This window comes from Pelecanus crispus, chromosome 14, assembly GCF_030463565.1.
Source record: "Pelecanus crispus isolate bPelCri1 chromosome 14, bPelCri1.pri, whole genome shotgun sequence".
Classification (NCBI taxonomy): Eukaryota; Metazoa; Chordata; class Aves; order Pelecaniformes; family Pelecanidae; genus Pelecanus; species Pelecanus crispus.
The window spans coordinates 13,327,246-13,397,084 of NC_134656.1; the positions used below are offsets into that span (position 1 = coordinate 13,327,246).

Consider the following 69,839-nt stretch of genomic DNA (forward strand, 5'->3'; position numbering starts at 1 on the left):
CTGTGGGCACTGCTCATCACAGTGTCCATCCAGAGGAAAAAGCTCTCCCCGCTCTGAGATTAATTTATTTTAATGCTGGAGAAAGCTCCTTCCTCCTGCCAGCCCCATCGGGAGCACTGTGCTTGCCTCCTGTGGAGCCCAGGACCTCATGTGCAACATCAGCTGCTCCTGAGAGAGCAAAACCCATCCTGGTTTTAGGCACCTTTTTTGTCAGGATAGGGCTAGATGGGGCCAAAGTTCCCCCCACCCCATACACCCACCTAACTGGGGTTGTAAAGTTGGCATTGCCGATGCCCTGGTAGCGCAGAGCACAAAGCTTCGGGCACATGGAGCAATTTTTTCTCTCCTTTGGTAAAAAACAAAAGTGACTCAGCCCAGCCCCACCAAGCCCTTGGCTATGACTTGCTCCTTCCTGTAATTTGCTGAGTTCCCTTTTTATTGTCTGAACAGCCACGGCATATTTCCAACTAATGCAAGAAGAAGCTTTCAGTCTTTGAACTTGGCCATTTCAGCTTCTCAACCTATCCAACCCATGGATCACCCCTGACTGGTTATACTGCTGTGATGTTTTTTTTAAATCTCTTGGGAAATAAAATCACAGAATTGGCTTCTCTCCCTTGTCAGATATGAAAGCATCTCCCCAGCTATTTCCAGGTAGAATGAGGAATTACAGAAGGTTTGACTGGAACAGCATATAAATAAGAAATATGTGGAAAAGTGGTACTTTTTTCCACATTATGTTTGCACGTTGAAAACGTCTCGTCTCTTGATTTCATTTCCTCAGTTGCTCATCTGTGAAGAAACCCAGAACTGTTTCTTCTCCAGTCCTTGGGAAGGGCTGCAAAGTGATGGAGGCAAACCTCTAGCTAACTCGATTTTCTTCAATATCACCCCAACGTGCCACAACATCTTCATGTCCCACATGAACCACTGGAGTTTGCTGGCTAAAATCACGTGCCTTGGGGCTTCTCTGAGTGCCTGAAGAGTGAGCTGGTGGTCACATCTCCCATCACGTTTGGAAATCAGTGATGTACACTGAGTCCTGGAAATCAGGGGGCTGAGAAAAGTGCCTGGAGGATGGGCTTCTGTATCGACATCGGGCTTTTGGGATAACCAGCATTGCTTCTTCCTCATTTCCACTCCTTTTCTTGCAGACTGAAGGCCTGTTACAACTAATTTGGAAATTTTGTGTTGCAAAATGTGAGGCATTGAGTTCAGAGTGAAACCTGACACAATCTGCAGTCGAAAGAGCCAGGACTAGGGAAAGTCTCCCTATGAATTGTAAATCTCACCCCTTCTCTCTGTACCTGTCTCACATCTCCAACTCATTTTGACACATTTTGGTTCCTCCTTGGAAAAAGTGTTGGTGTATAAGATAATTTGCTCAAAAGAACAAGAGCCAGCTGTGGTGCCAGCTCCCGGTTCACATCATGTCTCCTGGCAGTTGCTTCAAGATAAATATCTGGTACCGTGTTAGGGGTGATGAGATGCCTGGTCATCAGCTACTGGTCCTGATAGTCCCAGATTGCATCTGCCAGCCCAGTGCAGATGCCAGACACCACAGGCGTATAGTGGTCCTGGTGGGTTTATGAATTTGTGGTTTTGGTCCCAAGTTAGGAAACAGTTACTTTTCACCAGTACCAGTTCAGGATAACGTGGTACTGGGCTCTTTGCTGCTTCAAATCAGCCCCTGGCAACCTTTGCACTTAGATAGCAGCTTATCACCTCTTACCTCTGAAGATAATCTTGCTTCTTTTCCCTACCTCTTATTTTGGCACCAGCATCTCACAGCCCAGCCAAGGCCCTGGCATAGGCTGTTGTTGCAGGAAAGGCAGGGAAAACCCCCATCTGAAAGAAGCTTTCCCCCTCACCAAGTGCCTTTAAGGCTTTGAGGAATTTCCTCATCTCTCCCACCCTTGTCTAAAAGGTAAGTGTCTTGGGCCAGAGCTGCCCTTGCTGTGTAGCCATGCAGTGCTCAGCAGGGTGAAGCTGCCTTCAGATGGGGCTTCTCATGCACAGAGCACTCCCTTAAATAAACGCTAACTCAGTTGTTCCCTGCCTGTGCAGGGCATAGCTTGATGAAGTCTTGAGCTTCCCCATCTCAGTGGTAATGAGAGATGCAGACTCGTGGAGAGGATCGTTACTGAATGTCCTGGTTTCAGCTGGGATAGAGTTAATTTTCTTCCTAGTAGCGGGCATTATACTATGTTTTGGATTTAGTATGAGAATAATGGTGATAACACACCCATGTTTTAGTTGTTGCTAAGTACTGCTTATGCTAGTCAAGCACTTTTCAGCTTCCAATGATCTGCCAGGTACACAAGAAGCTGGGAGGGGGCACAGCCAGAATAGTTGATCCAAACTGGCCAAAGGGTTATTCCATACCATATGGCGTCATGCTCAGTATAGAAACTGGGGAGGAGTTGGCCGGGGGGCAGCGATTGCTGCTAAGGGACTGTCTGGGTGTCGGTCGTCGGGTGGTGAGCAATTGCATTGTGCATCACTTGCTTTGTATATTATTATTATTATTATTATTATTATCCCTTCCTTTTCTGTCCTATTAAACTGTCTTTATCTCAACCCACAAATTGTACTTTTTTTTCCCCGATTCTCTCCCCCATCCCACTGGGGAGGGGGAGAATAAGCAAACGGCTGTGTGGTGTTTAGCTGCCCACTGGGCTAAACCACAAAACTGAATCACTACTGGAATGTCTTGCATATTTCTATGGAAGTTGCAGATGTGATGAACCACTCGGGACTGTCTCCTGCTGGGCACCAGTGCTGCTGGCAGCACCTTGCGAGTGTGCGGTGCCGGCTGGCCCTGTGCCACCAGCCTTACCGCAACGAGCAGCTCTGGTGACATGGAGAGTGATTTTCTGTGGTCAGCCACAGCATCAGCATCTGCAAAGCAAGAGATCTCAGCCATCAAATCAAAGAAAGAAAAGATCTTCCCTTCTAGAAGGCTTCACATCAGCATTTTTTTTGCTTTTCTTCACTGAAGTCATACTTCATTTGACACTTTTGGCCATGGTACAAATTGCCAGCACCTCACACCCTGGGAGCAGGCAGAGAGGTTTGCTCCACACGCCCGCTGATGCCTCCCTGGGTACAGTGCATGGCACTGTGAGCAAGGGTACACATCCAGGGCAGAGCATGCACAATGCTGTGAAATAGCTTTGGTTTGCTTTTACTTATGTTCATTAATATTTCCTTTTCTAAGGTTTGGTGCATGTAATTGTTGCTTCTTTATTGTAATTACGGTGCAAATACTATAGATAGGATAAATGCAATAAAAATGGAATTTGCTTAAAAATCAGGAAATGCTTCTGAGGAGCGTTTTTTGTTTTGTTGGGTTGCTCTGGTGGATGCAGATTTGTGGCTATGGATGAGATCTTTCCTAGAGCACTGTCTTAGCTGAATAGTTTATATTTGCTCCTCAGTATATTAAGGCCATTCATTCTTGCCTGCCAGACAGCCATAAGCAGGAACTTAGCATATATTTTATCTATGAAAAATCCACAAAAATACACCACAAAACCCCAAGGGAATCAGGGCCTTTCAGGGTAGATCCTGTCCCATATGTGAGGTTCTTTCTGTCCCCTGGTCTTATTGCACTGGTGGAGGAAAGAGTAACCCATGGGTCTTTCTCTCTTGTAATTAACACTTTTCTCTAGGTAATTAAGAAGTCTCAAACCTCAACAAGTGCAAGGAGGAAAATAGGCAAACAGCCCTGCCTGATCCACTCCTGTGTGCCCTGCCAAACACAGCTCCGCAGGCAGCATGTGGTGGTGACTCCCAGGAGAAACAGCCTCAGGGCTGACCTGGTGGGGGAAATGACTCCGGACAGGGTCACCCCCCTGCCAAGGCCAAAATAAAGGACTTCACCCACAGAAATGAGCCCCACTCCAACAGGAGCTCCAGAGAAAGCTGCTGGAGCTGTTGCATTTGCAAGTGCCCTCGTTTGCTCAGCCCTCCAGAAGACCTCTCTGGTTCCCACATCCTCGATGGGTTATTGCGGCATCCAGCTCTGTTACAGCAAGCAGCAGGGAAGGGCAACTGTGGGTACAGTGGACTGCTCCACCTCCCCCAAAATCCACGGCAGCTGAAGCAGATCTGAGTTACAATGACAAACCACTGACAGCAGGATCAAGGCTGGCATGAGCAAAGCTGTGGGCTAGCATTGGCACTAATGAGCAACAGCAAGGAAGTTTGGTACACACCACCAAATGCTCTCCAGGCCCCTCAGAGCACCCCAGCCCTGCCCCTGCCTGCACACAAATGCCTGACCCTGAACTTTCAACTTCAGGAATTTCCAAAACTAGAAGTCAGATGTGATGAAATACTTCCCTGCAGAAAGCAGTTAGAGACAGTAAATAAGCCACTGTGCTAGTGTAGGAGCAGCATTGCCCAACAGGGATTTTTTTCCCCCCTGGAGTAGGTGGACATGCAGGACCTGCCCCATGGGCTCCAGGCACAGCACCGGGGGCTCACACGTGGAAGCAACACAGGGCAAAGCTTCGCTCCCTGCATTCTTCTGGCTGCGAGGTGAGAGGGTGGTGCTGAGCGAAAACAAAGGCAACAAGAGATGCGATGAGCAGAAGTGAGGGTGGGAGTATGGAGGGGCTTTGAGGGATGAAAATCCCTTAGCAAATAATGAGGCTTGTAAATTAGTCCTACTTAATAAAAATATGTGACTAAATTAACTTTGCCTGCTGGTTAAATCTGTTCAGTATTTTTCTGTTGCGCCCTTAAGCAAACTCTGGCAAGGCAGCTTACTCTTGAGCACATAATATGGCACTATCTATAATGGGTAACATTTCTATTTTGTCATGCCTTTATCTTGCTGGGGAACAACACCTCACAGGGGAGCAAAGCAATTTCCAGCAGCTCTGCCTCCCGCCAGCCCCCCTGCCCAGGGAAAGCATTGCAGCCCAGTGCCTGATGGTGCTGCACAAGCTGTTCCTGCTAAAGCAGTGACTGCTGAAGCATCCTCTACTCCTCAGGGCCTCCCTTCCCATTTCTGTTCCTGCAGTCCTGCTGACACCCCCAGGGAGGTGAAAAAACAAGTTAGTGCAGGGACTAAGCTCCTTCCAGCCATGCTGGCATGTCCCTTCTGCTCACCCTGCGCAGGCTGCCCTGGGTCTCGCGTCTGCCACGCACTTCTTCAGGTTTAACTCCATACCTGTGGTTTCCCCATGACTCTCCTTGCTGGTCCTGCAGGCTGGAAACCACTCAGAGCTCTTCTTTCCTGAGTCTCCCATTCAAGTGTCATGTTTGCCACAGTTTCCTGGGTTTAGTTTCTCACATGAAAGTCTGGGCTCTGGGTTAAGTGGCATAATGGTAAAGAGCAAGCTTTCAACATCCCTTTTTCTCCTCAAAACAGATTCATCACTTAACTATCCATGATACATACCTATATTTGGTGACATCAGCTCAAGCAATGGTACTCTTGTGTTACAAGGTACACCTTGTCATGGGCGTTGCTTTCTCAGTGATATTCAAGTGTATCAGCCTTCAGCATACACACGTTTTAACATCAGCACAACTTCACCTCTAAAATAACTGTAATTGGTATCAAAGTGATTTTTCCTTCCTATATTTAAAAAAACCCTTTCCAACACTAACGAGATGACACTTCACAGCAGTGTAACACTTCACAATGTTTATTACCCTCCTCTCTAAGTAACAAATGTCAGCATCAGTATGATAAAAGCCAGTTTTTCAGCTACCACCCAACCCTCACCTCCTCACCAGCGCTTCACAAGGTGTTCAACTTCCAAACCCAAATTCTTCCCTTACTGATTTCTACATGGCTAGTAAAGCAAAAAAAACATGTGTGAGGGTCACGAGGCTGAGGAGGTGGATTGCATGTGGGGCATGATCCATTGCCTCCTTGGGCAGATGTCCAAATGAGGGCAGGAGGATTGACCCCCTAGATGCAGGCAGGCAAGAGGGGCTCTGCTGCCCATGGTTCCTTGTCACTGAACCCACTGAAACGGGTGTGATACCCACCAAAGAACTTTATAAAAATCTCATCCTTAGTATCTTCCACAAAATGGAAATGGGAGCACATCTCTGCTTCATGAAGGATTTATGAAGGCTGTGACTCTGGAGGCAGAGGCAAAGTGGCAGTACCTCACATTGATTATTACCCTTTCAAACAGATATAATTGCCTTAATCAAGGCTTGTCTGATGCTGAATTTTACAATCTAGAAGTGCAAAGTTGCCAGGATTAGTCTTTTGTGGTTAAAATTTAGTGGGAGCTGGAGGAGACTCTAGAGAAGACAGGAAGAAACCAGGGTCAGTTTTTCCTAATAAATACGATTTTTGAGGCTGAAAAGGGGTGTTTCAGGAGCTGCTTCACACACTGCTCAGCTCTCCTGGCTGGGAGCTGGGCAGCTCCTATCTAAAGGATGCAATGGGACACTCAGGGTGGTACGCAGTCCTCTTAGTCTATCTCTGTGGTCTCATCTGCTCTGAACTCCCATCTGAACTTGGAGGGCCCATCTTAAAGCAAAACCAGTCCCATGCTGGTCCCCAGCACTTCACCATTTCAGCCTGCTCTCCCCATGCCACAATCTCCTCTGAAGACCTCCCTCAGAAGGCAAGGAGAGGAAATGGACATTGCTCAGGGGGGGCGGGGGGGGTGTCCCCAATTGCTGCTGGCCACAAAAAATATTATTTCTTAAAGATTAATGCACATCTCTTGCCAAAAAGATGAGTCTTCCCAAGGAAAAAAATTTTTTTAAGATGTACTTATTGGAAGGCTGCTGCGATGCTTTGCTGGCTGAAGGGGCTCCTCTGTTTTCCTCCTAGCTATTTTAACCCCTGGCTCCAGATAATTTTGGCTACTTAATGGGCACGTGGAAGTCTTTTAGCTTTCCCCAAACAGAACAACACAGAGCATTTTCTACAGAAACCTCATGACAAAGCCCCCTAGGTGCTGTAGAGGCAGAAATGTTCTTGGATTAATCATCTGAACAGCAGGGAATTAAGAAACCTGGGGAGACGAATGCACCAGGGTTTTGTTAGATAGATGCTTAAAAAAAAAAAAATAATCCAGACCTACTTTGTTTCAAGCACCTCAGAAGCTGAGAGAATTCAGTGCATCTGGCTGCAGCTGCCACTTCACTTCTATAATTTAATCTCATTGAGGTACATTATGTCAAATAATTACCTTAATGAAGACTCTAATGGGAGAAGGGAGGAAAATAACAGAGATACTTTGAAGAAACGAAGCTGCAAAGTTGCTTTGTTTTTTACCTGGCACTGATTTACTCCCCCTCCTCTGGCTCTTGCCCTTACAGAGGTGTCCAATCTGCCTCTCTTTCAAAAATAATGTTTCAGACGCTGCCCCAGTGATGGATTTTTGCATCTTGGATACAATACCATAGTTTCTGAGTTTCAAACAACCCAACATGTAAAACCAGCTCTTGGTTCAGGCAAGTCCAGCCCTCCAAGTCCTGCTACTTCCCTGTTCCCTGCAGACCCTGACTCAAATGTCAAGTTTCTGTCTACCACTTTTGAAGTCCTCCAGGATGTTGGCCTAAATTAGAATCATAGAATCATTTAGGTTGGAAAAGACCTTTAAGATCATTGAGTCCAACTGTAAACCTAACACTGCCAAGTCCACCACTAAGCCAAGTCCCTATGTACCACATCTACACGTCTTTTAAATACCTCCAGGGATGGGGACTCAACCACTTCCCTGAGCAGCCTATTCCAATGCTTGACAACATTTTCAGTGAAGAAATTTTTCCTAATATCCAATCTAAACCTCCCCTGGTGCAATATGAGGCAGCTTCCTCTCGTCCTATCACTTGTTACTTGGGAAAAGAGACCAACACCCAAATTGACCTTTATTGGCTGTTCTCATCCTCTTCTGAGGTCCTTCAGCTATTCTATTTATATTTTATTTTGAAGAGGCCTTCTGAAGTGATTTCATAAAGTCCTCATATGTTGATTTCCACTGTTACCCATGCCCAGGATGTGTATCTCATGGTCATATTGGTCCTGAATTTATTTCAGCGGGCTGAAATGGCACTTTCTTACCGAATAAACTATCTTCTAAAGGTTAATATTTATCCAGTCTACTCAGGTTTCTGTGCATGAAACCTGAAAGAAAAAAAATCCCTGAAAATGAAAGGAATCAACTCAAATGAGTTTCCTTTCTTGCTACCTAAAGGGATAACTTGAGAAAGAAAGGAAGCATGTACTTCTAGCATGGATGTGGTGGGGGAAGTCAATGAGTTCTTCCCCCACGCTGACTTGCACATACTTTCCAGTTAGCCTTGCCTAATGCTGTGGGTATCCTCCAAGTCATGTGAGTTATCTCCTACCATTCCTGGAACAGCTGATTCCAGACCTAGATTTAAAAAAAAAAAAAAAAAAAAAAAAAAAAGGAAGTAAACTTGGCCCATTTTTCTCAAATTAATGCAAAATATGACATTTCACCTTCTTCTCTTTTTTTTTTGGCAAATATTTTTCCCCAGACTCCAAACACTTCTCTGACTCTGGAAAACTAAATATGTGATCCCATTGCAGAAGCCTGTGCCCAGCCAGTGCCACAGGTCTCAGGCATTCCCTGTATTTCCAAAGTACCCTTAGCTTCTCAGGCAGTTTTGCTCCTTCTTGTGCTTTCTGGATAGCTTCTTGTAGAGATAAAGTGCTCGCTTCTCTTCCCAGCTCTCGAAAAAGGAGCCTGCAATTTTTCTGCACAGGCGATGTGCGTAAGTTTCCAGGAATATGGTGGTGTAGAGGATGCAGAAAAGCAGCCCCACAACAAGCAGCACAGAGGGGTTGGGAGGTGTCGAGGGGCTGACCCTGCAGTGGGCAGAGCTGAAGATCAGATAATGTTGGTAGCTTCTTTCAAAGTCCTGAAGTGGTAATTCTTCATAAGGAAGCTGTAAAATTTTCAATAAAAAGGGCAGGATCCCTATTTTAGCCTGAAATAAAGAGAGTTAAAAGTTAAATGGGGTATGAACAAACCAAAATCAACTGGTTACTACAAAAACATCAGGCTGACGGGGGTGTAATCACCATTACAGCTTGTTTGGGTCCATTAAGAGGACATTGAAGTGCATATATACTTCAGGCTGAGCGAGAATAACAGCATGATGTGTAGGCGCTGAGTACTTGGCACGGTGAGACTCAGTCCTATCTGTCATCTTTATCTGCTGTTACAGAGATCATAACAGGTATTCTCTGTGTGAGATTTACAATGAAAGACATAATACAGACAGCAGTATTAGTGGCTGCAGATTTGAATATTAGAGGTGTTTTCTAAGCCCTGATTATTTTACTGTAAATTCATCATAAGCAGATATCTGCACTAAGGAACCCCAGGGCTGGGGAGGGAGGCAGGCTGCATGGTAGAAGAGGAAAGCTAAAAAACTAAACCAGAACTAGTCCAGACAAAGGATATTAAACCAGATAGAAACTGGGGAGGCTTGTGAAAAGAATTGCACAGGGTGACAACAAAGCCGGTAATCAGGGCTTTCTCCTTAACGAACAGCCAGTGCAGTAAGATGAGGACACATCCTCACAGCCGAGATGTTTATTCATCTGCTTCCCCCCTTCCTTTTGTGCTTGCACCCACACTGTGGTGGGGCAACGGTGCCTCAGGGATGCCCGTTCCTCCACCCTGCCTAGGGAAGGGACCAGGAGATATGGGGACATCTGACTGCCACATGCTAGCAGTGTCTTTGCAGCGTGAGGCACTATTTACTCCTTTCCTCGCTCCCCAGGGGCTGTAATTTGGAGGTGTATGCTGCTATTTGATGCACTGGGAGGAGCAACTGAGGTTCTGTCTCTACCTCCCCCCCCCCCCCCGTCCCCGTCCCCGTCCCCGTCCCAAACCTGTTATGCTGCTTGTCCAGCTGGCTGCTGGGGAGGAAGTAAGGATCATGTAAATAAGACTACAAAGACTGCAACCCTCACTGCCACCTCCTATGATGTGACACACAGCAGGGTCCCCACACAGGGAAAGAGAGGGGACCCTAGCACTTACGCTATATTTGATGCTGAGAGCGACGGGCACCACGGAGAACTGATCTGCCTTTCTCACCGCAGTGTCTGCCACGCTGAACGCAAAGTGGTCCATTGCCATGACCACCAGCATCAGCATCAGGGCCACAGTGAGGAGCATGGCTTGCACGAGGCACAGCATCACTTCTTCCCGGGACAACTTCAAGCCTGTTGGTCGAATGAGGTCTTTGGATGAGCTCGCCAGCAGATGAGCTGCTTTTCTGTCCACAGCTAAGCGCTCCAGCTTCTTGGTGATGTAAAAATTGTCAAAGCGGAGGTTGGTGAGATAATTTTTCAGATACCAGGTGGACTCAAAACAGAGGTAGAGCATGGAGAGGCCAGCAACCAGCTTGTTGCCTACTCGTACAGAGTCTTTGACCAGTACCTCAACAGCCAAGAAGTCCCTCCCAATTTTCTCACCAGCAAGGTGCATTTGTTGGTAAATGAAGGAGCTGTTCTTAAGCAATGAAAACTGAAAATGTCCATTCATAGGCCTATGAATATTAATGGAATGAGCAGTTTCTTGGATTGCATCCCCCAACTCCCAGGAAGCTGTCTCTAGCAGAGCAGTTGAGTTCAAAAGACTCTCAGAGGAATTCTTGCAGATGCACTTAATAACCTGCAGTATGGTTTTAATGTTGCTTATGATGTTGGGTGTTATGTTAACCACTACTATCATGATGCAGGTTGACAAGAGAAGCTTCCGGCCTTGTTTGGTACCGAAAGTAGGCATGATCATACTGAAGACACAACGGGCAGGATGTACCAAGAAAAGGGTCAGGAGAAGGAGCAGACTGAAGGAGATGGCCATTATAATGGAGAGATGCCAGGAGTACTCCAGCGAAGCAAACATCCAGTTGTAAAAGAGGCCTCCTATCACCACTGTAACACAGGAACACTGCAGAAACAAGGTCCAGAGCTCTCTGCCATTTGCTGGGACAGGCTTGGAGTAAATTGACCATAGATCTGCTGCGGTCCTGTGCACCTTTGGGAACAGAAAGTCTTCACAGTAGACACGGGCTCTCATGCTGTACAAAGAACAAACACGTCAGTGTTAGCAGAGGAAGTACGGAAATGCACTAATTCCCCTAATGAGATGATCGATCACTCATGGGTCCTTCTCTGAGTGCCTCCACTCTTTACCTCTCTGCTAACCAGAGCAGCAGTCTCAAAGGGACTGAGATCTTCCCTGGAAGCATGCAGGACAGGAAAATTCAAGGCATTTCTTGAAAGATCAAATACCAAGTACAACACGACTGCTTCTCCTCTAACGCAAGCACAGGAAAGCACTGTAGTATTCTATAAAAATCATAATAAAGTCATTCAGAGGGGTCAACTCCTTAACAGTGGCTAAGAGTGGCCTCAGTGGTTATTTAGAGGATGCTGGAGGGAGAAAGAGGCGGCCCCTGGCTGCTGTGGAAATCATTAGACCAGCTCTGTAATTACAAGGTGTTCAATGGGTAAGAGGTAGTTGAGTGGGAGTTTCTGATCTCCCTGCCTTTTAAGAGGAGACCAAACAAAAATCTGCAGGTTTAAGCGTGACAAATACAGAATTGATCAGAGAAAACAGTTTCACACTGAAGCTCCAGTGCCAGAGGAAATCTCCAAGGATAAGAATTTGGCCACTGCAGACAAAATGAAATGTCCCATAAAGCTATTTAAATGTCTAATGAAAACAAATGTTTGGGAAGGAATGTCATTTCTCAGGCCTCTCATGTGGAGTGACTCTCCAGAGACCAGAAAACCTGGTGGGGAGAAGGAGCATTTCCCCAGGACTAACCCCAGCCAGGCGATCCCCATCTCTGCCTGCCCGACAGCAGCCTCATTTATCCTTTGAGGGAGAATTTTGGCTAACAAAGAAGGTTTTCCATGGAATAAGGGCATTCAACAGCTATTAAGACAGAGGGAAGGAGAGGGATTAAAACACACACTACATACCCAGTGGCAGAGAGGTGCCCCAGTCTTGCTTGAAAACTCTCCATGCTCCAGTGCCTTATTGCTCTCAGAGGGGGTCCTGGATGCAGGTGCTGGGAGATGCAGGATAGGAAATCAAGGCAGCTGGCACCAGAGAGCCAGGACTCAAAAAAACCCCCCAAATGTTTTAAGGCAATTCAGATCAGCAGTGCTGGCAATTCCTGAAGTGAGCGGGCAAACCTGGAGTGTGAAGCCCTGGGAAAAACCTCACTACAGGACAGACCTGGGATGCACAGCACTGCTTGGGCTTTACACTTGTTTTGGTCTTACTCTTCTTGCAGAGAAGGCTTATTATCATGACACATAGCTGAAAAAAAATGAGTCAATGACATGGACTGATGATGATGGAACAAACATCACATGGAACATGGGGCGTCACCATCCCTCGTGGGGAAATCAGCTGTCTCATCCTAGCTGACTTCTCCTCTCACTGCCTACCAACGAGCAGCAAGATTGGGATTTCTCTCAAAGAGAAGGGGAGCTTTTCCTCTTTCAGACATCAGTCACGGCACAAAGGGCATGGTACAATCCAGCAAACCTTGTGCTGATAATCGTTCATCTTTTCTGGCAGACTGCTCTCCCTGCTGAAACCATGAGCTCGTGGTACACAAACTGCTTAATGGCTCATTTCATAGTCCTAGAAGAGGAAGATGAAGCTTCAGACTTGGACCTTTCCCAGTTTCCTACAGCCAGCAAACCCACTGCAAAGAAAGCTCTGCCACAGGCAGGATTCCCAAAGCGCTGAGAAGCTCCCAGACGTGCAAGCCAGGATGTGTGGTCCCCATGGGACCGATTCGCCTGACCCCTGGGATGTGCAGGGCACAGAGCTCCAGCCACCAAACCCACTCGCCTGGAGATGGGGACCAGCCCATGGTGTTTGCTCCTCAGCTATGTTTCCAAAGAAGAGGCTTCCTCCTCCTCCGATCAGCTGGTGCACAAGAAATGTGTACCAGCGCTGCCTACCCCCTTGCACTGAGCTCGTGGGTTATGGGAGCCTTCCCTGGCTCCCACCAAACCTTCCCCTTTGCCAGACACTTTCACAATAAGCCACCGCTTGTGGCCAAAGACGACACAGCTCACCCAGCCGCCGCTGAGCCCACTCCTTACGGGGACCCGCTGTCCTACGCCAAACCAAGCCGAGTCCTCCCACCGGCTGGGAACTGCCGGGCCCCTGGTTTGTTCTCATGCTCCCCTGGGTGGGAGAGGGCAAAGGGCTGGAGGTCAGCCCTGTCCCGGCCGCCCCTGGGGATGGAGCACGTGGGGCTCTGCTCTCCGGCAAGCAGTGGGAGAGCAGCACCTTCCCCAGGGGACATGGCTGGGTCCCACGGCATCGGCAGTCATTGGAGGACAAGCAATCATGAGCATAAGAGGGCAGAGCAAACCTCTGCCTCCTTCCTCAGCCCTTCCTGCAGGTACTAGACAAGGTCCTTTCCGCCCTTGCTGCTCCACTCGACAGCTCTGCTTTATTGCTAGAGTTTTTCTTTTTCCCACATGGCTGGTGGAGCAAATGTGCCCTCGAGCACAGACACCAAATGAGAAACTCTGTCTGGCTCCAGCCAGGAAGAGGCACCAGCCAGATGGTCATGAAAGAAAGTGCATTTACTTGGAGCATCCATAGCAATTGCTTGCACAGACTGTGAATTAGGTCTTGAATTCAATTTGCAGACTATAAAGGACCACCCCAAAAGGCCCATAGCTGTATTCTGCAAAACTTGTCAGGTTCTCCTTAGTTGCTGTTTGGAGATTAAACTTCTTTCTCAATGTATTTCTGAGCTAACTGATTTTAACAGCCCCCCAGGACCCCATCCAGGCTAAGCAGGTAGCTTTATGGGCCACAAAAAAAAAATGTTAGCAATAAAGAACAACAATACCCTCAAGTCCACAACATAGTGATGTTTTCTGAGCCTGCTGCATCATCTGGCAAAAGGGAGTTGAAGTCTGTTGGGGAGCTGTGCTTGACCAGTAACTCCAGGCAACACCGAGAAGTGTTTGTATGCAAAGTCAAACCTAGATTTTCCTCTGGCTCAATTCAGAATTGATCTCTGCAGGCTGGCCTATCCTAAATATAGGATGTCTTCTATTTTATACCCTGAACTGATAACCTCTAAATGAGCTAGAACCATCAATGCCTAACTTTCCCCAGGACACAACAAACAAGCTTGCTTTGCCACAAAAAAAAAAAAAAAAACAAAACCAAACCCAAACAATTAAAAGTGTGTGCGTTTATACAGACACACAAAGAACTGCGGGCGAAGTCTGGGGAGCAGGACAGGGGCAGGACTCTGCATCTCAGCAAAGCAACTGTGACATCTTGTGGTCAGATTCTGCTAAAATCTCTCAAAGTCTCTGTTCATTTCAGCTCAGAAACTAAAGTCTGTGGGTGGAAGAGTTTTAAGGAAAACTGAGGAAGTGAAGGAGAAACGGGAGGCTGGTGACCGGTGATGGGGATGCATACACTGTGTCCCCTCGGTCTGCTCCGAGGTGCCTTTTCCCACCCTGTGTCACTGGGGATCGTGTGGCTCAGCTCCCAGGTGGTATAAAGGGGCTTTGATTTCTTGACAAGCTGGAGTCTCTATAGAGCTAAAGCTCTAAAATTTTCTAACATCCCTGATTTAGACTGTTTAGCACTGTACCCACCAGGACACAGATTTTAAATCCCTTTCTGCTTTGCAGAATGTAGTGCTCACAGAGTGGGTCTCAGGGCAGCCCAAACAAAAGTTTCTTGCCAAGACATCTGCAAGTTCAACCTGTAGTGACAGGGCAACCCCACGGTGGTGACGCTGATGGGAGGGGGTGCAGTGTTAAGTAGCACTTGTATCACAGGTAGAGTGTAGGGTACATGAACTATAAGAACTTAAGAAAATAACTAGGTAAAGAGGTGAATGGAGGTCTAAAAATAGGATGATTTAAGGCTGAAGATATTTCTCCATGGCAATATCAGCAGCACCTGTTGATCATGTTATTCTGCCAGTTCAAGAAATTGAGGGTGTGGGAAAGATTATCCCATTACTGGTGATTCTTTGCTTGTTAAAATCACATGCAAATGAACAACTGATGATGATACAGAGCCAGGTCATGACTTCTTAGGTTTCTACTACAGAAATACAGAAAAGTCCTGGAAATATCCTTTCAGTGACTGATGAGGGATAAATGTGGTAAGGCAACCAAGGCTATCTAACCTGCAATAGCTGAATTTCCCCTATCATGCCAGGCTTTCATTTGTTTCAAGAATCTTTCCCTTTCTCTCCTGAACTTCCAGCATCGCTGCTGGTGCAAATTGGCTGAGCACAGCCCCAGAATCACTCATGGCTGTAAAGAGCCATAAAGCAGCTCCTCTGTGTGAACAGTTTGTAAAGCAACTTGAATGCTTCTGGGATAAAAGATACTACAAAATGCTTTCCTACTGTAAATAAACCAGAATGATTTTCCTCCAAGTGTCTCAGGAGAACATGTGGATGTTGGTCCGGGACTGGATAGAGAACATCAAAGGAGTAAAGCAGAAATATTCTGGATGTTGAATTTCAATGTGTGAGTGGCATTTCCTGTTAATTAAAATTCACAAGCAGGCTGCTACTGTGAATGGCTTTTGTGATGGGTGTTGGATTTTTACATTCCTAGAAAAATGGTGCATTGGCAGGCAAAGTTCCTTTAAGAAAACAGTCAAAGTTATAGAATATTAGTACAGCACTTGAAATGCCCTTTCGTGGGAATTTTCGTATCTCTACTCACATCACAGACCCTTCAAGAATAATGGGGTTGAGTTACCATTAAAAGCTGCTTTTGGCAAATTTTAGTACTAGCAGCAGCAAATGCAATCAGAAATTATTCACGCAGGCCAGTTCACCCTTGAACCCCAGAAATACTAAATCTTAAAATCTCTGTTTAAAAAAAAAATTTAAAAATCAAGCATGCCAGACTCTGCTCTCACAGGTGCCTGGATATGAAAAAGCAGAATTAAGTAATGCTGTCGTCCACACGCCTTAAACCAGATCCTCTGGGGAGCCATGGGAAACACAGAGGCTGCTGATAGAGCTGGCAGAAGCCAGGTCTTTGGCTAAGTAGAGGTTTAGGATCCAGCTGCTCCTCACACCTTTCCCAGGTCTGCCAATACCCCGTTGTGTGATCTTGGGTAAGTCACTGGCCCACTCTCTGCCTCAGTTTCCCATGTCGGCACAGAGATAACAAACCTTCCCTGGCTGCATTAGTGAAATACCTTCTGATGTCTGGACAGACAGCGCCACAGACATGCCAGGATGCTGGGAGTGATTTTTGGAGACTTCTACACAAACTTTGTGCTCTCAGTTTTGCTTTCATGCCCAAGTAAAACCATCCTCCTGGATTCAACTAGGATGCACCAAGCCAGAGCTGAGACTGTAAGTAGACCTGTGATCCCCTGCAAAGGAGCTGGACTCGATGTTACCCTTTGAGCCTTGAAATTAGATGATCCAAAGGCCCTCACTGCCTGTCCAGGCTGCAGGGACAGAGGCAGCTCTGTTCCAGTGACCGACTCGGATCCTCTGCAGCAGCAGCTCCAGCCGCAGCAGGGCAGCGGGACAGTGGGGATCCTTCCTGCGGCACCCGGCCACGCAGGGCACAGCCTGTTCCCCGGCACCGTCCATGGGACAGCTGGCTGGGAAAGGGAACTGCAGGGAACAATTTTCCCTTCACCATTCAGCCCATCTTCACTAAGGCATGATGAGGAGCACCCATGCAGAGCGACGGTGCCCAAATGTAGTGTGCAGCCAGCAGGGAGCTGCCCCGGGGAAGCAGGACAGTGATGCGCGGTATCCCCAACAAAGGCGGCTGCCGGGGCTGCACCTCTAAAGAGGTGCTAAAGCACAGCAGCCCTGAGATGCCGGACTAGGAGCTTTGCCAGTCTCATTGCTCCTCTGCTTAACAGGGCTCCATTTTGGCTCAGACTGGGAGGGAGACCTCACTGCCCTCCTGCTCCTCCTGGGGAACCACTGCCCAAACCAGGGGGTGAAGCTAGGGGATGGAGAGGCTCAGCTTTTTCATTTCTCCTTTCAATCTACAGAGCAAACAGGACAATGTGACATGCTAACAAATGTGCTTTATTGTACATTTTCCACAATCATTAAGGATTTTGTTGAACTTAAGGATTTTGTTGAACATTAAGGATTTTTTTGGACTTGACTGATCAAAGTTCCACATTCAATTGGTTTTGGAGGTTTTGGTTCAACCCCCATGAGTCCCCACCTACCATGCCACCCGAGGGCCATCCCCCGCAGCAGCAGCCATGGTTGGTGAGCGTCACCCTGCCAGCTCTCCCACCTGGCCCGGGGTTTATCAGCAGCACAGGAGCAGGGGGCATGTGCTGGATCCCTACCCCGGGCCTGTCCGCCTCGCCAGCTCCACCAGTTCACATTGTCAGAGAAATCTGTCCCGGTACAGGGATCCAGTCACTCACCCTCCCTAAACCAAGAATCATATCCTTCATCTGTCAATCCATCTATTTCAATGACTGGTCTTTTAAATTAAATATTTTAGATTCTTACAGAACATTAAAAAAATCAGATAAAATGGTGATTAAAATCACAGTCAATTTGCAATACTTTCATTGAAAGTACCCAAGCAATCTGATTTAAAAAGATGTTAAGAATCAAAGCCTATTTTTCAGAAATGTCAATAATATTCCAATGCAACTTGTCCACTGACCTGTGACTCAGCAGGTCACTCATGAGTGAGTCAACCTCACAAACCTCAGACTGGCCACATTCACCAACAGTGAAACACCACCGATGTCCAAAGTTACGTCAGAAATCAATTTGGTCCCAAACCCCCATCTGCGTACTCAGTGCAAAGAACCAGGCAGCAATTACTGTCCCAGGTTTTCAAAACACTGAACATGTTTTGAAACAAACTGTTACCTTCCTGTTTCCAAAGCCTGGAGTAAGGCACCAAGTCCTACCAACACATCTCCTGAATCATCCCCTTCATGCACAAACCTGAAGAAATAGTCTTCATCCTCCATGAGAGAATTACTCATGAGATGGTAATGAAATGCCCTCCTTCACATCCTGCTAGAAGCACCCGGCCATGCCACCTTCCCCCAGTCAGATTCTGATACACTCACTCACATTGGGTTGCACATAAATAATCCAGTTGCCTCCACCCTGGTCCCAGGGCTACTCTCCAAAACGAGGTAGGGTATCAGAAGCTAGACCAGAAAAGCTTGCTAGCTTTCATGGGGGGAGAGGCATCTACCCAAAGATGCTCGACACTTACAGGGTTGTCCAGTTAACAACCACCTATGACAGATGGACTCTGGGAGAGTCTGATTGGTACCTGTGGAAGGTGGGGAAAGATCTTCAGAGAAAATAACAAATGGATGTTGTGACACTGACCAGTATTTCTAAAATAAAATTAAACCAGAGGGTCCCAACAGTGTGAACAGCCACGCGGCTTTCCTCCTGTGCATACTCTGACGATCCCAGTGCCCAAGTCCTAAGTGAGTGAGTCCTTCCCCAGGGGTGGCTTTGTTCATATTTTATTTAGTGCGGTTAAAGTGACATTTTCTACAGCTGTCAAGAGTGAGGTGGCATTTTCTGCATGGATGTTGGCCCATGCAGGGAAGGTCCCCAGCTGGAAGATGCTCTTGGCCCATGTGTTCATAGCCAAACTAAGAAGGAGAACTCCCATAAGATTCATGAGCAACCCAGTTCTTGCCTATAAAAGAAATACAAAGACAACGGTTGAATTTAGACTGGACATCTACAGCATGTGAAGCATGAAGATATTTGAATATAAACATTACAAAAATGGAAGGCTTAATTGCTGTTAATATTAGCAACATCTTAAGCAGGCTTACTTAAACCACAAAGGCCATTCTGCAGATGCTTACCAAGCTTTGATCCATCAAAAACATTAACATCTGTTTAGCCTCAGGAATGTGAGCAGGAACTGGGACTGAGCCTAATTTTACTCATAAGCTTTATTTCTCTGCACTGGAGAACTTTTCCTGCACCCAGAAACCTACGAAAGTTGAGCTGCTGACACTAGCAGGAACAGGAGCAGGATCTGGGAGATGGTGAGCACATTCAAGACCAGCTTTGTCACCATTTGGAGCCACAGTGGCTTCAAATTTCACAGGGCCAGACTTTATACAGGCTCCTTCCGTATACCTGTGCCTTCAAACACTGATGAGAACAGTATTAGACTTCTGTCTTTTTACTGTAGTACACATTGAACTAGTAACACTCCTGGAAAATTCCTTTTTTAAACACTCAGACTGATTGTTTTCAGCATTTTCTGTATCTAAAAGAACTTACCATATCCTTGACCATCAAGTGTCCAGAAGAAAATGCAATTGAGTTAGGAGGTGTTGAGACTGGCAGCATGAATGCGTAGGAGCATCCTATAGTTCCTGGTATCATTAAATAGAGGGGATTTACTTTCAGACGAATGGCCTTGAAAAACAGAAAGGACAGAAATTGCACCTTCGGGATTCGGAGTCATAGACAGATACATCAAAGAATGCAAATAGCTAGTGCACTGTGCAGAACCCTGTCCCACACTCTGTGACAAATAATCACGTGTCTCACCAACAACATGTGAAGGATTATTATCCTTCAGTATCCATGTTACGCTACAGGCACTTGCTGCATTGCTCCCAAGGATTTCAAAGTGCCTGAAGCCCAGGAGCAGAAGAACCATACAGTGCCTGTCCCAGCACAGACATGACACAAACCTGCCCATCCAAGAGCAGGGAAGCAGAGGAGCAGCTGGTCTTGCCATGGGACTATCTTACCAGCTCTGCCAAGACAGGCAGAAAGATGATAATAGTGGCTGTGTTGCTGGCAAACTCCGTGAATAAGGCGATGACAATTGTGATGAGGATGACAGCCACAGGCGGTGGTACGCCCTCCAAGGGATGCAGACGGCCTCCTATCCAGACAGACAAACCAGACTCCTGCAGAAAGGGAGAGCAAACAAGCTGGAGGGCAGAGCTCCTACATCCCTGCATGTGAACCGATTCTCTCCTAGAACAACCTTCACCGACCCACACAAGCACATATGTGCAGTGTCCGCAGGGCATTTAACAGCAAGCAGTTTGAAAGGAGTTGCACATTCTCTTAACCTCCTTAGTTATCTGCATTGCTGTCTCTAGGAGTTGAGGAACATGTCCTTCAAGCGTTGTGACCCCGCAGATGCAAATTTCCCAGAACCAAGTGACACCCTGATAAAATCAAACTCTGTTGGGCAGGATGACTGCAACGTGGCATCTGCAGTGGGCCTCACCTCACAGCCCTTCGCCATGGCAAAGCCTCCTCCAAGCAGCAAGATGATGTTCCAGGGCACTGTCTCTTGGGCCTTCCTCCAAGTCAGCAAGGGTTGTGTCTCAGTGTTTGGTGCTAGATGAAGAGAAAACTCCCGTGTCAAACACCCACCCAAAGAGCAGCATGGCAGTCATCAGCTGACAGAATGATATCATGAGCCTGACATCAGTGCTGAAGCTCACTAACCACGAGTTGCTGATGGTTAAAATACACATATAGAGTCTCTTAAGCTATACAATTAAAAGATCATTTAACTTAATATCAGATCTTAAAAAAAGGAAAAGAAATCCTAGCACTTGAAGTTTTCTTTGAGGCTTTCTTGAGGGACCATTTAATATCAGGTTAATTTTCTCTCTGTAACAGACATAAACATTGTCCTCAACAGATGGGAGCCCGTGGAAGGAGGAAATTTTTATCCATTTGAATTATGAAGATGTTATTAATTTTCCACTTGCTGTTCAACAGCCAGTGAGTTTTATAGCAAAGAGCTCATCTCCCCTAAAGGCCATCTCTTAACACATGACGAAGTGAGCTCTGTCATATGGAAGGATGCACTAATGGGACTGTGATTTTCTGTTGAACAAAGGCACACATTTTATCCAGAGGAGGCCTGATTAACCATCTTCCTGCACATGGACAACACAATAAATGTGCATGACTCAGAGCAGATGCTATTTTGTTCTCATAGACCCCACGCAGTGCTACACCATCCGCGAAGGGCCTTCACCAGCTGCATCTCCACATTGAGATGATCTCTTATTCCAAGTGGCTTATGAATTAAAATTTGTATCTCATTGCTACTCCAGAGGGCAGACTCAAGATCTGAAAAGACTCCTGGTACCAAAACCTGCTGGAAAGTTTGGGCTTTAGGAGTTTAAATTCTAAATCAAGCTGGGAACTGAGGAAGGGCCCCTATTTTTGAATATGGACAACTCGCCCAGCTTTGCCCTCTCAGAGGTTTGTGCTCCCCCGCCGAGGGACAGGAGCTGTTTGGGAGTCAGCAACCAAACCTCTGTTTCATAATCAGGTCTGCTATGGTAAATCAACACCGATTCCAGTTCGCTTCAACCCACCATGCCATCATCTCTGACAACTACATGAGCAACTGAGTCATTCCTGCAATTGGCAGCAGGGCAGTGACTGCTGAACCTTTTCTAGTACTTCAGAAGAAAAGCCTCTGTATGATCAAATTGCACCTTCAAACCACGCTGCTCCAGACTGCCAGCACAGCTGCTGTGGGCCGGTACAGGTCCAAGGTGGGATAGTCTTGGCTCTTGCTCCATGCCTGCCCTGCCAGAGCACAGGCAAGGGAAGAGTCCCTACCCAGAGGGGTCTCCTACTCACCTTTCAAGTCAAACCACCACTTGAAGGAAGGTTTTTGAGAAGGGAAGAAGAACAGTATAATGACAATGGTGATTCCTGTAACCGCATCTGAGATAAACCTGTCCAAAAGCAGCAGAAACACTGGTAAGAAGAAAAAGCCTGTAGAATTACAAAGTTCATGAGAACAGGGATTTACCAAAGAAGATTACAAGTTTCCATCGGGTTTGAATAATGTTCACTGTCCAGAGTTCTTTTCTTTTTAATTCCCTGTTGAGCCACATTTCTAAGATGGGCTTAGAAAAACTGCCTTGCAAATCTAAAAACCAAAATCTAATCCCCACCACACTGATGCTCTGGCTGTTCTGATTGCGGAGTTGTGGTCAGTCCATGAGGGGTTGTGAGGTCAAGTTTCCCCAGCTTGTTGCAGGGATGAAGGAAGGCAGAGCCCAGACCATCTTATTTATATGGGCTCTTTCCAAAATGCTCAGGTTCTAAGGTGAAAGGCAGGCTCTATCCAATAAAGAGCTTAAGCATGTTTTTGATTGTAAGGAGCTATTAACTGATGAGGGGAAAGTCCATAACTACTTTGCTGTATTAAGGAATCCTTTATTAAGTTAGGGCTTTATTTAAAAAAAAAAAAAAAAAAAGGTCTCTTCTGTTAAGAAATAGCAACACCCTCTCTGAGCTTTAGCATTCTCCAACTGCTATATCCGTTCATCTTCCCAAGGGATGGATGTCACAGGGGAGACTAATTTGCCAAACAGACAGGATAGCAAAAGGGGTCAGCTCCTGCCGTCTCTCTTCAGTCTCCAGACCCCCAGTGAAATCAGTGGATTGCATCCAGAATTCAGTATTTCACTGTAAATGTACCTATAAACAGTGTTCCCAACATTAAAACCCTAGGCATGGCCTCAGATAGACACATGCCAACTTCCCACCAGGCATCGTGTACCTCCTCCAGGAGACAGAAACAATAAAGCTGGCTCTGCCACTTGAAGTTCAGTTTCTAGGAAAACCTGAGTAATAGTGTTAAGCAATGCAATCAGAAACCCAGGAATCTCAATGACTTGGAAATGCTATTGAAAAAATGTGACAGTGGAATGAAAATAAAATCTTACCCTGGTGCAAAGAAGCTTGCCCAACCTGGAATGAATTTAGGATCCCTGGAGAAAAGCATAATCGCAAACATGCAGAAGAAGAAGAAAATTGCCTGTTCTGCAAACCTAAAATGAAAAGAAATGCAGTTAAAATGCTGATGTGCTAAAGAGGTGGATGCAAGCTAGGACAAGTATTGAGCTCAGGCTGCAGCAGCTTGGGTGAGAAGTTAGGCTGGTTTTCTTAAAATAACTATGTTTCACTACAGTGAAACACTGAAATAGACTGTAAGTCTATTTGCAAATATTGATACTTGCCAGCAATTATCTCTTATTGGAAGAAGAGGCAAGACAGGCATCAGGAATGCCCAGACCAGATGTCACAACAGGTGTACGCAAGGTTGACCCTCTGGGTACGGCAGAGAGGAAGGGCCAAGCAGCTTCTCATGGTCATTCCTCTTACCGCTACCCTCTGGGATGTCCCTAAGGCACGGTCAGCTAGGAATGGTTTCACTCCAGTTCAAGCAATGTAAAAGGATGGCTGAGACTCAAACCATACATGAGACAGCAGGAACAAACTTCAAGGTCAAAACCTAAACAGTATCCCTTAGACGCATGACAAACAGCAGGGGAAATGGCAATATCATTTGCTAAGTATCAGGCTTGACTCCAGTGGAGTCAAGATTTAACCAAGACAATGCCTCAAAACACTTTAAAATCTCTCCAAGCACAAGGAAGGGCATTTAACCCATTGGGAAAATGCCACCTGCATTGATTTTAAGTTACGGGGTTGCTAATCAAATTGGTAGAGCACGGCTTAATGGACTTTCTCACTCCTAGACCTCAAAGTGAGACTTTGATTCTTTCAGAGACATTTTGCAGGCTGCTCGATAATGTACTGAATGGAACAAATAAACCAATTTCCTTCACTTACAGCACAGGCACAGACAATTGTCTTTGAAGAACCACTCCATTTTCCACACAACAGCAATAATTACAATGTCGATAGCATGACACAAACATCACTGAATCTTCACAGCATTGCCGTGAGTATGAAAATATTATTTTACAGATGGAGAAACACAGACCATTTAAAACCTACAGTTTCAAAACCCTTCACTAGCCCTCGTTGCCCAGAATACCAGTGGCTGGTTTGACATACCTAGGGTCTGATTCTTGGAGACATTCAACTTCTGCTTTGCCCTTTTTTGGCATTTCTCATAAGTCTAGAACTCATGTTTCTTTCTGCTGGTTCCTTTCTCCAAAATATGACCCCCATCATTGCAATTTGCACCAAGCTTTTTCCAGAAGACAAGACCTTTGAGAAACTACAATAAGAAGCTACAAGTGTCTTGTTCTTTCTTCACCTAATACAGCTGAAGGAGTTATTCAGAAAAAATAATGTATTCCATGACATGGATCTGACCTTCTTTCCACATACTTTCTTTGAGCAGCTATTAAGCTTTCTTAAAGTACATCCACAATCCATAGGATTCATATCTATCATATGATTCATCAGCCTTCTCTGCAAATGCTTCCTACTTCGCACAACAGGTATGCACAAACCTTCAAAATTCAGTCTGTTGGTTAGTACATAAGGCACACAGGATTGTTTTTGTCCCTGGAGTAGAAAAATTACAAACAGTAATTAAACAACCCAGCATGAATTCACTCTGTAATACGAACTTTGTTCTTGAGAAGATTTGAGTACAAGCTGCTATTTGCAGCTGTTATTCCTGTTAGTGAAGGTGGAGAGGCTGGAGCATGCAAAAAGCAAACTTCAGCAGGTGACAAACACTCTGAATGGAAACATCTATTTCATTTTCTTCTAAAAAACTCCATTTCCCCCAGTTCTCCAGTCTTAAGACAGGACATTTCCAACCCACTTGATTTCTTTCTCATTTCAGTCCCAACTTTATGACTCACTTTGTTGGACCCAGTTTCTGATAGTCCTCTTTTATCACTTCTCTGGCTCGGGCTTCTGCATCCACTCTTATATTTGACTTCTTTGTTCTCCAGCCCCTGCCAACAAATACAGTTATATCTTTACATGCCTCTATCATAACAGACACAACAGTAAATGCTGCATTTTCTAATGCAGTGTGTGTATGACTCGGTGTACTTCTCCGGTGCCTGCTCTGCAAGTTTCAGAGCTGCACATCTCTGGTGGCTCAGTTTGCATTATCTTCAAATCGTGAAGACTGATGATGAGGTCTCCAGTACAGATACAGGCAATAAGGCCCTATTTCATATATCCTTTCTCTCTGCATTCATATAAAGGAGACCCTGCAGAGGTTAGGAAGTTTCCTCTCATTTCTATTCAGAACTGTTTCGTCCAGCATGGGCTGTGATTGCCAAAAGCAAGTCCCAACATTGCAGGATTTCCTCATCTCTAGCAGATACCTACTTGGGCAGAACAACTAGGAAGAGGGTGACACGGAAATTGAATCTGTCCATTTCTCAATTCACTTGCAATTTCCTGGGTGATCCCAGGATGCTGCTGAGAATCAACAAAAATGTGAGGAATTTCTAACTGGCCAGGAATGTTAATGTGCTCCTGGCTAAGCCTCTTAGCCTGGCTGCACTGACTGCACGCAGTCTGTTCCTCTGTAGCATGTGCATACAAATGACACATTCGTATCTCACACTTCATCTCCCATCACATCCCATGCCACTGAACCTGGCTTCTAACCCTGACTTGACCTTGATTAAACCTACAAGCCCCAACTTGCTGTATCAGATGCATCCATCCGGCCCCACGGTGCCTGCACTTCCTTAAATCATTCACTGTTTCAAAGGGATATCGTGGCTGGATCTTCTATGCAGAGGAATGGCTGATCATTCAGAAGTTCCTGAACCTCAAATAGATATACCTGACCCTTCAATTTCTTATTTTTTGGAGGGGTGTTATTAACAGCAGCTTCATCTCAGCTCAGCCAGCCTATACCTAAGCCTTTTAATATCTTCTGGATTCAAGCAAAGCTGACCTGCTATTGCAGCAATGTCCAGCTGCCTGTACTGTGCTGCAGACACCAAGGACTTGCCCACATAGAAAGTCCAGCCACTATCCCCAAGTCGTTACAGTCAAAGCAGCCCAATAAACTCCTGCAGACACTTGGCTGTACTTGTCCAGCTTTGCAATGTCTCTTCCGAGACACCTCACCACTGGGGAATACTGGTATCTGTGCTGGCCCAGCTATCCCAATAAAGCCAGGCTTTGTGCTAACAGAGACAAGCCAACCAAAACAAAAAGCATCACGTTCTCTGAGCACAAGAGCAATTTTGCATCTTGCCAGGGGCTTTGGCCAGCATAGCTACCTCTTCCCTCACCTGATCGTCCGGGGCTGTGCCAGCAGGATGCCAGGGCTGTGCCCCAACCCTCACTGTAGGATGCGGGAATTCAGGCTCCGCATCACGCAAGCTCCACATCACACATCAAGGATGCAGAGCAGCGCAGGTCTAAGCAGCTGCAAGCTGGCAGAGCATCCTACAGCAGCACACAGAGCCTCCCGTGAAGCCCCACGAGCAATTTAAGGACCGGCGTTTGACATTTTCTGGACAGAAACTTTCCCATTGATTTTTTTCCTGTCTCTGAGACAATGTAAATATTTGGACACCTGTTCTCTTCCCCATCCCCCCTTTTATTTGCATTTTTAACTAAAAATAACAATTAAAGAATTTTCTAAATATTAGAAATTCTGTATGGTCCCCGGAGGAAGCAGGACTGCGACTTTGTTACTATCACATATGAGAGTGTGCATGGAGAAAAAGGGCTCCAAATAACCCAGCATGGCAATGCTGCAACCATTTTAAGTAGCGTATATCAGGGGTTGCATGTATCCAGCAAAGACTTACTGGAAAAACATGTTATTCTCAGTTACAGATTAACACATTGTTGTAAAATTAAGCCCTGTTGTGAAGTAATCTGTTCCAAACCCAAGTTTCTGCCCCAGGAACAAATCCTGGCTCTTTTATGTTCTATGAGATTTTTGCTACTAATTCCAAGGGAACCAAGATTTCATGCTGGTCTTCAAAATTTGATCCTGCTTTCCCTTCTGTCAATGAAAATCTGCCTCTGACCTCCACCAGCCTAGGTCAGGCAGTAAAACAACCTTTAAAAATTGTATGTTTAACTGAATGAATATATAATACATACTCTGTACACGTATGTATTTCAGTGATAAAGTATATGTAACTATGAGATACCTTAAAACATTCCCATTGCATACCAGCTTCTTAAAAATAAATGACTTGTATAATAATAGTATATGTATATAATGTATAATAATATAATATAAAAATAAATGCATGAGCATCCTGAAGTTAGTTATGAAATGCCCCCATCATCCAGGAGACAATCCTGGGTGATATCATAGGTTTAGTATGAGAATCGTGACGAACATGGATTTCACAATGCTGTGAAATATAACCAGACTATGTATATGTATAGTGAATATAAACGTACCTCAGGTTAATTCCTCCATACAGGATGGAGATCCATAGCCATCCCAGGAGAAGAAAAATCAGCATTAAAGGAAACGCAAACATAAACCAAGAACCAAAGTTCACCACATCACATTCTGGAAAATAACTAAGCAAACGGGAAAAATCAAGTTAATGCAAGAAGGGAAAACAACCCTTCAATTTAAGGTTAAAGAAACATCTGAAATCAGCAGCAAAATATCCCACAAACTTGACAGTGTGCATTTAAAAACTACTCCTCTGTGTGCATTAGCAGTTATTTGGCCCTAGGCAATTTGGGGAGTGTTGTGCTGGGACAACCCCCCAGGCCACCCTGCCACCCACAGCTCACCCAACCCAGCTGTGCAAGCCTGCGAGGGAAGATCTGAAAATCTCTCCAGACGGGCTGATGCTTTCATACAATGATGCTCCTGAACACCCAGGATTAAACCCTGCTACAATAACTGCTGGGGAGTCTGAACATGGACCTCATGGGGATGCTGCACATGCCTAGGAGAGACTGAACACACTACTTGTAGAGGCCAGCAAAGTCAAGAAATATCTGCAAACACTTAGGATGGCACAAATCTCTGTTCCTATGCACATAGGAGGCATCTTTTATGACTAAGAAACCAAGCCAGAAGTAGTGGGTTCCTTATTTTCCTTTCTACCACACAGTGGCAGATATAGTTGCTCAGAAAACACTACACAGCCTGTTTCATCAAAACAGTTACCAGATTAATTGTAAGCATGCAGTCAAGTCCCATTAAATTCAATGGGATTAAGAGCATCAGTAAGGTGAAGCACATATGCACTGGTTTGGCTGACAGCCTGGCTGGGTACGCTGGAAACCTGCTTGTTACAGCTAAGGCTGATGCAACCACTCCCTGTTTTCATCTGCTCACAAAGTTTCCCAAAATGTTCTGGAAGGGCATAAATTTTCCAAACTAGTTCTCGGCACAGAAGGGAATTTCCTACAGGGATGGAGAACATGTCTCTGTTTTCCAGGATTTACAGAGCTCTCCAGGATGGTCTCCCATACCTCTTCAGCTGTCCCAGAAGGATGAGGTTTGGTGCAGTTCCTGTCAGCGTTGCTGTACCTCCAATGCTGGCTGCATATGGGATTGAGATGAGGAAACCTTTCCATATATTTGCTTTGTATTCCTCCTCCTTCTTGAAGTCTGAAAGAGCATCACTGGCAACCTCCTTCTCCTCCGTCAGATCTTTGCTTTAAAATAGTCCAAAAGAGAATCCAGTGAAAGCCCTAGTTTAAATACAGCGCAGCCTCTTCAGAGCCTTGACAGAAGGAAAATTCCCAGTTTTTAGAAATCCAAGCTAACACTGTCCTCAAGGACACCTAAGCAGCTCAGTGCAGCAGAGGGGGCTGCTCGGTGAACCGCCACGTGGGACCAGCAGCCTTGCAGAGGGCAGAGCACCCTCAGCACCCATCCATAGGAGCTGAGGGTACACATGCCTTGCCCAGCCCCTCAGCAACTTGTAACACTTAGCATAAAGTCCACAGGACTGCTAAAAGGAAAAAAAAAAAATCATAGCACCGAGAGAAAAGAAACATCTGTTCCTGCAAAGATGCTTCCTTCCGATCGTTGTTATCAAAGCAGGATCATCACCAGTGTGTAAATCCTGGTGGGTTTTACATCACTGGCTTTACATGTTTGATGTTCCTGAGAAAACCAAGGCATGATTCCCCAGCAGGAGACACCTCTGGCTACCATTTCAGAGTGGCTGGAAAATCTCTGCAATTATTTGGACATGCAGAGGGATGCTGGACACACAGAGGAGGGTTTCTCTCATCAGGCTGCTAGTGATTGGGACGTTTGGTATAATCAAAACATTTCAATGATTGAATTTCAAATTCCTAAAACTTGGTCTAGCTCAGGGGATAATTCTCTCTCTCAACTCTCTAATACAAACTTTATAGTTAACTTACTCCTCAGTACTTGCCAGAAACTGCATCTCAGTTGGTACAGTGTAAAGTTTATTCTGCTGTAAAGATGCTGAAAAAGAAAGATTAGGACTTTAAAACAGTTCAAAGCATCTAGAAAATTCTCCTTGAACCAAACACAGGAATGGAGGAAACAACTGCCATTTACAGAGGAGGGCCTGTGCAAATGAAGGGTGAGCTCGTGCCACGGGGACGGGGTCAGGAGCGCCCAGCGGGGATGAACAAGCCCATCTCCTCCTGCCACCACTCGGGTCCCACTGCAGCACCCAGCTTCTCCAACACCCAGAGGTGCTCGGTCCTTTTACTGCTGCCACTGGTTGGACTCTGGGATCCTCTAACATGACCAGGAGTTTCAGGTTGTCCCTTATCAAGTCATGGGTTTGGGATAGAGGGGTGTTTTGGAGTAACCATAGCTCATTCTTAGGAAGAAAAACTGTTGGATCTGATATATCTGTAAGGCACGTTCCCCAAGGTACAGCAGGAGCACTCCCTGCCACAGAGCTCCGTACCCAAGGGATGAGAATTCTGCCCTCTGAAGACACCTAGTGCAAAGTTACCATAAAGCTGTAATTCGCTCTTTAAAGATGAGAGTGGAGCATATTTGGGGATTAGGCTTAGTACCAGGTCCTCTGAAATCCACCCTGATAGCAAGGACAATTTCCAAGCCCATCACCCCCTCCATAAATGACAGACCCTGCAGGCTGAGAAACCAGTCCCCAACACAAGTTTAAGGCCACCCCAGGGGGGACTCTGTTGCATACCCGATTCCCAGGGACCCTCCTGCATATTTCACACAGGCTCTGTGGGGGGGTGGTATATTTTGGGGGAGAGGGTATATTTTGACCAGAATGACCAGTGTTGTCCCAGTGGCAGTAAACTGGAAGGTGTGCATCAGCCTACCACACACATACATATGGGAGAATTCATAAATCAAAAGACAGAAAGGCAATACAATCACTCTTTTTTACCAGATCTCACACTAAGGCTTGTGGCATTTCTAGTTCTAGCTCATGGCTTGACCTCCTGAGGTGGGGAGTAGTGGTGTGCCATTAAACCCCATTTTCCATAGCCCTCCACAGGACTGGAGCACTTGTGAGTTTTATTCACCTTCAGCCCACGTGGCCTTTCCCCATCACCGCTGCCTCTGCTGCCTTTCCTAGGGCTCTTTGTACATTTTTAGGTCCAGAGGCCTGTGTCCCTGCACCTCCCTGGGCTCTGCAGACCACTGCATGCAGAGCCCATTTCCTGCCACTGCCACCCCACCAGTCCCCAAATTTCCTTGCACCCCTTCTCAGTCTGAACCATGATCCTCTTCTTCCCGTATATGCACTGGCAACCAAAAGCAGTGCATGGAGAGGAGCCAGTGGTCAAAGTCTCTGGACTCACTCACGTGTGCGCTGGACACAGAGCTCGTTCCAGCTCAGTGAACCAAGGAGTTTTGCAAAGTCATTTTTTATACATCGCTAATTTACCAAATTGGAGTTAATTGGCTTGGACGCACACATGCTGAGCTTTCATCCCAACAATGACGCGATGGAGAGATGTAATTAGAAGGATGAATGTTAAAATGTTAACCCATGGCTGACTGTTGATCCCCCAACACATTTAGCCCAAGGCCTCTTACCACTGCTGTCCCACTCAAGCCTAGCGCTGGCTCTGCAAAGAGACGTATTACATTTCACCTCTTAACATTTTTCAAATTTTTTCCCTGCTAAACCCAACCTCCCATCCCATCATGCCAGGACCATCTGTGAGTTACCTCTCAAGGAAGATCTGCAAAAGGCAACTGTGCAAAGGAAAGCCAGAGTTGCTGCAGAGCAAACTTTTCCTATGAAACTTGTAAAAAAAGAGTTGAAAATTGTTACAGGTCTGTAAGTCAGGAGGCCAAAGACCACTGAAGTAGGATCTGGCTGTTCGCACCTCTCATGGAGCAGTACAAGACAGATTCAGTGGCCATTTCACCCAAATATCTCGTATACCTTAGAGGCAGAAAGGCTTGTCCTAGAAAAGTTTGTCTTTAATGACATTTTTATTGTTTCTAGAAAGTTGAAAAGGCCTGAGAAGGAATATTTCCACCCACTGAAGGGTGCAGGCAGCAGTGCTGAGGCCATACCCTGCCAGCATGGGCTGGGGTTAGGCAGCCAAATCAGGCAGTGGTGTCCAAAAATTCACATTTTTCACCTGCCCCTTTAGAGACATTATTTCCAGGTCTGCGACCCAGTGAAACAGCTCAAGCACTGACTGCAGTTTATCTTGAATTTGCAGAAGGTATTCTCTATGCAGGAGAAAAAGGATGGAAATATTTTCTCGTGTTTTTTACCCAGAGATACAGAAGCTGCTCAGAGAAATGAAATATTGCCAATGATGGGTTAGTGGGCAGAGAGCAGGAGAGATGGTCAGGCTCACTAGCACAGTGGATTCCAGCTTGTCACACACCTATCACTGGAGAAGTCAGACGGAATTGTAGGGAATCTATAACCCACCTCCAAAAGGAAAATTCCGGAAGTCGAAAAAAGCCTGTTGGTTTTCAGTTTATAACCCTGCTTTGATCAACCAGAACCAGCTTGGTCTTCAGCTGCCAAAGCTCATCTAACTGCATTCTTGCATCAGTAGCCAATAGCATCAAAATGAACAAAACACTACACCAAATTTTAGCTATCAACAACACAAGCATGCAAATATTTACTCGTCTATAACATACTGCCCACATGGTTGAGCACGCACATAAGTGATTGCAACCTTGAGGTTCTCTCATCAGCAAAGAAGTGTGACCAACTGATCAGAGACATCACTTTAATTCTGGCTCTGTGTGTGTAAGCAAAGCCCTTCACAAAGCTGGTTTCATACAGTTGTTGAGATTTCTTCAGAAAATCAAATGCTTTTACATGCAACCTATTCTTTAACATATATATATATTTTTAGCCACCCAAGTATTTTTTAGCCTCCTGGACACTACTACAGTGTTACTAAAGCATATCCAAGCAGATTTGCAAACTGACCTTATCATATGCCATTGTAAAGGTTTGCTTCCACATACAGTCCCCTTCACAAATTAATCTGCCTGGTTTTTTTGGAACACAGATTACGACTTAGTTAGATTATAAAAATTAAGTAAACTACGAAATGAAATGTACTGCTATGAAATGTACCTTTTTCTCAAATGCATGTTCCGTGCATTCAGTCAGGTTTCATCAGGTCTGTGAAAAAACTAACTGCAACAGCCCCATTGGAGATGTGCAACCAGCCCCAACTGCAGATGGCACCCAACAGACAGGAACCCCCTACAGAAAGCTCACCTTCACATCTCCACTCCTAGGTGTAACATCAGATTCATTGCTTTTGACTGACTTCAGGTTTAGGGCTTCCTTCAAGGAACTCAGCTTTTCTCATCCATTCAGAAAGACTACAGAAAAGGATGAGTCTACCTTGGGACACTAAAGTTCAAATAAGAAGTCTAGAAGAAAACCTGAATTTTGATGTTGTGCATTTTACAGATGACTCCTCCTTCACTTGTATTTATTACTTTTATAAGTGTCTACCTCAAAAGAAAAATACATCATCACACCATCACATGATATTTGCAAAGCATCACTTTATTCATTCTTCTACTTGCATGCCTCTCCCTTTGCCTTTTCTGGCTTCTCTCACCACTGTACATGTTGTGAGCCAAGGACATTAATTTTGTGCTTGCCAATGTCTAGGAAAATGGGGGTCTTGATTTTATGTTTTCCCAAACTCTACCGTATTTACAGTCACAACTACACAGTCAAATCATTTCAGAGAATGGGGTCAAGAAGGTTAAAAGCAGACTGACAAAACGCAGTGCTTCTATAGAACAAGAAATTATAGCAAGAAGGTCAGTGGGGTTGATTTTAATAGAAGTGAACAGTCAAAAATTCGTAAAGCAAACGTGATTAAGCAACCTGGAGTGTAAATATGTCATGATTGCTAGACATTAATGATGAATGATTAATTATATCTTTATTAGAGTATGCAGATACTTGAATCTTCTGGGGACTCATTTTTCTGCCTTAGGACTCAGAGGGAACCAAAAAGCCATTGCTTTTGAATCACATGGGCAGAAGAATTACTAATTAGTGCAAGAAAAAGAAGCCGTGACTACTGCTCCAGCTATCAGTAATAGCTGCAAAGGGGACTTCATGACTTCATTTCTGGTTTACTTTTTCTCATCACTGTCTGCCAGAAGCCCAAACTCCTGGTTAATGACTTGTGAAGAGAGGGCTGGAGGAAGACCTTATCTGACTGCATACCCCTGACCCAGCCTGTCCATGACCTGCTCAGGAACAGCACCAAGCAGTAGCATCGAGCTGGGAAATCACAAAGCACTTTATAAATAGGTATTTAATTTGCCAGCCTTCCCTTTCACCCTCCCTTTCTCCTTCAGCTCAGGCTCCAGTTTCATGGGGAAACAAATAGGAAAATGAGAGGAGAACCCACCTGTCCACAAGCACACGGCAGCCCTGTGTGCTGCCACGGAGGGGCCGTTGTCCTCGCCCTTGCCCTGCTCTCACTGCCTGACTGGTCCCTTCCCTGTCCGTGCAGCAATGCACCATTACGTAGCACTCATCTGCCCAGGTTTACAATCTACAGCCCTCCCTGGCTCTGACTATCCCCGCAGAGAGGCATCCCTACAAATCCCATCACCACCATGCCCACGGAGCTGGACTTCAACTTGTGCCAGCAGCGGATTTATGGAGCAGGTTGGCTGGGCATCACCACTTCGTGGTTTTTCCAGACAACTCATAAGCATTGCCTCCTGCATGACATGAGGAAGGGGCAGGATAAAAGAGAATTTTATGCCAACACTCTTCCACCACAGTAATAAAGTGTGCATTACAATGGGACCAGCGCTGAGATCAAGCTGCAGCTAAGAAACCTGGTACTTGTGCCAGTGAAGTCAATAAAATGGGGCATATTTGATGGCAGCAGGGCAGACCTCAGCTGCCTTATACTACTGCCCTGTCTCAATTACCTTGGTTTTCTTCATTTTCCCTGTTCATATCCTTAGATGTGTCTTTCTCCCCAAAGAGGCTTTTTAAAATTGCATTTGCAATTGGAAGCATCATAGCAGTGGACGCAGTATTACTTAACCACATGGACAGGAAAGACGTTGTCAACATCATCCCTAAAATTAGTCTGGAAGAGAGAAAAAAGGAAAAGCTGAATTTTTTCAGTTTCGCTAGTTCTCTGATATATTATAGCTATAGGAAGAAAAGCTCATGTGCAGGGATAACAAAACTAATAGCAAAAAGGACTTCTGTTACTATTTTGTAACTGGATGGAGCACAAATATGGGGCTGAACCAAATGATTTTCCTTGTGCTCTGCTGGCCTCTGAGCAAAGGCAAATAGCTGAATAAACTCAGTAAGCAGGAGAAAAGGGGGTGTGGACAGCCCCCTGGTATGGGAGACACTCGCATCGTAGCCCACCACAGCAGAGCCGCTTCCCGAGCGCCTGTAGCTCATGTCCCCCATGGAGATCCCCCTGCTCCCGTAGTCACCTGGCTGGCTGGACTCCCACCAACATGAGGACCCGGAGCGCGATCCTGCGGTGTAAATTCCACTCCTCAATGGCTGAGGCCATGATTAAACCACTGAGGAAGAGGAAATTGGTGTCTAAAAAATACTGTGGGCAAACTTTGTTAGATGGGAGGATCCCCAGGAAGGGAAAGAGGACAATGGGCAGCAGAGCCGTCACGGCCAAGGGCAGCGCCTCCGTGCACCAATACAGGGCCATCAGCAGGATCACATAGAGACATCTTCCTTCCTGCAAAAGGAGGAGAGAGGAAAAGTAAGATGTGGCATTAGAGAGACACTTTTTTACTTGGAGACACTTGGACAAGCAAAATGCACCAATTACTCCTTCAAGGATACAGTATTTCTCCCAAATCATTTCCATCAAGTGCAACATCTTCCCCCCTACATTGTGTATGGGTTCAGGACTTACGCTGATCCTCTGAGACAACAGCAAAACCCAAATCCTCCTCGACTGCTGGAGCTTCCTATGTGCTGCAGGGTGGCAGCATCAACCAAGGAGGCTCTGGAGAGTAGGAACTGCCCCAACATATTGAATTAGGGTGCTAATCCCCAGCAGACACTGCTGCTAACATCCTTATTTGTCTCTACATCTGACCCTGCTACACTCAGTGTTTGTGCTTTCTCTCCAACTTCCACAGACCATGCTTTGCGTGGCTATGGAAAAACAGCTTTGAGAGATGGATGTATCAAGTCCCCACATTTGCAATAGGAGGCACACAGAAAGGTTTCTTTTCTTGGATCAGAATCTCCCAAGAGATCTGTGAGAAACCATTCCATGGCAACCCACCCTAGTCCCTACGGAAATCAGTAAATCAAGTGCCCTGGTGTCATGATGCTTCCTGAGGGCAGAGAGCTCGCCCATGCCCAGCATTGCCCCAGCCTTGGCCAAGGCTGGCAGAAACCCAGTGCCCCCACACCACAGCGTGAATTCATTCATCCGCCCAGGAGGCACAAACTAGACCAAAGCCATTTGTCACGACAGCCATGGCCGAAATAACAAATGACGGAAAGAAGTCAGGAGAATGGCTCCAAGCCCAGGAGGGGAGAGCTCCAGGGGGGAGCAGGGGGGAGCCCAGCGCGGAGCTGGGCTCAGTCACGGCGGGGCTGAACAGGGATATTGTCAGTGACCGTGGGGCAGAGTGCCCACAGCACTATAAATAACAGCCGAGAGTCATTTGGAAGCCACGGAGCTATTTATTTTCCCACTCTTTTCCAGCCTGTTGAACAGGTTGAATTGTTACTCAAAGGCACTTCTGTCCCTCCGCTTGGGCCTTGCTCCCCTGCACCCGGGGCTGGGCTTGCTGGGGCTTTCGCGAGGGAGATGATGGCTCTGCTCCCTGCCATGGCTGGGTCGGGAACAGCGTGGGCTGGAAACTGAGTGGAGCTGCGTTTTTGGGAATAATGTGGGCTCCGCTGCAGCGTTTGAGTACGCAGCAAAGCACCAAAGCAGGTATGGCAGAGCCACAACTTGCCTGGCCACCTGCAAAAATGCACCCCAGGCCTTAGCTGAATGTGCTCGTCCCCACGCTCCTAGACCAGACACCAGCCCAGTAACACACCCACAAACTGAGGATAAAAAATGACCATAGTTATCGAGAAAGCCAAAGAGCAGAATCTACCCTAACACCCTGCTGGGTACGCAAAGCTGAGTAAACTGAAACCAATACGGATTTATCGTTCAATACATCTCTAGTGAGTGTTTGAAAAGTGGCAAGAATGACAGAATTTCTGAATTGGCTTTTAGCACTCAAGCTTTGCATTTCACAAGCAGTTCTGCTAGTAAAGCTCCAGTGCTTCAGTGTACGTGGAAACACAAATATCACAGAACTGAGAGTAATTTGCTTTGATTTTTTAATACATTCATAACAGAGAAGCCACCCACGTGAGGTTCCCAAGATCTGGGTTTAAAGACCATTTGCAGTCCTAATTTTAGATCCCAGTAAAACGATATACAAGATACTGCCAAGTAAACCCTTTATGTTCCACGGGCTCAGCCCTGGCACCTGAAAGTTCCCATGTGCTCCCCATGGTTTCACTTCCTCCAAACCAGCAGGACCAGAGCAACAAACCTGGCAGTGCTAAATTTTGCAAAAATAAAGAATCATGTTTTAAAATGTTTGCACACTAGATTTTTTTATTTCATTCCTGTGGCAACTGATAATTGCCCTTTGACTCTTTATACAGCAAAGAAATAGCTTTGCTCTCATTAAGCCCTTTTCCATTTGATCTCTAAAGGCCATACAAATCACTTTTTTCTCCCACTGGCAAAATAAACACACTTTGCCTCTTACAGGGGTAGAGCAACTGAATAACAATGCCTTGATATAAGAGCGTATCAGTGAAGGCTTTAATTGACTTGATGAAATAGGTGAAGTATGATTTAGAAAACTAATTATAAGTAAGGGATATTTATTCTCTGGTGTATGGAAAATGTTCTGGAAAACATTGCAATGAAACACAGCATGAATCTAATAACTAATCTTCATTGCAAGATCAAAAGCCAAGGGGTAGAACTGAAACAGGGCAGAAAAGTACTGTATGGAGGATTTTCCCAAAATTTTGAAACCTATATGGATCAACAGCAAACCATTTTAAAAGGAAAGATGGAGTATTGTTTATCCAACTTATTCTACCCCAAAAGAGGACAAATTGCACCTATATTAAAAAGGTTTTTCACTTAAGATAGGAAAAACATTGAAAAAGGAACAAGACCAGTTCAGAATATCTTAGATTTGGAGCAAGCACTCCCCAGAATAATAAAAAAAAAAACCAAAAAAACCAAAAAAACCCATTAATAAAATTGAACCAAACTAAATAAAATTGAAAGGTTTTTGGTTTCAAGATATCTTGCAAACGTTAATTAATCAATGCTCCCAGTGCCCAGCAAGTTTGATTAGTATGCAAACAATAAATGCTAACAAATGTCAGAAGAATGGTCTTTTATGGAGATGGCCATGGCTGCCCACACCGTTGTGTGCAGCACCATCACCCCCACATGATCTTTATCCTTCGATCCCTCTGCTGTGTCACTGCCAGACTCCTTCTACTTCTCTCACCTCCCTGCAGGTTTGGTTTTATTTTTTGCAAAATAAGCCTATCAAAGTTCAGGGGGAAAAAATGGTAGCACATACAAACTTTAAAATGAGTCTTGTGATTGGGTTAATTTTATAACCATTTAATGATTTCCAGGCAAGTGCTTGGTGGCTCTGGACTACAGCAGCTATCCTTCCTGTTGCTCAAGATCCTTGGGAACGACCTCTGCTCCTCCAGACACAGATCCTGTCTTCACTGCACTGAAAGCACTGGGGATTTTCCACACTGGGGGACCTGCTGAGCTACGGTAGAGGAAGCCAAGCCATGGGGTAGTCTCCCGTGGGCAGGAGAGCTGGAGGGAGCAGGAGGTCTCCTGGTAGGGCAGATGAGGTGCCCCAGGGAAAGGAGGTGCTGGCAGGGAATGTGGGTCAGATAAGGCGAACCAGCTCGCCCAGGCATAGCACCGAGGCACAGGCATGCATAAGCCACCAGTCCCCACCGCCAGCCTGAAAGGGGACATCAGGAGCTTCAGCTGGACCTTGCTCTCCACCAGCCCCAGGTGGCTTCTGGGCAGCCCAGTGCCACCTGCCCAGTGCCTGCAGCCTCCCCACCAGACTGACCCAGCACTCGAAGAAGTGCACCCAAAGGCGCTCCCAAGCTTTGGTTTTTCTCCATCCACCTTTGCGTGTCACATGGTCATCACAGCCTCACCATCCCCACACAGGCTCCCCCCATCACCCTTCCGCCCTATGACCAGGCAAACGAGTGGCAGACAGGTGACAGGGCTCCTCCAGGACCTCGATCCCAATGCCAAGAGATATTTTGGCTGGAACTGGAGCTTTCCAAGCCCTTTTATCCCACTACCATCACAAAGGAACATCCTATCTGTGATACGCAGAACTACTCAGTACAAAAAAGTACTGGTGGCTTTTAGCATCTCGCTCGCAAACTGTTCTCACGTTGCAGCTGTGACTGTGCTACTGGCCATCTTGGTCCCACTGCCTGTTCTCCAATGCAATGGATATGTGAATCTGATTCCTACTAACCCCGCTCCTGCAAACATTATGTAATCTGGACATAAACCAAGCCCTGTTTACCAACCTTCCTGCCAGCAGGGTTGTTTTGCTCCCACTGGCTATTTGCAGAGTGGCTAGAAAGGGGCCAGTAACACAGGGGCACAAGCTGCAAGAGCTGCAGGGAAGACATTTTGCTCTGGAGTTATGCTACAAAGACATAAAGCTTATTAAACACTTTTATTTAAACTTCTTGAAGTATTTTGTAGTTGGCAGAAAAACTGAATAATTTTCTCTGTTTTACAAACAGGACAGCTGAAGCTCAGGGAAAGCGGGCAAATTGACCATGATCACGTAGGAAACTAATGACAAAAATGAAATGGGCATCTTAGAGAAAATCTTCCCTGGCTCAGAAGTCTGAGGCTCACACCTTCTCTTGGAGGCAGCAATGGATGCAACACCTTCAAACATTCATGAACAGTGAAGCTAAAACAGCACAGTGTGATGATTTGACACCCTGTATGAGGTTAACAGGGCTCCCTTTTTGAACCTCCATTTCAGCATCAGGGTTTGGTTTTGTTTTTAATATAGATCCACCACATTTGATTAGAAAAAAAGAAGCATTTTCAGTGATGGTGAACCCACCACAAGTTTAGTAAGCCACTCCTATGATTAACCTCACTGTTACAATTATGCTGTGATTATTTGAATTTGCCAGCTTCAATGCTCTGCATCTTCTTATATGCTCCTCCTTTATGCCTTAGCCTGGGTCGCCCTTATCCAAACTCTGCTCATGATGGATGCACCTTCAAGGTAGTGATAAAGTTACTCCTTGCCTTTTTATTTCTTTAAATACGTTGAGTTCCCACAGCCTTTCATCACATGGCCTTACTCATAGTCCTACTTACTCCAGTCCTTTACTCATTCTGAGACTTCTCCAATTTGTCAAAGCCATCTCTGAGCTGTGGAAGCCAGACTGGAAGGCCATTCTGGTGAAAGCCACAACCTTAGCAAATACCAGCCTGCTAGATCCTCACTGCTCTTCCTCAACTTTCACATGCCCATACACACAAATATCATATTAACCCTCTTGGCTATGGGCAGCCAGTCTCGTAGCTGTGTTCAACTAATTACGTATTGCCATCTCAAGCCCTTTTTTGGAATCTGCTTCCCAAGAGGGACTCCAGATCAGCCTGACCTGCAGCCAGTGGTCCCAGTGACCTCCATCTACTTTGAGGCTTGTAGAAATGCACCTGGTTTATTGCTTCACAAAACTCCTCAGGCAGCTCTTCTAAAATTCTTGTATGGAAGTTGCCTAAACCTGTAGTTTTCAAAGTAGCCAGGGTTGGATGCAAGTATTTTAATTTCCCTTTAGTTACTGTCACAATAAAAATATTTCATTATCAGACAACTTCTTATGATACAGGACTGCACTACAAGCACTTTCCTGAGTACAGAACAAAAACGCTTCACTGCATATGGCTTTTTCTGCATTGTCCATCTGGCAACAGAATACCATGGGTCAGATTCCTTTTGTGCCACACACTTGAAACACTGCTCATCACCCTGCCCAGGGGTTTCTTCCTCAATTCTTTCACAGCCAGTTTCATGTTTTCTATGGTTCTTGGCTTCCAACTGATATTGACTCTTGTCAACTTCCCTTTTCCAGCAATCTGCTTTCGCTTCATCACTCTGCGAGCTTGCTCTGCGCCAGGCTTGCCCTCTGTCCAGACTGAAGCTCACAGCGCATGTGCTAAAATGTAGTCACACGACTTCCAGTTATCACCCCTCTTTCCTCACTGATGTTCTTCCTCTTAACTCCTTTAACCAATCATTGCTTCCAGTTTTGTGAAATTGGCCTTTCTGAATCACCAAGCACATACATAACAGAGATGGACTTCGTGCATGAAACATATAATCAATCAGGCTCCAATCACTTATTTCCCTGGCCAGGCTGCTCTCCTGACTGCCACATCTCTGCCCGCCCGTGTTCCTGCCGTGCTCTCCAGCCCCGGATCCAGCTCCCCTCCACCTCCCAGGACACCCCACTCCCAGCCCACCACCCCACTTGCCTACATTTGCATCACTGCCTTTCCCCACAATGCCTTCGCCTGGAGATGGTTCATGTTCTTTGCTTTCAAGTGCAAGCAATGTAATTTTTCTTCTGGAAGTTCTTAAAGTCTCCTTGTTCTAACCAGGAGGACTCATTACGTCCAAGTTAATTTTAAATTCCTCTATGCCAGTGAGGAAGTCAAGTCTGTTTTCTGAATGCATTGGGCCCTATTTGCCTGCTCAGAGCTTCTTTTAGCAGATTTGGCTGCCTCAGCTGTTACCAAGCCAAGAGGCTGTAGACATTGAGTTCATTAGAAGCTGTTGGAACAAGCTCTTTGCACAGCTCATTAAAAGTGCCCCCATGCCCCTTCCAGCAGAACAGTTCCTCCAGCCCCTCCTGCCCTGCCCGAGCTCTTTGCAATCATTCACAGGCCTCGGAGCAGGGGGGTCGCAGGCACTTCCACTCACGGGACAAATATTCAGCCATTTCAGCAGCAACCAGAGCAGGAGGTGACACACAGATGCTTGTGCAGAGAACTGGTTCCTGGGAAGCAGCTCCATGCAGAGCATTTCCTTCTGCTGTTTTATGTGATGGACACAAGTCACTGTTCCAGCCACAGTCTGTGGAGCAAACCCAGCCACAAAGCAGAAATTTCATTTCTCTATTTAAGAGAAAGGAGATTGCAGACAAAACCACTTATGCAAGTCTCCCTCTCCACAACTGCAACCTACAAAGGGCATCAAATAAAAACAAGGGCTATCAATGTAATGTCAGCACCAGTGCCAGCCCTGACATTGTCCCTCTGTGAAGGGACTCACACAGAGATCTGGAGAAGAACCACTGCAGGGTGACAGCTGACGAGAGCTTTAATAGCAGCTTGCAGATACGGATGTTGGAGTCCATTAGCAACAAGCAAGGCCAGACTTGATGGATGATATTTCTCAAAGGATTTTGTCTCCAGGGAGATGTCACCTAGGTGCAGGTTTCACTGGAAAACCCATTGCACCCAGACCACAGGGTGTCACTCAGAAGTACACACTAATCCAAGAAGCCACATCCTATTTATGGTTCTCTGTTATATCAACTTTAGGTCATGATGCCCAGGTGGCCAAGAAGGCCAACAGCATCCTGGCTTGTAACAGGAATAGTGTGGCCAGCAGGAGCAGGGAGGTGATTGTCCCCCTGTACTCGGCGCTGGTGAGGCCGCACCTGGAATACTGTGTCCAGTTTTGGGCCCCTCAGTACAAGAAGGACATTGAGGTGCTGGAGCGTGTTCAGAGAAGGGCAACGAAGCTGGTGAAGGGTCTGGAACACAGGCCTTATGAGGAGCGGCTGAGGGAACTGGGGTTGTTTAGTCTGAAGAAGAGGAGGCTGAGGGGAGACCTTATCGCTCTCTACAACTACCTGACAGGAGGGTGTAGTGAGGTGGGTGTTGGGCTCTTCTCCCAAGTAGTTAGCAATAGGACGAGAGGAAATGGCCTCAAGCTGCATCAGGGGAGGTTTAGATTGGATATTAGGAAAAATTTCTTCATGGAAAGGGTAGTCAAGCATTGGAAAAGGCTGCCCAGCTAAGTGGTGGAGTTCCCATCCCTGGAACTATTCAAAAAACTGGTAGACATGGCACTTTGGGACATGGCTTAGTGGACATGGGGGTGTTGGGTTGGACTGATGATCTTAGAGGTGCTTTCCAATCTTAATGATTCCTAGTTTTACTTCATTAAAAAATAATGCAGCCACCAAGCCAGGAAACATGAAATTGATACTCTACCCGTAATTGGTTTAGTGGTGGACTTGGTAATGTTAGGTTAATGGTTGGACTGGATGATCTTAAAGGTCTTTTCCAACTGATTCTATGATTCTATGATTTCTTGGCCTCCAGATCCAAGCGAAACGCTGCCCTTGAAGCCAAAGCTCAGGTGGCTTCTTATGGCTCCAATCCCTTGACAGATTAAAATTGCTGAGCATCCCAGTGGGGAGAAAGTAAATGCTGACATGATGTGGGAACAGATTTTAGCATCCCCAGAGCAGGTAAATACTGCAGGGGTGCCTATAAGACACCTTCCCACAAGGGAAGCCTCATCCTGAGACTAGCAAGGGCTGAGCCTGACTGCTGCTCATCTCCTGCCAGTTTCTGTAACACCCTGCAGGGTAGCACACCAACCATCCCAGCAGGACCATGGGGCTCTCCAGCCCATCCAGCTCTCCCATGCTCCAGATGTGCAAGTGTTTAGTAGCATCAAGGTTGCTACAATGACTGCACCACACCGAGGAGCTCCTCCTGCCCCAGCCTGCTTTCCATGGGTGCCCTGCCTGGGACAGCCTCGCAGTGACACCAGCAGCAGCCCAGTCAGTCGAATTCCTTCCGAGATGGAGCTTGCTGAAAACCTGCAGCAGCTCTTGTGACTTGGCTGCCTAGGAGAGCGTGAGGCTGGACTCGAGTCCCATGTTAGGGTAAACCATCCAACCCAAGCGGTGCAGCTGAGGGCACACATTTTCCATCATGCGCTGGGATAACTTCCAAACTCCACCACCCCAGATCCCCCACCTGCTGAGCCTTCACCTATTCCCCCCTTGGTGTTTTTACACTGCAGTTAAAAGCGTAACCCGTTCCCTTTCTCTCCTGCAGCCGCCGCGGCTCAGGCTGCGGAGGGCAGTTCAAGCAAGTTCCAGTCATCAGAACTTAATCCCCTGTTGATGCAACAGCAAGTTTCCTTTCTTGCTGAACAAGTGAGAGACAATTTTGTGTTGAAACCGTAGATGAATCACTGACCCCTGAACATGAACAGATACAATTTTGTATGGTAGCTCACAGCTACAGGTTCACCCCTGTGCTAAACTCAGGGAGAACTTGGTGAAGCTGCAGTCAGGCTTGCTTGAAAGGTTGCACTGGTTAACAGCCATGCGAGCATCAGAGTTTTGACAACCGGTGCAGGTGCCGGCCAGTCTCACTGCTACCAACTGTAACGCATTTAGCGCCCATGGAAAATGAAGAACAGATCGCTAAGGCGAGTGGGCCAGGGCTTCTCCTTCCCTGCCCACAGCTGCCCGCTGCTTCTTCACACTCACCTGCAAACACTTCCACTTTCCCACCACCAGTTTTTCTTTAATAAACCAGCACTGATCAGACTGGACTGTGCATGAGGTCCTCTGAGGGTCGCACCCAGGAGCACGCTACCAACACACTGCAAGAGTGGAGCGGGTGTGAACAGCGCCATTACACCAGCAGAGACTTCTTTGCCTTCTGTACACGTGGAGAAATCCCTTTCCTGAACACGCAAATCTTTACACAGCCCGTGTAACACTCTAGACTTCTACCAGTATATACAGCGTCTGGACCAAAGGCTTTCGGGCAGCGCAGCAGCAGGTTCATCTGTGATTTATTCTCAGAATTAACCACTGGAGATTGAATCCAAAGACTTTTCTCTTTTAACATATGGTGTCATTAAATAAAGCAATGGTCATTCTATTTTTTTATTATTATTATTTGGGAGATTTATTTTGCTATCTTGAACATAAAGGTTTCACCTGACAAGCACTCTACAGGCAGAAGTAAATGCCACCTTCGTGTCCTTATAGCATCTGAATCATTCTATAATCACTATGTACAAACATCACTTATTTTCTGATGTAAACAAAATCATTCTCAAATGGATCTGAGTCATAATATAAGAGTGAAATCCTGTCCATACTGAAGTCAGTGGCACAAGATTTCCCCATGACTTCACTGCCCCGTGGATTTCCAACCCAAGGCTCGGACCTCCTGGTGCATGAGAGCTGTGTACATGGGACAGCTGCAAAAATCCTCCAATCTCCAAAATTTTGCCACAGATTGCCTAATGTGCAGTCTAACACAGTTTGGGCCAAAGCCCAAACTTTACCAGGACACCAGTTTTTCCACATCTACAGAACACCACAGATGTCTTACTTGCAAAGCCTTTTTGGATACAGCACCAAAGGTCCCCCCCGAAAATCGCCCGCAGCAGCGCAGGTGCCACTCGCGGCTCCCCTGCCTTTCCCAGCCCTGCAGCACGAACCCCACTGCACGGCCACCTCCAGCTCTGCAGCGTCCCTCTGTCCCTGCCCACACCGCCGCCCGGTAGCAAAGGGGATGCGGCAGCAACGCCGGGGCAGCCTCAGAGCCCTGGGCCCTTCCCTTCCACCTCAGCTCTGCAAACACCTCACTGGGTGATGCTGGCCCTGGACTGCTTTGCCTCAGTTTCCCCAGCTCTCCTTTGCGAGCTACTGATAAAAACTGCAATAAGGCAGCTAGGTATCAGCAAGAAGTACCAGTTAGTGCCCTTAGTTCGAGCTGATTCTGAACCATAGATTCTTACGTCTCCCGATATCTCTATAAGCAACGTAAATACGGTTCATGCCATCTATCCCTTCTTCCCCCTGGAAAGTTGCAATCACCCCAGGGTGCCCCCTCCATTCGCACTCGAAGGTGGCCGCAGGCGAGCGAGGAGCTGTGGCAGACGGCAGCCGCCGGCAGACCCCTCCCTCCGCGGGGAAGCCCGGGCGGCAGCAGGGCGGCCCCGGGAGGAGCAGGTACCGCTGGGGCCGCGGCCGGGGTGGGGAGCAAGGCGGGACGGGGCACCGAGGCTCTGCCCCGGGCCCGCGTCCCCCGGGCCCGCGTCCCCCGGGCCGTGCCCCACCGCTCCGTACGCTGGCTCCGTGCCCTGAGCCCGCGGCCGCAGCTTGCGCTCCCGGTCTGCGCCGCCCGGTCGATGGCCCCAGCTTGCGCTCCCGGTCCCTGACCCCCGTGGGTGCCCCCCCTCCCCCGGCCGGCGCACCCCAGCCGCCGTCCCCCGCCCGCCGCCCCCGGCTCCGCTCCGTGCCCGCCACCGGCGCCCGCCCGCGGCTACCTTGGCGGGCAGGCTGAGCAGCACGGGCACCAGCGCCAGCGGCGCGCACAGCAGCACCACGAACCGCCGGGCGCTCCACACCTTCCGCGCCAGCGGCCCCGGCGCCGCCATCCTCCTCCTCCTCCTCCCCCCGCCGCCGCTGCCCCCTTTATCCCGCGGGAGCGGAGCGCGGCCGCCCCGCCCGCCGGGAGGGGCCCCGCCATACCGCCCCGCCCTGCTATATCTACCCACCATACCGCCCCGCTATACCTACCCACCATACCGCCCCGCCCCGCTATACCTACCCACCATACCGCCCCGCTATACCGCCCCGCCCCGCTATACCTACCCACCATACCGCCATACCGCCCCGCCCCACCCCACTATACCACCCTGCCCCGCCATGCCACCCCGCTATACCTACCCACCATACCGCCCCACCCCACCATACCACCCGGCTATACCACCCTGCCCCGCCATACTGCCCCACTATACCACCTCGCCCCACCATGCCACCCTGTCCCACTATACAGCCCCGCCATACCGCCCTACCCTGCCATACCACCTGGCTATACCACCCCACTATACTGCCCCGCCCTGCCATACCACCCCGCCCCGCCATTCCTACCCGCTATACCACCCTGCCCAGCTATACCATCCTGCTATACCACCCCATCCCGCCATACCTACCCGCTATACCGCCCCGCCCCACTATACCGCCCTGCCACCCAGCTATACAGCCCCCCGAACCCCATACCGGCCCCCTATATCATGTCTGTTCCCCCCATCTCACCATTTTCCCACAGCTTTGGCCGCACACCTTTTGCAGGCAGAGGGGTTCCGCAGTGGGGACATTTTGAAACCGGTTCAAAAACTCTGGCAGCACAAGAGTTCATTCGGTTTGACCGCCTGTACGCTGCAGACTGTGGAAGAGCATCTGGTTGTGCCAATAACGCAGGCTCAATGCATCTAAATATAAAGAAATAGTACAAGTGATTGCTAGGAAAAAACACCCAAATGCAGCAGTGTAAATATCTGGTTTAGTTCTCAAACATTTCCCCTCCGTGGACAGAAAAGGTACACAAATGCGCACCATCAAAAAACTCAAAAGCATGAGAAAAACAGGGAGCTGCAATTGCTTTTGACAATTCAATTTAACCAGTGACTCAGGGGGTTGATGAGTTGTTTGCAACGCCATGTGAAACACTTTTTTTTTTTTTTTTTTCATTAAAAATAAGTGAACTCAACCAAACAAAAGGCCAGTGGTGCAGAGCGGGATAGAGCCATGGGAAATACCGGAAAAGCAGGAGGCCAAGTCTTGGCTCACACAAGTGTGAGCTCCAGCAAGTGAGTAGCATATGACTGTACCCTGGCTGGCCTGAACATAATCAGGCCAGACCCATGCAGTTGGGGATACTTCAATCATGAGTTAAAAGGAAAACACAAAAGCTGCCCAGTTCTAACTCTGAGGGCAGATTTTCCTGCCAGCTCTGCCCCGCATCAGGGTCATCAGAAAGAAAATGGGAGAGTATGTGGGGCTGGACAGGTTCCCTGCCTCTCGACCAAGGTAAATCTCAGCGTGCGCTGCAGAGCTTGCCGGTCTGTGTCTGACTGTGGGGAGCCCAAGCGAGAGGCACGCATCACAGGGGACAGAGCTGGTGCTGATCAAGCTGAGCAAGAGATCAAAGTCAAGGGGGCTGGATTTTCTCTCTGCTTTTTGCATTGCCTGGATTCTTGCAACTGGAGGCTAAATGAAGCTGAGTACTGAGGAGAAAAAAGGGAAACCAAAATAACCCTCTGACTTAGTACTTCACCAGCATCCTTTGAGTGCTTTAAAACATATTCAAAACCTGGCTGAGCTGACCCCATATGAAAGATGCATAAAAATCATGTTCAGTGGAGAAACCTTTCCCTTTTCACAATTAATCAGCTTCTCTGGAGAATTACTACCTCCAGGCAGGTCACTCCTAGAGCATCAAAGAAGTTGGAGTCAAATGCATCGGATAAAAAAGCAGACCCCACTGAGGAAAGCTCTCTCCAGCTTATAAAAACCATGAATCACTGGTGCAGAGAGAACAAGAAATTAGAGAGGAAGAGTGTGGTGACACAATCAGCATTAGAGGCAGGACCATACCCCCATCTGAACAGACTCTGCTCCGGGCATGGATCCGCCTCCCCTGTTCCCCTCCCACTCCTTCACGGCATATATATAATTTTGCATGAATAGTACCAAATCAGTTAATCCTCACAGCCATCCCGGGCAGGGGCTAAAGGGTGATGGCATCACCACTGTGGCTCTTTTCAAATAGCAGAATGGACACAAAAGCTTTTGCCAGGCACTGCCGGGGGCCGCTGGCAAAGCGAGGATCCGGCATCCGCCTGGCGCCCGGCCCCGCGGCGGCCCAGCCCTGCTGGCAAATGCACCTTCTCTTGGGGCCCAAAAGAAAGCACAGAGCTAACTGAGAGAAAGCTATGGGGATTTTTATCTTGCATTTCTTTAACTGCTCAACAATATGAATAAAAAGTTACCATGTTAAAAAAAAATGAGTAGGAGATTCCTGTGCTGCCTTAATGCCACCATGGTGGGCTATGGTAGCATAAGCTGCTTCATCACTCGGGTAGTGGCACATGATGGAGAGGATGGGCAGATGGATCTGAAAGCAAAATTTAGGCCATCAAAACAGTGCACCTGCTTAAAACATGTTCCACTTACCAATATACCCATCCACCAGAGACTGGGTGCACGTGTACGAGTGTGTGCCATGTGCTGGACCACAGGAGCTCTACAAAGCTTTTTCTCTCAAAATGAACCTTGTAAGTTAAAAAAAGCTTCAAAAGAATAATAAGCCATCAATGCCACAGTCTGTTTTTTCTCTTACGAAGATACAGGCTTCTTCCAGCGTGGAGGGCGAGGGGAATGGGAGCACATTCCTCCTCCGAGACGTGAGTCACATCCCTGCCTGGACAGCCCCTCTCCAATCCCGCCCGGGGGGTGAATGCTGGGCTCAGCCTTCAGCACTTCCCAGGTGAGCGCGTTATGCGGGGACTACATGTTGGTTCACTTGGCCTTCCAGGACTTCAGCTGGGAATTAACATTTAATTAATTTGTTTCCTTGTAAACTCCATCGCTACCACCCCCATCTCCAGTGCCAGCAGCAGCCGCAGCCGCCCTCGCTGTGCGCTCCCTGAGTGTCCCACGGCCACTGCTGGGATCAGACCCGCTCCACTCCTGGGCCATTACGCTCCGTTACTTACAGAGTAAGCTTAGCTTACTGCAAAAGAAAGAAGTGCTGTGTAGTGCCCAAAGGGACTGCTGTGGGACACAGCTTGTGCCTGGGCCAGGGAGAGGCTTTATTTATCTGTAGTGACCCTCACATAGTGAACTCTGGGTTACAAACGAGCTTTTATGCTTTTATTGCACTAACTTGGTTTCCTATCAGCACTGATGGGAGAGGGGGGTTGCAAAAGGTTATCAATGTTTTGCATCTTGCAAAACTGGAAAATATCAATTTCCTGCAGACATCAAGGCCTAGACTAAAAAAAGTTCACTCGAAAAAACTACACCATATAGCTTGTATGCACAGTTTTTACCTATACACACAGTAACTGCCGGAACAGAGCAGCACCTGTCCAAAAGTCATGGTAACAGCATACCCAGATTATGCAACTGCATTTTCATTCCTGTTTCTTGCCATACTTGTATGTGTTTTCTTTCATGTCCGTTTTTCCTCTTAGTGCTCCTTTAGGTCTACAACTCACATCTATCTCCAAAAATCCCCTTATTTTAGTTCTGCACTTACAGCATCAGTGAGCAAAACAGAACTCGTTGTTATTACTGCAAACTAAAGTCAGGCTGGTAACCCTGAGCTCACAAGCTGGGTCCCCACTCCCACGAGAGAAATCACGGATGCTGGTCAGACACTAAAATAAACAAAAAAGGCAACTCCATCAATAACCAGCTATTCCCTCTGAAATCCTAATGCCACAAATTCTGCTGATGAAATTCCTCTTTCCACAGCTTATTTGCACACTCCTGGTGTTCGCGGCACTTCGGGCAATACCCAGGTGTGGAGCAAGATCAGGCAGGTGCCAGGAAGCCCCTGGAAATGAAGCTGCTCCTGGCAGGCCTGGAGTTGGTCCCCTGAGACAACAATTCATGCTTAAGAGCAGGAAGATTCAAGCAGTAGAAAGACGCAGAGTGATTAACGGCAGACAGTTACCAGTATTTTCTGTTGAAAGAACATTCTTCCCAAATATGAAGATTTTTCTGGTGCTAGTGATGGTGGCAGAGAGACCCCCGTGGCTGGGTGCCATGCAAGCGACCACCCGAAACCCCTCAGCGCCGCTCGGTGCCCCGGGAGGTGGGCGGGAGTGGCTCGGGGGGGTGTGAAGGCCAACACGGCCTTTGGGGCCGGGGAGAACAGCCCCTCTGGGTAAGCGGGGGCAGGACATCACCGCTTCTCCCAGTGTCACACGAAGTTGCGACCGTCCTCAGCGTCCGGACCCGTGCTCTGAAGGGGGTGGGACTGCCCGCTGGGCTGCTTTGGCCAGCGGTGGAAATACAGAACAAGAAAGGCAGTCACTCTGAGTTAAACAGAAGTTTGGGTTTCTAGCCTAAAAGATCATTTACCTCTTTCCACAGATTATTGTCTCCATTTCACTTAAAAGAGTAGCTCTTATTTTACTGGTTTTCATTTTAAACTCAAACAAGCTAAACTGGGTTGCAAGGGCTTTTTACAAAGTCAGACCAAACTCTGCAAGAATATTGGTGGCTTGAAACTGTATTTGCAGCAGATAAACTATTCATGTAAAAAAAACCCCAAAAACCAGGAGTCCTATTTTCCTTATGAGAATGCATGAAAACTGGACATAAACCCTGAGTATTAATAATGCAATGGCAAACAATAATAATAATAATAATAATAATAATAATGCAGTGTTGCTTATGACCATGCAGATGCACTAAAAGCTAACACAGCAGCAAGCCAAGCTATCCTCAGTCAAATTAAGACTGGAAACTCCACCTGCCTTGCAAACCAGCCAGGGAATCGGTAGTTTTCATCCAAGGAGCTGCTGCCACAGGCACAACTGGTGATACAGCTGAGGCTGCAAGAAGATACTTTGCAGATCCAGAGTGTCCTTGTTGCTGGACATGCACCTGCTGTGATTTTTCCACCCTCAGACAGCAATAGCTCAGTAATCACTACAGCAATCCATATAGACACATCAGGCTAATCAAGAGGAAATATCAACAAGCCGTAACACAGATGTGCAAAAAGTAACACTTACATAACGAGGAGGAGTTCTATCATGCAGTGAAAAAGCAAAACATTTTGCTTTTCATTACCAGTAATGTTCTGCTTTGTTCCGATGCACCATCACAGAGCAGATTTCAGGAGAGGCCAATTCAGGAGCCCCTGCTAGAAGGCCGGTCCCACGCACCAGCGCCCCGAGAGGGCTGGCCTCGCCACAGGCTGCTGACCCCGGCTCTGCTGTGGGGCTTCATCTCGGAGCACTGCGCCGGCCATAAAAACTTGCAGTTGATCAGCTTTGTTTCTACTCCGTGGTCCCGCAGGGAGAGCTGCATTTTAATAAACATAGTGATAGTCAGAAACAGAGTTCTTCAAAGGGCTTTACAAACATAACTCAATCCTGGCATCACCAGGAGACAGTAAAAGCGGTGTTTGTACAGATGGGGGACAGCAGGCAGGGAGCTCAGGCATGCTGCCTCCCCTCAGTGGGTCTGGGATTTGGGGCTCAGATCAGGCCGCGTTAGGGACTCATTAGCTCACATCCACCTGCTCCCACCACGCCACGAGGCCCCGCTCCAGCGGCCCGCAGGCCACCCCAGACCAGCTGGGGAGCAGCGCTTTAAGTGACCCCGTGCTGCCTGGGCTGTTGCATTCCCTCGCCGAGTGGGCAGGAGAGTGTGCAGCAGCAGCTCCTACAGCCCCACTGCTCCCCGCATGGAAAGATGGCTCCTTCTTCTTGCCCCAGCCCGCGCTGCGGCATGCTCCATGCGGGGTGAGCAAGGCTGGGGCACTCTCATGGTTTAGCCCCAGCCAGCAACTCAGCACCACGCAGCCACCCGCTCCCTCCCGCTGCGATGGGGGAGAGAATCGGAGGCGTAAAGGTGAGAAACACTCCTGGGTTGAGATAAGAACAGTTTACTAGTTGAAATAAAGTAAAATAGTAATGATAATAATAACAACATAATAATAACATACAAAGCAAGTGATGCACAATGCAATTGCTCGCCACCCACCGACCGATACCCAAACAGTTCCCGAGCAGTGATCGCTGCTCCTCGGCCAACCTCCCCCAGTGTATCTACTGAGCATGACGTTACATGGTATGGAATAAACCTTTGGTCGCTTTGGATCAACTATTCTGGCTGTGCCCCCTCCCAGTTTCTTGTGCACCTGGCAGATCATTGGAAGCTGAAAAGTACTTGACTAGCATAAGCAGTACTTAGCAACATCTAAAACATCGGTGTGTTATCACTATTATTCTCCTACTAAATCCAAAACACAGCACTGTGCCTGCTACTAGGAAGAAAATTAACTCTATCGCAGCCAAAACCAGGACAGGCACCCAAGCGATAAAAACAAAGTACAGGGGTCGGCCGAGCGCAGGGGGTCCGCGGGCCCCGCAGCCAAAGCTGTGGCTGGACGGTGGAACCCGGGGACCCACGCCGGGGCCGGGCACTCGCCCAGGCGGCTCCTCTGGCAAGAGGTGAATGCGCGCCGGGCACGGGCAGCCCGCAGCGCTAGGACACTTGCGCGGCCGCGAACCCCTGACCCCGCTGCTCGGGGGCTGCAGCGCTGCGGCGGCGCCACCGCAGGAGTCAGCATCCCGCCGCGGCAGCGCCTTGTGGTTCGCGGCGCCGCCTGTCCCCAGAACTTAGCCCCCACGGCTCCCCCCAGCCCCCCTAGAACTTAGCCCCCACGGCTCCCCCCAGCCCCCCTAGAACTCAGCCCCCACGGCTCCCCCCAGCCCCCCTAGAACTCAGCCCCCCACGGCTCCCCCCCAGAACGCCGCCCCCCCGAACTCAGCCCCCAGAGCCCCCCCCAGAACGCAGCCGCCCCCAGCCCCCCCGAAGGCCGTCCCGGGCGGGTGCCTCGCCCCCCTCCCCAGCCGCTGCCCGGCGAGAGGGCTCCCGCTGCCCCCGCCCCCGGGCAGGGCCGCTGGCGCCGCTCTGCCCTCACCGGGGAGCAAGGAGCCCCCGGGCCTCCTCCCCGCCAGGCCGAGCCGTGCCCGCCGCCACGCCGGGGGAAGGAGCCGCCGAGGAGGCCGCGGCCGAGGCTGCCAAGGGGCGAGGGGCGCTGCGGGCCCCCGCGGGCCTTGCTCCCGCTTCTGCGCGGGCATTTTCGGCCAGAGCAGAGGGGAAGGGGGGATCTCCCCACGGGCCGCGGCGGCCCCACGCAGCCCATCGCCCCGGCAGCAGCTCACCGTTTCTTTTACGTCACGATCTGAAGTCAATGGCAAAGCTCACGCGCTCACCCAGCACACGACTCCCATCCCATTCTGCCTGTAACGCGGAGGGGCCATCGTCCTCCGACCCCGCTGCTGCGGCGCTCGCCAGCTTCCTCCGGACCATCTGACACTGACACCATCAGATACAGTCATCCAGAAAATCAAGTGATACAGAGAAAACGTTACCAAAAAAACCCAGTATTACTGCCTACCTAGGCAGGCAATCACAATACAAGCAGTCCCTCATAAAGCTCCAAAAAATGGAAATTTACAGCAGACTTCTTGCTAGAAGTGGAAGTTTCTCAGCAGAAAACTGTTCTTGATTAACAATTTTTGTATGTGCTTAAGGAAATACTATTGACTGAAAGTTAAAAAAGCCAAAATTACTGCTGGGAGAAAATGTTTACCGCTTTTTTTCACCATTGCCTGTGTCCTGCAAGTCAGTCCTCCTAAATATTTTCAGGATGTGTAGAGCCATTTATAATGGATTTAAATGCTTTGTTGTAAGGTCTTCTGAGAAAAACAACACATTTGTTTTTCTCAATTACCTTTTGTAGATGCTCTGGTACCCCCAGGTCCCTCCTACTGCCCACGAATCCATGGTCCACAGGCTGAGAAAGATGACTTGGTATGATTCTAACCACACACAGAAGAGGGCAAGTGGAGTGACAGTGTAAACTACTTTTTAGAAGAAATATTTAACATTTAGGAAAGATGTGACCTTTAGTTGTTTCTCTCTTTTCTGTGCTCCCATTTCACAATTACTTTGGTTACTTTATGACACTCAAACTCATTCAAATTTATTTAATTGAAGACACAGTTACCAAAATAGTGATCTGTGAAATAAAACCAACTAGAAGTATAAATACCCATATTTGCAGAACCTAAGTAGCAATATTTCTCCACCCCTAAGCCCACTCTCCTCTACCCAATCATGGATCTCTTCCTTCCCCTCAGTCGTACTTCATCCAGCCTTTTGATCACAGGACCGGATTTTTTAGATGTAGCTGTGTAGGTCTTTAGCAGAGCTTTAAACATAGTTTCAGTATCTGGATGAGTACTAAGGAAGGCTTTTTCCAGAACATACAAATCAACTCCTTTATCCTCCGGAAGACCTGAAATAAAACTGAGTCCAAAGTCTATCAGCACCAAGTCCAGCTTCTCTGTGGGTGGTCGCAGAAGTATATTGGAAGTTGTAAGATCCCCGTGTATAAGATCTTCATCGTGCATTCTTGCTAACAGCTCACCCATCTTCTCTGCTAGGGTAAGGAGGCTACTGGTATCATTTCCACTCTGTTGTACAGAATAAATGTGATCTTGAACAGTAACTGAGCCTACAATATCTTCAAGATATATGGAGTTGGTGACATAATCCACGAAGTAGACCACTGGAGCTGAAATCCCTGTTTAAAAAAAGAACAAATGAAATGCTAGCAGTTAATTTACAGGATTTTCCAACTTTAACAACAAACCACAACCAATACAAGCCTTAAGTAGAGATGCCATTTGAGATCACCCCTGACCACTGATAACCCACATCTAGGAATTCCCCCCGCCAACCCCCCGCTCCCAACCCATGCTGCACTAGCCTCCAGCCTTAAATCTAGTTGGCATCGTGAGCTTGGTAACAGGGTCAGCCCCTCCTGAGGCGAGACTCCCTGGAAAAAGACACACAGGGGCTTCCTGGCTGAGGACAGCCTGCGTTTTAGGGGGGCACCCTGAAAAAGGTCATCCCAGGATGAGAAGAAACCACCCGCGTCCTTCAGGAAGAAGCAGGAAGGCCGCCGAGTGTCTGCTACTTGCTCTGAGGGACGCGGGGAGCCGGGGGGTGCTGCTGAGCACGGAGGCACCCGGCGCCCAGGGGCGCCTGTCCTGCCCGGGCAGCCTCGCCTGACGCCGCCCGGCCTGGCCCCGCCGCCCCCGGGCCCACCTGCCCGCCGGCACCGCAGCAGCGACCGCGCCTCCTGCGCCGTGCGCCGCCGGCTCAGCCGCTCCTCCAGCGCCGGGTGCCGGTACCGCTTCGGGATGCGGAGCTTGGCCACCGCCGCCCGCCCGAGGAAGAGCCCCCGGTAAACGTGCGCCTCGGCGCCCTGCTGCACCAGCTGCAGCCCCGGCAGCGGCGGCGGCGGCGCCTCGGCCTCGTCCACCGCAGGGCCCGCGGGCCCCGCCGCGTCCATCCCAGGGCCCGCGGGCCCCGCCGCGTCCATCCCAGGGCCCGCGGGCCCCGCCGCGTCCATCCCAGGGCCCGCGGATCCCGCCGCGTCCATCCCAGGGCCCGCGGGCCCCGCCGCGTCCATCCCAGGGCCCGCGGGCCCGAGCCCGGGCCCGGGCCCGGCCATGCCAGAGCGCTCAGCGCCCGCCTCAGCCTCGGCCGCCGCCATCACAGGGCCCCGCCGCCACACGGCGCATGCGCGGCGCGCCGCGCTTCGGCACTCTTCGGAAGGCCTTGCCGGAAACAGACGAACTCCCCAAGCTCCTCCCCCCCCCCCGCTTGTACCGCTCCCCGGCTCCCTCGCTGTAGCGCGCCCTGCGCCTTGTTCGTGCCGCCTCCCCTAAAGCCTCGCTTTGTGCTTCCCCCCATAAGCCCTGCTGCCCTCTGCCTGCCTCTGCCGTGCTGGGGATACCGAGTAGCTGCAGGATGGTAGGACTTGTGACTGAGCCTTCCAAGCCCCAGCCGGGGCGTTTTCCTGTGTTTCTGCAAGAGGGAGACCCGCAGCTGCCCCAGGGCCTGCACGCGAGGTGCTGGATGTGCACCTTCCCAAGGCGGCAAGCGGGGTCCTGTGGTCTCCCCACAGTGCTCCCACAACCACCTCGGAGCCGCCTGCCAGGGCATCACCCCTGGGACTTCCACCACCGGGGCATCACCACCAGGACATCACCACCAGCACATCACCAGGACATCAGCACCAGGACATCACCACCGGGACATCACCAGGACATCACCAGGACATCACCACCAGGACATCACCACCAGGACATCACCAGGACATCACCACCAGGACATCACCACCGGGCCATCACCACCAGGACATCACCACCAGGACATCACCACCAGGACATCACCACCGGGCCATCACCACCAGGACATCACCAGGACATCACCACCAGGACATCACCACCGGGACATCACCACCGGGACATCACCACCAGGACATCACCACCAGGACATCACCACTGGGAAATCACCACCAGGACGTCATCACCAGGACGTTATCACCAGGACGTTATCACCAGGATATCACCACCGGGACATCACCACCAGGACATCACCACCAGGACGTCACCACCGGGACATCACCACCGGGAAATCACCACCAGGACATCACCAGGACATCACCACCAGGGCTCCACCACTGGCTCTTGACACTCCATGTCCCAAAAGCCTTCGGCAGAGCCCGTGGAGATCCACTGCAGCTGCCCAGTGCGTGGCTGGGGAGGACAGGGGCTTTGCCCCTAGGCTGCAGGGGATCGCCAGTCTGCAACAGGGCATGGTGTGACCTGGGTGCCTGCGCTGGGCAGCACCAAAGCTGGTGCTGATGCTGGCACGGGCTGCTTGCGCGGTGACTCGGATGTCCTCAGTTCCTCAAGCAGCCAAGCCCCACATCTCCATGTTAGTAAAAGATGGACAAATCTCATTGTCTTGGGAGCAGTATTTGGGTTTTTATGGCACGCTGAAAATCCACTGCTCAACTGGGTGATCTGCACATACTGCGATGTACGTTCCTCAGAAGATACAAGAGACTTCAGCCCAGTCCATGTAAATATGTTTTCAATTGTTGCCTTTGGAGGTGCCACAAGACCATTTTGTCCTTGTTTTCTCATTCTCAACATTTGTTTCCTTTTCAGAACATTTATATTTTATTAACACATTCCACACAGTTTACTCGTCATTGCATGGTGGGATCATGCCTGGCAAATATTTATCTTGCTTCAATAACAACTTTTAAACAACCTTCCCAAGTTTTCAATGATATGGGTAATCTATCCCACAATTCTGCCCACTTGTGGCATCCTCCTTCGGCTGCCCTCACCGCAGCAGGGCTGCAGGAGCCTGGCACCTTGGCCAGGGAAACAGATGCGTTCCTGGATTCCGTGGCTGGAATTTGAAAATGCCACAAACAATCATATAAACAAAGTTTTTCCCTGTGTTGTGGGCAGATTTTATCTAACCATTCATGCACAGCCCCCACAGACATACATACATAACCTATGAGCAAGTGCACGCAGATGCCCTCAGTTCGTTATTCTGGTAAATATGATAGTCTTCTCTCATGCTGGCCAAAAACATCCTCCAGAGCTTTCAAAATATAAAGGAAAACATTTTTGCTTTATTTTTCCCATTATTTTATTTATTTAAATTTTATCTTCCCTGTGATTTCACTTATTCTTTTCTCTTTGAATGCAATAAACAGTTGACATAGCCCTTGGAAACTATCTAGAGCCATTTACAATATTTATGGTATCACCCAGTATTTTTATTGGAATATTGAATCACCCCAGAGAATTGCACTGAAGCCACAGACTCTCTGGTAAATTGTTTAATTATGTAACTTTGTTCTCTTGGTGACAAGCATTTATAAACTCACCCTTTACAAACAATGTGATTGAATTAAAAATTGCAGTGCAGCAAACCAAGCTAATGGAAACCAAGGGAGATCCCATGGGCTCCTCCCCGCTCTCCTGCCGATCCCTCGGCATCGGGCAAGCTGCGGCGCTGCGGGCAGCTCTGCCATCACCCCCTGGCTTATTTAAGGATGGAGGCTGCGAACCTCAGAGCTGGACAGACTGGAAAAGGGCTCAATTTGGGCTACATCAGGACTCAGGTGGCTCCTCACACCCAGCTGAGACACTTGTTGCCTCTGAGGCTGTGTCCTCAACCTGCAAATGGTGATAAGCCCTCCTGTGTGCGAATTCACAGTGCTGACTCTCATCGCAGCTCAAAATTACGGATCTTGGCCAATTCCCCCAGCAAGAGGATGCTGTGGGCAGGGTGGGCTGTAGGGACTGGCCACCCAACAGAGGGGCGCGGGGACGCAGGGGAGCACCCTGGGTTGCCACAGGCTGCCATGCTGGAGGCATCCCTAAAATGTGCAGGAAACGGGACCCACGGGGCGACCACCAGTGCTGACCGGCATTTCTAGCAACCCCCCCCCCCCCCCCATGATTAGAATAACATAAAAGAAAACACGTGCAGCCTGGCATAATAAGGAGAAAGCTCTCTGAGCTGTAAACAAGCATGCAATAAATGCAGGTGCCTGGCGAGCTGGCTCCATCCCAGCCAGCTGTAACTCTGGTGCCTGCTCTTGGATTATAATTTTCATCAATAACTGAATTGAGCTTGGTCAGTTTGGTACCCTGAATCCCTTCCTAAGGGTCAACTGTAATTAGTGAAAATGTGCTCGAGTGCGTGATGAGTGTTGCTGAACACCATGTTTTCCATTTTCCAGGACTGACTTCTTTCTCCTCGTGTATTTATATTTTCATTTGTGATTTTTAAAGCCTCTTTTAGCTGCTCCAGCCCTGAGGTAGAGAGTAACATTTTCAGTAATCACACCCGGGTTGTATTACCAAACACAGGCTGCTGTTTCAAATGCCGAACTCTTCAGGAAACACATTCCTGCGGCTCAGCCCTGGAGATGTGTTCGGCTGCAAAGCAGGAACATGCCCTCGCGCCCTGCAAGCCCAGCAGCCAAGAGCGAGATAAGGATCAGATGGGGAAAAGGCACTGCCAAGACACACAGTCTCAAGGGAGCAAGGCCAGAAACATGCCCGCAGACACGAAGCACGAGCCAGTCCTCATGGATCCAACCCCTCCAGACCTTCTCATGTGGAGCTTAGGGACAAAGCTACTGCCTTCAACAGGCCCAAAATACCCATTAACTACAAATGGTATGATAAGAAAGATGTACTTCAAAAACCACAAAGGAAGTTCTTTTTCCCCCAAATTACCCCTGCTGTACATCATAGCAGGTTTTCACCTTTTTTTTTCAGAGGACCATAACCCCCAACCACGCGCAGCGTCGACGTGGCAGCTGCATTTCTGTACATATTGATGTCACCTTTTTGGCCGCCTTTTGTAAACATACCATAAAGCGCTGCCTGTACTCCCTAAGCTCTCGCCTCCTTGCTGCCTGTGCTAATAATGTTATTGCCCTGCCAGAGAACAGGAATCCTCCAGAAAAAGTCGGGGTGGCAGATAAATGAGTGCTGAGTGACGATGGAGAAAAATATCGGTTCGTTCTTCTCACACTGAAATCATTTGAGAAGGAAGGAATTGCTCAGGCAAATTGCCGAGCATGCAGCCAAGAGTGGGTTTTCCCAGCGGCTGCGGGGGACTGTATCTCCCTGCTGGCTCTCCACCTGGCGTGATGGGGAACCACGCATGGGTGACATCCCCCCCAGTTCGTAACACAACGCACCCAAAATGTATAGGCTTGAGCTCCAGGGAGAAGCTGCAGGGGCCAGAGATCATGGGCAAGATCATGCTGCATCCCCAGCATACCTGTGTTCCCAAAACATGGAACATGAGCCCAGACACAGAGCTGTAGTGCCTGCTGCCCACTGCAAACTGGCCTCATATGCGGGGTCTTGGGGAAGAGAGAAAATTGCAGTCATTTCGCCCTCCAAGTGTCATGACAGCTAGTCGTGATTTCAGAGCTGTTTAAACTCCTTTAACATGAATTACAAATCCTATTGAAAAGCTCCTTCCATGAACACCATTGGTTTCTGTTGGCTGGTGTTCGTGTTTGAAGACATTCTTCCCTGAGTGTGTGATCCCTGTGCAGCTGTCTGTTTGGATCAGATACACGGTTTTAGAAGAGGTATTTTTAAATACTGTATTTCCATTGCAATTAGAGCATATGAATAGGAAGCATTTATTTAATCTATAAACCAGGTAGATTATTTGAAACACTTTTAATATTCACTATGGATTTGAGAAGAAACAAAACCAAAACCCTTGATCAACCGCTGCTCATGTCGCAGGCCAGATATCCAGCAGGCTAAGGCAGAAAGGATATGCATGGTCTGGTATTGCACATCTCAAGCATCCCAAAACTAGGAGTTGGAGCAAAAAAAGAGTTGGTACCACTGGTCTCCAGAGCAGATACATGATGCGTATCCCCCTACTTAGAAGAATAATGATTCTTTAAATATTTCTCTTAAATGCCCCATTAAGTTAACATGTGGAATGACTGAAAAAGCTCTTTCAAAAAAATATCATGTGTTCCTCATTCTTTACCCGTTTACTTTTACCTGTGTCAGAGGCGTGTGCCTGCACCACAGGCACCACGGTCACTGATGCAGACCTTTCCAACCTGATCCTCGACTGTAGCAAAACACTTTGCCAGCACAGGCTCCGCAGAACGCTGGGCTGGAGCTTGTGTTGTTATAACCGTGTGATTAAATGAAGTATTACCTGCAGTCACATACCAGCTCGCAATGCAGGTTTTATGGTCATTTGCACTTACCTTCCAGCGGCAGTGCCAGCTGCAGGGCTCTGGGAAGGCTGTGCGAGCCCACGCCCGAGCCTGTGACAGCACATCTGCCCTGCGCTGGTCCCCACACCAGCTGGGTTACAGCAAACTTCTGAGATCGTGTGTGCTTCACTGCACACGCACGTACTTCACCACAGTGCAACCCGCCCGGCAACTGCAGTTGGCATGAACAGCACCGAGGGAGCATGTTTGCTCTGTGTTAAAGAGTTTTGAAAGCACTCCTAGGCATATCAAGTTTTGTAAAACCCTTGTTTTACAAACTGGACTTTGGAATACATTAATTTAGCCTCAGACTCAGAAAAAAATCTTGCATCCAAGTGCAAGTCCCGGTGTCTTCTATGCAGTAGCCAGCAGTAAGGCTTCTGTTCCGCTGAGCAGAAAAATAATGTAACTTGTGAGGTAAGTTGAATACTGAAATGCTTTGCCTAATGGAGCACTGTGCAGGGGGGAGGAGATAAGCTCGAGAGACTGATCCTTTCTTTCCAACAGAAGAGAAAGGTAAGAGTGCAAACTCAGGCAAAAAAAAAAAAGCTCCTTTTTTTTTTTTAGCTTTGAAACGGTCACTCCTTTTGTAGCAGGCTTTCTTTGGCTTTGCAACCCATCTACCTAAAAACTACAATAGACCGTCAATCTCCTGTGGGCTTTGTAGAGGCTTTCCAACCAGAGGGGCAAAGCCCCGCATCAGAGGGGTCTGCAGTCAGCCAGGAGGAGATCCCTGCTCCTGGCTCCAGCGAGACAGAGCGGGGCCAGAGCCGCCACCCCAGCCAGAGCCGCGCCTGCCACATCCCCCTTCCCAGGCCGCTGCCCCCGGCCCCGCGGCCCCAGCCGCCCCCCGCGGCCCCACGCCCGGCCCCGGCCCGGCCCCGGCCCGGCTCCCCGCAGCGCAGCGCGTCCCGCCGGCCGCGCCCACCGCCCCGGCGCCGCGCTCCCTCCCGCCGGCCCTTCGCAGCCGCTCCCCGGGGCGCTGCCCGCGCAGCCGGCGCCCCGAGCGGCTCCACCGCAGCGGGGGCGGCCCGCCCGGACCCCGCGGCTGCCCGAGGGGCGGGCAGGGCGACTACAAGCCCCAGGCTGCCCGGCCGGGAGGCAGGGCGGGAGCGACGTGGCGCGGCGAGGCCCCGCTCCGGCCGCCGGACCCCGCTGCGCCGCGCCCCGCCCCGCCCCGCCCCGCTCCGCCCCGCTCCGCCCCGCTCCGCCGCCGCGGAGGGCCGGGGGCTCGGCCCCGCCGCGCCATGGGTGAGTGGGGCGGGGGCCGCTGCGGGGCGGGGGCCGCTCGGGAGGGGCAGCCGGGCTGCGAGCGGGCGCGTCCTGCCCCGCGGGAAAGTTTCCAGCGAAAGTTCTCGGCTTTCCCTCGGGGCTGAGACTGCGCCTCCCGACCCCCGACCCCCGTCCTCTCTCTTCTTTTAGCGCCGCCGGCAGCAAAACCGTAAAGAGCCGAGGGGTTTGCAGCGGCACGGCGCCGGGGGCCGCCCCGGGAGCGCAGCCGGGCGGCGGGGGCTGGGAGCGGAGCGGAGCCCCGGGGAGCGCGGGGCGGGCGCTGCGGCGCGGCAGGGGTGCGTGCCCGGGGCCCTGCCGCCGGCCAAAAGCCAGCCCAGCCGCAGCCAGGCCAGCAGCGCCGGCTCCTGCGCCTCCTGGAGCGCGGCCCGCCGAGCCGCCTGCGCCGCAGGCAGGGCATCGCCTGGCACAGCGCCTTGCGAGACCCGCCGAACTTTCTGTCGGCATGTGAAGATCTGAAGAGTCCTCAAGTTGCCCAGCTACATCAGAGCAGACTATATACAGAGCTGGGCTTCAATCAAAGGCCATAAACTATTGCTGCTTATTAAGTCGACAAGTAATACAGCAAAATCTGATGGAATCGGCCGTGGCATTTACAGCGGGGCTGTCTGTATCTAAATGAGTTTGTGGCTTGAAACTAAAGGTGTTGCCCACTTTATGCAAAGCCTTTTGTTCTCAGTGAGCAAACATTTTGTCTAATTATCTGTATCATGTGTACCAGGAGTGATAAAAGCAGTGCAGGCAGTCACACAGAGCGCGGTGGGAGGGACTGGCATGTAGCTGGGATGGCATAAGTAACGCAAATGAAACACAGAGGGTTACAGAATAAATACAAATATAAATATAGCCATCACTGAGAAATAACCTTTCTTGCTAGCTGTAATTAAAGGCCGAATAGAGACACTTCCTATTAAACACAGCTTGTGAGGGGAAAAAAGCCCTTAGACAGGGTGAGGAGAGTTTTCCATGGTCTGATGGTTGTGTCCACATTCTTTCCACATACAGTCTACTGAATCTGTCAGTATTTCTAATTAAACAAAGCCAATGTGAGAATACAGATAGTATTATATGCTGGAAACCAGCACAAACCTCTAAGCTCATGCACTTTACCTGTGCCTTCAAAATTGTAACTGGAGGGGGGAGGTTGCTGTCACCGCATCAGCACTGGCTTTCATGCCATGTGCAATCCCCCCTGCCATGACATGACTAACGGTTCACACGTGGTCACCCTTTCATCCTCTTCCCCAGGGCGAGAAGCGTGTGCAGCAAGCACCTTTTTTTTTTAGGCTTGTTTGGGGTGGGTTGCTTTGTTTGGGTTTGGTTTGCTTTTGCTGTTGTTATTTCTTATTTTAGCTAAACTTACATACTTGCTAAACTTGCATGCTCAGCTGTATGGGAAGGGCAAGGTCAAAGAATCGCTTCTTGTATTTGGGGCAGGCAACAGTGAGCTTTTCAGCTCGCAATGAAGTTTGTCCCGTAGTCCTGGACCAGCCTGAGAAGGTTGTGCCTGGCTCGGGGATCCTGGGCGCTGTGTGCTGTAGAAGGAGAGATGAAGAAATCGGGGTCACCCCCACAAAGTCATGCCGAGAGTGCAAGATTAACTAGGAGAAATAAACTTTTGTGAGCAGTGTTTTTAACAACAACGTAGGGAGTGAGAATGCAGAGCCTGCAGTGAGAGCTGATGGTGCCACATGCACTGAAACATGAAAATGATAACGCAGAATGATTCAGAACTGTGCTTGCTGCCCAGAACAGGTTTTGTAATTAGAATCAAGGGACACCACAGAGGATCCCCCCATACAACACCAGGCACTGCAAATCACTGTCCTCCACTTAAATACAAGTCTTAGCTTTGTTAACGAAGTCCTGTTTTCACAGTTCTGCACCCCAAATTAGTGCCCCTGCAGTTAGTGGAAGTGCATGCAGGCCTGGTAGGTGTGTGACTATCTGCAAGTACCTCTCTACGCATGACCTAATGATCTATGGGGAAGTTCAGCATCGTGGCTTTGTAGATGGAAAACTTTGGGTTTTCTAGGAGAGCTTCTTCCAGCTTATGCATGCTGACAGCTTGCCTGCTAGTGTGAAAAAACTGAACCTAGCATTGTTTGTTTGTTTTCCAGGTCGTGCACTGCTGGTCCTCCTCTTGTCTGCAACAGTCTCTCTCCTGGGCGGGCTGATATTTGGATACGAGCTGGGGATTATCTCTGGTGCACTGCTGCAGTTGCAGGTAGACTTTCACCTCAGCTGCTTCAAGCAAGAAGTTCTCGTGAGCGCCCTCCTTATCGGAGCTCTTCTTGCTTCTCTGGTTGGGGGGATTCTCATTGACCGCCACGGACGGAGGAGAGCAATCCTGGTTAGCAACTTGGTCCTGTTGCTTGGCAGCCTTATTCTCACACTGGTGAGGTCATTTATTGGGCTGGTCGTTGGGCGCATGACCGTGGGCTTTGCCATCTCTGTCTCATCCATGGCCTGCTGCATCTACGTCTCAGAAATGGTGGCTGCTCATCAGCGAGGGCTGCTGGTGTCTCTCTACGAAGCGGGCATCACTGTAGGCATCCTGCTGTCCTATGCGCTGAATTACATCTTTGCGGATGTGGATGAGGGATGGAGGTACATGTTTGGACTGGCCATTGCCCCGACGGCCATGCAGTTCCTCAGCATCCTCTTTCTCCCAGTGAACCCTGTTAAATTAAACTCATGGGACTCAGACTGCCAGAAGGGCCTCATTCAATTGCAGGACCCCGAGGACAGAGCAGCAGCAAAGCGGGAGCCCTATAAGGAGAAGCATTACTCATTTCTTGACCTTTTCAGGACCAGAGACAACATGAGAAGGAGGACTCTGGTGGGCCTGGGACTGGTGCTCTTCCAGCAGTTCACTGGGCAGCCCAATGTGCTGGGCTACGCCTCCAAAATCTTCCACTCGGTGGGGTTCCAGAGCAACTCCTCGGCGATCCTGGCCTCTGTCGGGCTGGGGGCGATAAAGGTGGTGGCCACGCTTGTCGCGATGGCCTTCGCAGACAAGGCTGGCCGGAGAGTGCTACTCATGGCTGGCTGCATGGTGATGGCCATCTCCGTTGCCACCATTGGCCTCACCAGCCGCATTGCTCCACTGGCCATGGCCAGGGACTGCCAGGCAGCCGCAGACCCCAATGCATCCCACAGCCTCACCCAGCACCCCCTGACGCCTGTATCCTCCCAGCCTGCTGTGTCACCCATCCTGCCAGCATTAGGTGCTGGCAAAAGTCAGGCAGGCCCTGGGTTTGCTGCCACAAGGAGCCTTACAAAAGCTTTTGCCAGTACTCAAAGCAGAGAGGGTGTTCCCAATTCTTCCCTCACTCAGAAAAGGGGCTTGGTAGGTCAGGCCAAGGAAGAGACAGTGGGAAGCACTGGCCCTCCTTTCGATGGTGCTCCCTGGGCAGAACATATGGTTTTAAATTGGATTACGCTGCTGAGCATGATGGCTTTCGTGAGCGCCTTCTCAATTGGATTTGGACCAAGTAAGTATGGTGTTTATATATCCTTGCACTAACCCAGAGAATAAAACTTGGGCTGATCTTTATAGTCTGCCTGAAATGTTCCTTATGTGTCTGCTTTACCAAGCAGCTCAGCGTCTGGGAACTGGAAATGTATGCCCTTCAGCCCACTGAATCATTTTCTAGCATTGCAGCTCTGTCAGCTATAGGGCTGGTACAGCACTAGAATAACTTTCTCTTCCATGCTGTCACTACCCTAGTAATGCTTTTTTTCTGTCAAGCTCATTGCAAAATCAGAGCATCCCACAAGCAGTACCTAATTTTCCAGGCACCCTGATGAGGAGGAAAATAGAGGGCTGAGGACAGAGGGACGGAGGGGCTTCTCCTGTGTGATGAAGAAAGTCAGTGGCAGAACTGGAAGTGGAACCTCCTCGGAAGTTTCTCAATATCAGTTGGTCTTTTTCTGAAATCCTCATTTATTCATCAGATGAGAACAGAGATTAATTCGTGCTTCCATGTGAGCTCTAGTGTTTTCTGGCATTTAATGCTTTGATGGGAGAAAACAGCACCTAACTCAAGGAAAACCAGAAGTTCACTGGAAGTCTCATGGGTTTGACCGTGACCCTGTAAGTTATTTCAAGCAAAATAACCCTGGGATAGGAGAGACTACTTTAAGATACATATTGCTTTAGCTCTGATTGTCACCAAAACACAACGTTGTCTCCTCAGTCAGTCTCCCCTTTCTCGTTTCTTTACAAAGAGCCCGTCCTGACAGCAGATATGCCAGATATTTTCCATCTCCCCTGAATGGAATGACCAGCTCCCTTGCTTTCTTCTTTGCTCCCTGGACCTGTTCATTGGTATTTCGTTCCTCCGTGGAGTGCTGAATGTGGAGTTTTGAAGTGTTCTGCTGTGACCTGACTCTGAGATCAATGACTGTTTGACACCACCAGCCGCGGGTGCTGGGTGAAGCCAGAGTTTAAAACCCCTGCTGAAATCTTCTTTGCCCGTTTCCCAAATAAATTGCTTAACCCCTACAACTGTCTTTCTGATCTCTCTAATCCGTGCAGTGACCTGGCTGGTCCTCAGTGAGATCTACCCTGCTGGGATAAGAGGAAGAGCCTTTGCCTTCTGTAACAGCTTTAACTGGGCTGCCAATTTACTGATCAGCCTCTCCTTCCTGGAGCTTATTGGTAAGTGGCCGTCCCCCATCCCTCCATCTCCCACAGCTGCTTAGGGAAGGTGGCCACCACAAGCCATTTGGAGGTTAAGTGGCATTTTGAACCCTGGGGATGTGGTGCTGGAATAGGTGTGACCCTGATGCCTCTGAGAGCAGAAAAAACAGGCACCAGCAACCCCTCTGCCACCCGTTTCATAAAAATCATCCATTGCCCACTGGGCTGCACTATAATACTGCAGTGTCAGGAAACTCATGGAATTTGCAGCTTTCATGCCGATAGCTTTACGACGTTTCTTGCTAGCAGAGCTTCTTGGCTGAGGCATTCAGCAGGCACTGCTGGCTCCTGGAGCTCAGCTGCCTTCTCCTTCTGTCTGTGGTGCTGCTGGCAAAGTCTGGTGTGAACCATCCTTCTCCCTTGCTGATTCCTGGTCCAGACCTTGCAGATAAGGAGCTTTCCCTGCCCTTTCAAGGGCTTCTCAAAATAAAACGCCCCTGTCAGGCACCAGCGACCACCTTGCAGTAAGCAACCAGCTTCCTTTGTATCCCATGATGTGACCTATGGACCCTTCACGCGCTTGAATCTCCCTGCAGATGCCATTGGTTTCTCCTGGATGTTTCTTCTCTATGGACTGGTGGGAGTGATGGCTGTTATATTCATTTACGTTTTTGTTCCGGAAACAAAAGGACAGTCCTTGGAGGAGATAGACCAACAGTTCTCCAGGAAACGGTACGTGTGCTGTTGTACCAGTGTAAGTGCTGGCTTTGGGTGCTTCCCACCAGCAGTCCCTGAGGTCTATGGCACTGGGCAGCTCAGGGCTGCTGCAAAGTCTGGTCAGTGCTGCTGAGAATCTCTCAGGTTTGTGCAGGCCTATGGGACAGGGCGTGAGAGCTGCAGCGCGGTTCATCAGCAGGTCACTGCACTCAGCCTCGCGGCTGTGCTGCTGGAGGGCACTAGTGACACTCGGGAGGGAAAGGGCTGAAAACCAGGGCTTGTGGGTGAGGGGAGGAGAGCAGGACCAGAGCATGGCACAGGCAGGTCAGGACTGCGAGGTCCTTAGAATAATCCTGGACTGATCCTTCTTTGGGGCAGAGGCATCTCCTGGCATAGCACATACCACGGGCTCTCACCAGGTAGCTTCTGCGCAAAGCCTGTAATTCTGGCTGGGCGAGGGAAGATCGAGTGGTGTTTGTGCAGTTCTGGTTGTGAAGGAGGTGGCAGGGCAAGGATCGCTGGAGCAGAGGGAGGCCGTGCAGCCACACGATGACAAGGGGCAGGAGCACGCACCCCATGGGGGGTGGCCGGGGAGGGGTAACTGCTGTAACCCCTGCCTGCCTCCTGGCACCCTGCGAGCAGCAGCTGCTGCAGCTGACCCTCACCACTGCCCGGCAGGGTGTGGGAAGGCAATGTGTTTAAGCAGAGACGGGGAAGAGGAGTGAGCTGCGCACGCGCCCAATACCAGAGAGTGGAGCACGCCAGCAGCACATGAAACCAATGCCATGCCCGCAGCATCGCCCTGAGGAGAGGAGCAGGCTGTGCCATCAGGACGGTTTTCCATGGCCTTTAACAGGTGACCTCTGATCAGAGACAGTTCTCGCGGCAGTGCCTTAGATCTTGGGACATGCCGATAGCTGTCCTTTGGGTCCCTGGAGGATCTAAGGCCCAGGCAGGGAACATGTCCTTCCTTTGGTATCTTTTGTTTTTCATGGTTTGTATCTCCTATCATTTAAGAGATTAATGGTTTTGTACACAGGAATTAAAGCACAACTTTTGCTGACAATGCTTTAGATCTGGGCAGTTTATTTGTGAGCAAGGTGTATTATTTTCTAGTTCTCTGAAATACTTGATGCTCTACAGAGGGGACAGTAGTTCAGGAGGAATGTGTCAAGCACTCAGCAGCATTAATATTGTCACCCTTTGTACCATCTGTGTAGGAGTCTGGAGTCTGAGATGGGAGCTAATGCCGCTAAACACGCTGTTTCGGGGGAGGCAGAACGAGTGCTAGCTCGCGGGCTGCTATTTCCCACAGTGTCAAGGCCCGGCAGCTCACCTGCCCTCACCTCACCCAGGGCCCACACTAAACAAGCGTAGAAGTACATCTCCCGTGCATGTTTGGCTGCTTGCTTTTGTACACAGAGCCTGTTTTGCATTCATGACCAGAGTTTGCACGTACAAAAATGCATGCAATATCCTAGTACCTTCTACAAGTTTTCCACCTCTTAAAATTGTATGCTCTTTGATTAATTCACCCCTCCTCCTGACATGTACATTATAAAAAAACCGCCCTACTAACACCGCACTCACTCCCCAAACCTTGTGAGAGAGGAGGAGCTGGTATCCTGCTGAACAGCCAGCCTTGCTGCTTTTGAACCCCTGAAGGAACTAAGTCCCAAAGCTTAGGGTTTTCCCCTGAAAACGCAGCTCCTTGGGGACCAGTGACTGCTACTGTGGGCCACCTGGTTGGCACCACAGGGCAAACACACAGGACGTGGCCACGTCACCCAAACCCCTGCCTCAAGGAGAAGTCATAAAAACACTGGAAAGTGATCTGTCCTTGGCTGTAAGTCAGCCCATGGCTGTCAGGTGTCTGCCACGGAAGTGCTTTTCTCTTCCCACTGGGTGATGGGGGTCACCCATGGCCTTCCTCACCCGCCTCAGCCTCCCGCAGCACCTCCGCTGCAGCTGGAGGTTGGCGTTTCTGAAGGCCCTGGCGCGCTGCAGATGCTGTCACCTGGAGGCACACAAGGAGACCTGTAAAACAGGAAGCGGGTGCTCTCTTCCTGGAAAAAGCCCGTCAATACTGAGCTGTATTGGGGTGACCGATTTACCGGGGGGCAGAGCGTCAGCGCTGCTCTAGCAGTTGAGAGCCTCCGCACTGTGGCCGCGGACGGGGGCCGCCGGGAGCAGGCGGTCCATGCGCCAGGGGGTCGCTGGCCGCGCGGGGTGGGGGCGGAGGGCGGTGCTTGCCCCCGGGGTACGGGCGCTGGGGGGCGGGGACCGCCGGGGAGCCGCCGCGCGCAGGGCCCCGTTTCCCGCCGGGGCTGCACCGCGCCCGGCGCGCCGCTAGGGGGCAGCGCGGCACCGTCCCGGCCCCGGCCCCGCCGGCGGCTCCGCGCTGGGCGGCAGGCAGGCAGACGGACGGACAGACGGACAGACAGGCAGACAGGCAGGCAGGTAGGCAGGCAGGCAGACAGACAGCAGGCAGGCAGACAGGCAGACGGACAGACGGACAGGCAGGCAGACAGGCAGGCAGGCAGACGGACAGACAGGCAGGCAGGCAGACAGACGGACAGGCAGGCAGGCA

The 69,839-nt window shown here is 49.0% G+C and overlaps 4 protein-coding genes across 6 annotated transcripts; 1 reads left to right on the forward strand and 3 right to left on the reverse strand.

The window, feature by feature from the left end:
• Window positions 1-8,604: 8,604 nt before the first annotated feature.
• Window positions 8,605-12,009, reverse strand: OCSTAMP (osteoclast stimulatory transmembrane protein). The gene is made up of 3 exons (XM_075721413.1): window positions 11,966-12,009; window positions 10,011-11,055; window positions 8,605-8,946 (listed from the first exon to the last, which is right to left on the reverse strand). Exons 1-3 carry the CDS (start codon window positions 12,007-12,009, stop codon window positions 8,605-8,607), a joined length of 1,431 nt encoding a protein of 476 aa, XP_075577528.1.
• A 6,493-nt stretch (window positions 12,010-18,502) lies between these two features.
• Window positions 18,503-39,183, reverse strand: SLC13A3 (solute carrier family 13 member 3). The gene is made up of 13 exons (XM_075721033.1): window positions 39,174-39,183; window positions 34,661-34,922; window positions 34,133-34,296; window positions 29,125-29,191; window positions 28,219-28,404; window positions 27,181-27,306; window positions 24,642-24,737; window positions 22,740-22,844; window positions 21,643-21,740; window positions 20,261-20,373; window positions 19,770-19,931; window positions 19,291-19,428; window positions 18,503-18,688 (listed from the first exon to the last, which is right to left on the reverse strand). The coding sequence occupies exons 2-13, from the start codon at window positions 34,894-34,896 to the stop codon at window positions 18,503-18,505; spliced, it is 1,677 nt and encodes a 558-aa protein (XP_075577148.1). The 5' UTR covers window positions 34,897-34,922; window positions 39,174-39,183.
• A 14,794-nt stretch (window positions 39,184-53,977) lies between these two features.
• Window positions 53,978-55,527, reverse strand: TP53RK (TP53 regulating kinase). Of its 3 annotated transcripts, none has more exons than XM_075721303.1 (3): window positions 55,456-55,497; window positions 55,047-55,347; window positions 53,978-54,519 (listed from the first exon to the last, which is right to left on the reverse strand). In XM_075721303.1, the coding sequence occupies exons 1-3, from the start codon at window positions 55,495-55,497 to the stop codon at window positions 54,041-54,043; spliced, it is 822 nt and encodes a 273-aa protein (XP_075577418.1). In that variant the 3' UTR covers window positions 53,978-54,040. The 3 variants fall into 3 exon arrangements, with proteins under 3 accessions (XP_075577418.1, XP_075577417.1, XP_075577419.1); XM_075721302.1 differs by having other exon boundaries at window positions 55,047-55,248; window positions 55,336-55,497; XM_075721304.1 differs by having other exon boundaries at window positions 55,047-55,527.
• On the forward strand, window positions 55,524-68,024 carry SLC2A10 (solute carrier family 2 member 10). The gene is made up of 7 exons (XM_075721368.1): window positions 55,524-55,609; window positions 55,912-56,537; window positions 61,495-61,845; window positions 64,005-65,381; window positions 66,428-66,550; window positions 67,129-67,264; window positions 67,928-68,024. Exons 1-7 carry the CDS (start codon window positions 55,524-55,526, stop codon window positions 68,022-68,024), a joined length of 2,796 nt encoding a protein of 931 aa, XP_075577483.1.
• Window positions 68,025-69,839: the final 1,815 nt, after the last annotated feature.

What these genes read in the sequence shown, in the direction of transcription:
- OCSTAMP (XM_075721413.1), bottom strand. Translation starts at nt 12,009, where the DNA reads ATGGAGAGTTTTCAAGCAAGACTGGGGCACCTCTCTGCCACTGG. An exon ending in GGGCACCTCTCTGCCACTGG is followed by an intron (nt 11,056 to 11,965) that starts GTATGTAGTGTG and finishes TTCTTTGTACAG; the next exon opens with CATGAGAGCCCGTGTCTACT. An exon ending in CTCTCAGCATCAAATATAGC is followed by an intron (nt 8,947 to 10,010) that starts GTAAGTGCTAGG and finishes TCTTTATTTCAG; the next exon opens with GCTAAAATAGGGATCCTGCC.
- SLC13A3 (XM_075721033.1), bottom strand. Translation starts at nt 34,896, where the DNA reads ATGGCCCTGTATTGGTGCACGGAGGCGCTGCCCTTGGCCGTGACGGCT. An exon ending in TTTCTGGCAAGTACTGAGGA is followed by an intron (nt 28,405 to 29,124) that starts GTAAGTTAACTA and finishes ACTATTTTAAAG; the next exon opens with CAAAGATCTGACGGAGGAGA. An exon ending in TATGGAGGAATTAACCTGAG is followed by an intron (nt 24,738 to 27,180) that starts GTACGTTTATAT and finishes ATTTGTTGGCAG; the next exon opens with GGGCTGGAGAACAAAGAAGT.
- SLC2A10 (XM_075721368.1), top strand. Translation starts at nt 55,524, where the DNA reads ATGCGCGGCGCGCCGCGCTTCGGCACTCTTCGGAAGGCCTTGCCGGAA. An exon ending in CTCCTCCCCCCCCCCCGCTT is followed by an intron (nt 55,610 to 55,911) that starts GTACCGCTCCCC and finishes GTCTCCCCACAG; the next exon opens with TGCTCCCACAACCACCTCGG. An exon ending in TCGGCCCCGCCGCGCCATGG is followed by an intron (nt 61,846 to 64,004) that starts GTGAGTGGGGCG and finishes TTTGTTTTCCAG; the next exon opens with GTCGTGCACTGCTGGTCCTC.
- TP53RK (XM_075721304.1), bottom strand. Translation starts at nt 55,497, where the DNA reads ATGGCGGCGGCCGAGGCTGAGGCGGGCGCTGAGCGCTCTGGCATGGCC. An exon ending in GCTGCGGTGCCGGCGGGCAG is followed by an intron (nt 54,520 to 55,046) that starts GTGGGCCCGGGG and finishes TTTTTTAAACAG; the next exon opens with GGATTTCAGCTCCAGTGGTC.